At 36.7% G+C, this 72089-nt stretch overlaps 1 protein-coding gene and 1 pseudogene across 1 annotated transcript; both read right to left on the minus strand.

Annotated features, from left to right (window-relative positions):
• Positions 1 to 31415: 31415 nt before the first annotated feature.
• On the minus strand, positions 31416 to 32175 carry LOC149206631 (uncharacterized; annotated as a pseudogene).
• A 25011-nt stretch (positions 32176 to 57186) lies between these two features.
• LOC149206632 (xyloglucan endotransglucosylase protein 6-like) lies at positions 57187 to 57894 on the minus strand. The gene is made up of 3 exons (XM_089393756.1): positions 57633 to 57894; positions 57425 to 57525; positions 57187 to 57318 (listed from the first exon to the last, which is right to left on the minus strand). The coding sequence occupies exons 1-3, from the start codon at positions 57823 to 57825 to the stop codon at positions 57202 to 57204; spliced, it is 411 nt and encodes a 136-aa protein (XP_089249882.1). The 5' UTR covers positions 57826 to 57894; the 3' UTR covers positions 57187 to 57201.
• Positions 57895 to 72089: the final 14195 nt, after the last annotated feature.

The raw sequence follows: 72089 nt of genomic DNA on the forward strand, positions 1-72089 counted from the left end.
TTAATGGAAAACTTAGAAGATCAAAGGCCATTCCAATGAATCAAGAGCATTTAACCCTCTACAAAAAAGAGATCAAAGAACTCTTATAGAAAGGTTTGATCAGGAAAAGTAAGAGTCCAATAGCTTGCTTTGCATTCTATGTTAACAAGCATGCTGAAGTAGCCAGAGGAAAACCCAGGCTAGTAGTAAATTATAAACCTCTGAATAATTTACTTGATTATGATGCCTATCCTCTTCCAAAACCATCTACCATCTTGGAACAGATCTCTTAGTCAAATATTTTTTCTAAATTTGATCTAATCAAGATTTTGGCAGGTAGGGATCAAGGAATCAGACAAGTGGAAGACTGCTTTTTCAGTACTATAAGGCCATTTGGAATGGAACATCATGCCTTTTGGACTAATAGATGCCCCTTCGGCCTTTCAGTGCATCATGGGTGAAACCTTTGAAGGTATGGAAGATTTCCTTAAAAAATACATTGATGATATTTTAATTCATTCAGAAGATATTCCTACTCATATCAAGCATTTGAAGATGTTCCTCTAGAGAGTAAAAGAAAAAGGAATAGTTCCTTCTGAATCAAAGATGAAGTTATTCAAAACAACGATAGACTTTCTGGGATACAATATACAGTTTGGCTCTTACTAGGTAATCCAGAGAATTCTGGATTTTATTGATAGTTTCCCTGATGAAATTTTAGATAAAACGTAGTTGCAGAGGTTTCTACGAAGCCTTAATTATGTATCTAAATTTCTTCAGCATTGTGCCCAAGTAAGGAAACTTTTAAACCAAAGGTTACAAAAAGAACCTATCCCATGGAGCAAAGAATGCAGTAAAGCTATTCAGAGGATCAAAGAAAGAATCCGCAGAATTCAGCCTTTAAGTCCAATACAAGAAAGTTGGAAAAAGGTAATCATGACAGATGCCAGTAATATCAGATGGGGCGCTGTTCTTTCCCAAGAAAACCAAGAAAAAAGAAAGAACCTCTGGAGATCTGCCAATATGCCTCTGGATTATGGTCTACAACTCAGACAAACTGAGCAAGCCTCAAAAAAGAACTCAGAGCAGTCTATTTGGGAATTGAAAAGTTTAAAGACTTTGTTATCTATACAAAGTTTTTAGTAAAAACTGATTGTCAGGCATTAAAGTTCGCCATCCAGAAATGTGATTTTGAAGATGCTGCAATGGTAAGATGGATGATGACACTCAGTCAATATAATTTTGAAATTGAATTCATCCCTGGCCACAAGAATTCTTTTGCTGACATGCTATCTAGGGAATTCTTGGAAAAGAATTCTATTCATTCTTTATCCTGCAATTTCATAAGAAGAGTCGAAGATTGTGTTGAAATAGAAACCACTCATGGATGGGTCAGATATAACAATATTAGTCGTACCATGCTATTTGATCATGATGATGAATGGTACCCAGTAAAGGAAATAAGGTGGAGAGAAGGTATTCCCAATCTCTGGACTTGGGATGATCAAGAAGTTGAAAATGATCTGGCCGTTCAAGAACTTGATTATTTGGCTCATATTGGAAATATTTCTTATGAAATTTATTATGAAGATGATAACAGAATTGGAAATTGCAGACTAACAATTAAACAGTTCAACAATCCTTTTAGAAGGACTGATTTTGATCCAGAAAGACAAAAGTTTGCCTTCTTCCAAATGATGAATTTAGAAAATATCTCATCCAATTTCTTCTATCATCTCCAATTTGACTTTAGCTATGAAGATTGGCCAACAGAAAGAATGAATCAAGAAGATCCTTTCCCTAATTGGTTTGAAGATTGGTGGAAAATCTACGGTCTCAGTGCTATCCTTACAATGCCCTATCAGTTCACCCGATTAAAGATTGATGGTTTTTCTGCACCTGGCTCACTCCATACTAGAGTTTTGTATAAAAGTCTTAAAGATCTCATTGAAATAGAAGATATTACTTTCCTAAATGCAATGAGGAGATGCGGTCATACTCATTGGTTTGTAAGCCAAAGGATTTGTGCAAGACAACTTGTCTCAAGTACTGATGGAACCAGAATGGAATACAATGACTTTCACCAACAATTAGATCTGGACAATAATCCTTTTGAAGAAGTTAACTTTCTTCAACCTCCAGAAGATCATGAAAATCAGATTTGGGAATCTGAAAAAGAAGTTACGGTTCAATTCTTTTCCACACATCTCATAGATCATTTCCGACATAGTTATTATACTCATCCACAAGTGTCATTTTTTGTACTATAAAGTCTTTCTAACCGACAATGGTGTTAGACGTTTCTTTCATGGGTTCTTCGTAAAAGAATCTCCATTTTGTACACACCAACACCTAGTACTAGGTATGTCTGTGAATCTCTGCACGGATGTCATTCCAATGTTACCCGAAAGCAATGATTCTTGACATTTTACTTTCTTTATGTCACATAATAATTGTAAGGATTGTGATACCCTTGCATGGGACCATCAAATCCTTCTTTTTTGGACGATTTCCTTGCACAGATAATCAATCTGAAAGTATCTTACTTTTGAGTCATGGATTTCATGGGGGAGGATTTTTCTGGTGGAATCAGCTATTTAAAGAAGGGGAATGCCCAAGTGATGGCATTCGGGTCAAGTCTAGAGTAAGGATCTGAGAAGCCTGCGTCTCTATGTGCGAGCATAGGGAAGAACCTAAAGTGGCTGGATCTTTTAGGAGGAGTGTCTGTGTATGTATTGATCTTTAGATTGAGTCTGCTTTGTGTGCTAGGTAGCTTACAGATTTCACTTGCTATGCAAGGATATTCATCTGTTTAATGCCACAACAATCTATCTCAGTGGAGATCATGTTGTTTTTCTAAACCTTGTAATTTCTCGATAAAGATATGACTCTTTGAGTGTTCTTGTAATAAGCAATCATTAGAAATTTGAATATTTTTACAAACATATTGCTAAACAGTTTATACTTTGCATGTTAGGGACTAGTAAGATTCACAAAGGTTTCTAGATTGTAAGATAAATTTCCGTTCTTAAAATTTTCCCTAGTGAATGGTCGAAGAGAGATGTGGCTCAAGCATTCTATGGTCGGGTGGAACATGGTAGTCCCATCTCGGGTTTGGATTTTTCATCATCAATATGAGGTTATTTCTCATTGTAATTCTATGAGTATTATATTGGTTTATATGTGGATCATATGACTATGATTTCCTTGGTATTTTTGTTGCTATTATGTTGGTTATGCATATGTTTTATGACAATGGCTATGTATGGCTCTCATCATGTTTTGACTTGTAAATGAATGAACAATGTAACTATGACCAAATAGATGATAGTGTAGCAAATGATATAAGGGAATGATACTTCATAGAAATTCTCAAGTAAGTATGGGACCCCTATGCTTAAATATGTTGTTTACATCTGTAGATTACATATTTGTGATATGTTTGATGAAATGCATGTCATGGCTAATAGGGGACTAGTTAAGGGCTTGTTCAAGTATTTTCATTTGTATCATTGTTTCCTTGTTATATCTATGTTCTGAAGGTGTCATTCAATTCTGGGCAGTGACCTGGGCTCTGGACCTGAAAAATAGTCCCTAGACACTGGCATGCCTTGTCATGAAAGCGTCCAAAGCCTCTTGGATGCTGTCAGGTCCATATCATGGGAGCATCCAGGGTCAAGTGGTCTAAAAACTTAGTGGGACCCAAGGGCTAGCTACCTGAGTGGTTGGGATGGTTCCTTAGAGTCCCGTAGCTGATGTGGAAGGTTTTTCTATTGTGTTTCCATCAATTCCACTTCCTTAAGGTCACATAGGAGGTTGAATCCAATCATAGTACCCTCTCATCACATGTTTACCCTGGTTGGCCGATTACTTGGGTAGATGTGGGAGGAGGGTGCTACAGAGTGGTAATATCATAGCATGGTTCAATCCATGGACTGGATGTGAGGTGTGTTGGTCATGCATTAATGTCATTTTCACATGTGTTAATAATATTTATGGTTTATGTGCTTTTTTCATATGGATGGTCTCAATCATGGTTGTAGTGATGTTGCCATGTGAAAGAGGATTGTTGTTATGAAGTATGTCGTCAAGAGTGTATGATTGGTTATATGTTGTTTATCCTTGCATATTCTCAGTGTACATTGGTATGGTTGTGTTGTCATGCATGAGTTCATGGCATATGTAGTTGATATGGTCATGCATTGATCACTGGACTCTAGCTAGACTGATGGTTACATGGTTATGTGCTTATGTATTATATGTATATATGTTGTGATGATTATGTTATACACGTAGTATGCTGATTATTTGTTCTTGCATATGAGATATCCTCCCCAAATTTTGCTAAGGTACATTGGTTTTTTTGTGATTTGGTTTAGCTGACATAGTATGCTTTGTAGGAAAGAGATCAAATGAATAGCAAGATGGTAGACCACATAGACTAACCCTATGAATCAGATGAGTAGCGTGGTGGGCACCCTTTTGATTTGGTAGATACATTGAGAATATTGAAGGAAGAAATAAGGAGTTACAAGGAGAAGAATGACAAAATCATGCAGGAACAAGAGGAATAGATTAGTGATGGACAGGAGGAAAAAAATAATGGGGCATATGTAAGTAGGTCGCATGGAGGTCACATTTCAGATACAGATGACATGGTTAGATATGACAATACTCTGGACAGGAGAGGTGATGGATATAGGTACTATTCTGGTTTTGGTTCCGACATGCATCATGATCTTCATCATTATCATTACAGGAGGAGTGATAGGTGACACTTTCCAGATGAGTTTAAGAATGCAAAGCCACCTAATTTTGATGGAGATGTGAAGAAGCCATAAGATGCATAGGTTTGGATACTTGGGATGAACAAGTTCTTTGAGTTGCATTAGTACACAGAAAACATGAAAGCCAAAATTGCTATCTTCAGCTTGAAAGGTAAAGAAGATATCTGGTGGGAAGATGTGAAGTGGGTAAGAGACATCAGGACAGAGGAATTGAGTTGGCATGAGTTCAAGAGGCTTTTCAGGAAGAAATACTTATCAAAAAGGTACTATGACAGTAAGGCAAAACAATTATGTGAGCTAAAGATGGGATCAATGATAGATGAAGAGTACATGACCAAGTTCCTGGAGATATTGAGGTATGTACTATATCTTAAAGATGAAAATGATAAATTTCATCGATTTGTCAGTGGATTGCCATTAGTATTTAGAGATCGGATTGAATATGATGAGCCTCAGTCAATTAAGGAAGTTATTCAGAAATTGAAGAATTTTTATGAACAGTAAAAGCGTAAGAATGAATCTTAGCAAGGATGGAAAGGAAAAGACAAAGGTAAAGGTAAATGCTATCCGAAAAGAGCAAGCCTTAAATTGCAAACGAGAAAGAAAATGTGGCACCACAAAATAGGTTCAATGCAACTAGACAGGGACATGGGTCACAACAACAACATAGAGGTGAGGGTACTAGTCGGTTGGAGTGTTGGACATGTAGTAAGGAGCACCTTAAGAGAGATTGTCCATAGAATCAGAGTGGTAGGCCTAAGATATATAGTGCACAGGAGGCACAAACCGTTTGGGATTTTGGTTAAAGCGTTCCTCGTATTTATGCAACATTTGATAACAAACATGCAAACCATCAGACATCTATCATTGAGATGGATAGTAAGCGTTGTGATCAAGTTATTTCTATTTTGATTGACCCTAGATATAATTATAGTTATGTTAGTCCTGACTTGGTGGAAAAGTGTGGTTTGAATAAATAATTGCATGCAGAATCTTGGTTAGTGCAGTTGGATACAAGTATAAAGAAGCGAGTTCATCATTGGGTAAGAGCTTGAGTATTTGATTTGAATGGTATGCCTACCACAACACATTTGAATGTATTGCCGTTGGGATCATACAGTATGTTGTTGGGCATGGATTGGTTGTACCTTCATAGAACTAAGGTGGATTGTTATGACAAATCCATTGAGTATGTGGATGACAATGGGGAACTAAGAGTCTTGCAAGGAAAGAAGAAAGTCACATCAGTTAGGATGGTGACATCTATGTAGGTAAAATGTAGTCACAACAAAAGGGTGTATGATATTCGTAGTGCACATCTCTAGTGACAAAGGTAAGGAAGTTGAGGATGCAAATGTTTTGAACAGGTACCCAGTTCTACAATAGTTTCAAGATGTATTTCCAGAGGACATTTCAGAGTTTCCACCTCATAGGGAGGTATAATTTTCTATTGAGTTAGTGCTAGGAGCAGCTCCAACATCAAAGGAACCTTACACGATGAGCACACATGAATTGGTAGAGTTGAATTTGCAGTTGAAGGAAATGTTGGACAAGGGATACATTAGATCAAGTGTATCACCTTGGGGCACATTGATATTGTTTGTGAATAAGAAGGATTGTAATTTTAGACTGTGCATTGACTATAGGCAGTTGAAAAAAGTGACTATCAAGAAAGGTATCCGTTTGGGAGGATTGATGACTTGTTTGATCAGTTGAAGGGAGCAACAATGTTCACGAATATTGATTTGAGATCAAGATGCCACAAGGTACACATCAAAGAGAAGGGCATTTACAAGACCACTTTTCGGACCAGGAATGGGCATTATGAGTTTGTTGTAGTTCCATTTGGTTTGGATAACACTCCAACTACATGTATGTGATTGATGAATAGTGTTTTGCATCCATATTTGGATAAGTTTGTTATTGTGTTAATTGATGACATATTGGTATACTCTAAAAATGAGGAAGAGCATGCCGAGTATTTAGTAGTAGTGTTGAGGTTGTTGAGAGAGCATCAATTGTATGCTAAGCTCCACAAGTGCAATTTCTTTCAGTCTAAGGTACACTACTTGGGACATGTTGTTTCCAAGGAGGGCATATTAGTAGATAGAGAGAAGATAAGAGTTGTCATCGAGTGAGAAACCCCCAGGAATGTGGATGAGGTGAGATATTTCATGGGGTTGGTAGGTTATTACATGAGGTTCATTAGGACATTCTCACAGATTGCTTATCCTATTACATCATTGCAGAGAAAAGGTAAGAAGTTTGAATGGACAAAGGAGTGTGACACTAGTTTTTAGTAGCTCAAGCAATTGTTGATACATGCACCAATGTTACAGATTGAAGATCCAGACGAAGAGTTTGTAATATGTACATATTCTTGCAAGAGAGGACTTGGTGGAGTCCTCATGCAGGAAGGACAAGTGGTACACTATGAGTCATGAAAACTAAACGAGCATGAGTAGAACTACTCGACACATGGTCTTGAGTTAGCAACAATCATACATGCATTGAAGATGTGGAGGCACTATATTCTTGGCATGAGGTTTGTGTTGATGAGTGATCACATTGGGTCGAGGTATTTCTTTGACCAACCGAATCTAAATGCCCAAAAGGCTAGATGGTTGGCCACGATCAGTGAGTTTGACTTTGAGATCAAGTACATCAAAGGAAAGGAGAACAGGGTGGCATATGCTCTTAGCATGAGGTTACAGGTAAATCACTTAGCAGCTATGAGCTCCTATGAGACATACTTACATGATAGGATCTTGTATGCAGGTCAGCAAGATGTTAGGTATATGGAGATTGTGCACAGGTTGCAACAGAGTATAGGTACAGGTACATGTGGTGGTACAGGTACATGTACAGATGTAGGTACACAGGATGTGGACTATTGTGTCATGAAAGACAGATTGGTTAGATTCAGAGATAGGATATATGTGCCAGACAATAGTGATCTCAAGAAGGTGATCTTGAGCGAGTTTCCTGCTAAACCATATTCAGGATACCCAGTATATCAGAAGACATTGACTGTAGTGAAGAAATTTTATTATTGGCCAAATCTGAAGAAGGATGTAGTAGAGTTTGTGGCTAGGTGTTTTGATTGTTAACGACTGAAGGCAGAGTGTAAGCATCCCATTGGACTGCTACAACCGATTGTGATTTTAGAATGGAAATGGGAGGTCATTTCTGTTAACTCTGCTACATGTTTGAGTGTTTTGGAGGGTCAAGGACAGCTTGGCCGTGGTGTTTTCTGCAAGGAGGGGCTAGCAGCAGTTCATTTAATCTTTCCTCCCTTCATTTGTTTCATATCCTTATAACTCCCACCACCTTGTTTTACTCTGTTTTGCCTCCAAAACCCCTCATAAACCCTTTTTCGGGCTCCCGGGCTTCTTTTGTGTAAAACCTATTAAACCCCGCCAACCCTTTGTTTAGCCCGTTACCCTTTATTAAAAGCCCGAAAACTTTTTAAACCATGCATACACATTTATTTGTTTATTTCCCCGACATTATAGTCCTAACCCTTTGTAATGCACGCATATAATAAAAGTCATAACTGGGCCCGTGTCCTCACCTGTCATATCAACCTTGTGCACGTGTTTTAATCTGTCGACCGTCTGATCATCCCACGGAAAATCCGACGATATACGCTTTCCCCGCTCTGCAAAACCGCATGTCCGTTAACCCGCGGGAAAGTGGTTTTCCCTGCTATCTTGTCAGCCACGTGTCATTATTTCATTACATTGCCTGCCCTCATACGGATACCACCGAGCGCTAAGAGCGTTGCGGGGAAACTGCTTACCGCCCTTCCGGTACGGTTCCCCGCTCGTTAACCCGTGTTTAACTCCGTCGTCCGTCAACCGTCGGATCTCCCCGATCACAATCCAACGATCTTCCATCCTTCATTCACATTTTTTCTCGATGGTTTGCATATTTCAATCTCTTCTGTCAATCTCTCTGATCCGATGGTCAGCATTCATTCGTTCTTCTTTGTTTCCGATAGCCCTCACCTCGTGATCTCCGCCATTGGTTTGTATAATCCGACGGCTAAGATTCATTCCTCCGATTCAAGTTTGCTTTTACCATCCTGTTCTCGCCCACAGCCTGTTCTATGTTTTCAAAAGAAGAAGGCAACCATTGTTTCAGGTACCCTGTACCTGCACAGTAATATCTCAGCGACTGCATTTAAGGAGCAGCATGGCCGAGGACAAACAGGACGGCTTCGAGCAGATCAAGATATAAATCAGTCATGGGGCCTTGTTCACATTACATTCCATATGCTCAGAAAGGACATAAAAGTACAGAAAGAGCCATGTTGTTCATTAAAAACAATCAAACTGTTAACAAAGACCCATATCTAACTGTAAATGCGGTTGGTGGTCAATTATGACCCCTCCACGCTTAGCAGCAGAGCAATTTTTGTAAACAGATTCTATATATACCCAAAAAAAACAATGTAATCAGGTTAATGAGTGTTATTCTATTGTAAGCTTCAATTTCTGGAGACTATAACTACTATGTAACTTGCAGCTTCTGGTCTGCATTTCCAGCTAATACAATCTTCTTTTGTTGTTGATTGCTCACTTTCCACTTGTTCTTCTTGCTCCAGGCTGTGCCTGTTTGAATTTATTCATGTGCTGTTAATGTTTAGCATTAGAGGGGCTGTCATCCCACCTCTGTGTTAGGATTTAGCATGTATCATTGAATTTGTTTACAGGTTTCTATTATTTAATACCAGAGAGCTGTCATCCTGTCTGTGTATTAGAAGACAGATTTATAGACCTTTTAACTGGTTGCAGCTGGCCATCACAGGGTCCTGTGCATCTGCTGGTGTGATCAGTCTTCTCCATCATCACATTTTCCTTAAACTGTGAGTAATTGGTGGTCTAAAGCCTTGTATTCTGGGGGTGTTCACCCATGTCTGGGGTCAATCATAGTAGAAGTGGTTATCTGGCTTGAATATGCAGCATTTCTTTCATTCATCCACTATTTTTCCAACAATTTCGTTGAGTTTGTAATGTTCCTGAGCATCTCTGAGATACAACCTAGGAGAGTTTCTTGGGGTGATAACATTAATTGGCGCCGTTGCCGGGGAGAGGAGAATCGAAGCTTAGATTCCTTGGGAGAACAACACAGCTTCAAGCTTTGATGACAAACAAGGTTTGAACACAGTTTCTGGTTGTAATCATCTGTCTGGCGACTCCATTGGAGGAAGACCATCATTTCGTGACTCCACATTGAAGTTCTGGCTCAGTTTGTGAGACACACTCAAAGAAATACCCAAAAATCTCCTATTGAACCAGTGCCTGAACCTGAGAGGACTATTCAATCAAAGAAAGCTTCACATAAAGGGGCATCAGGATCAGGTAAGCCTAAAAAATCTCATGCATCTCTGAAAGATAAAGTTGTAGCTGAAGATATACAGATTGAAGATTTAGAAATCAGCACTGTTAATAAGGAAAAATCCTCAGAGATTAGTTCAGCCCCTTGTGCAGTTAGTTCCCCTCTGAATCTCAGTTCAAAGAAAGCATCCCATTTAGTCCAAAACATCCCTTTATCTCTGCCATCCATCACATTACTCCCTACCATTCAATCTACTAGTATTCTTCCAAATTTTCCAAACATGGCAGGACAACAAGCACTTATGAGGATAGAAAGAATTGTGGCTGCCAGATATAGACCATTGGTATTGCATGTGCCTTTAAATCCTATGCCTATGGGAGAATATCAAAAATATATGCCTAAATTCACTAGAACAGAGGGAGTGACAGCAGAAGAACACCTATAAGCTTTTTACAGTTATGCTGATAATTTAGATATAAGTGAAAATTATGTGTGGATGAGAGTTTTTGTCCAGAGCCTTGATGGAGAGGCTAGGAAGTGGTTCAGAGAATTACCCCAGAGGTCTATAACTGATATTGAAGCATTAGATGATGCATTTTTGAAGCAATGGGGAGATAAAAAGGCCTTGTTGTATTACCATACAGAGTTTGGTAACCTGAAGAGGGAAAATGGGGAATCAATACCTGATTTTAATAAAAGATTCAATCGTATGTATAGTAAGATACCAGCTGAGGTAAAGCCTACTCCCACCTCTGCCAAACTCACTTATGCCAATGCTTTTGACTCTGATTTTTGCCTGTTATTGAGAGAAAGAAGGTGTACTACTCTAGCAGACATGCAGGATGCAACATTAGAGGTAGAGTCCAATATTATGGCAGCAGAAAAGCTCAAAAGTCAAGTTGACAGAAGGAGGCAGAGAAATCAGGCATCTACTTCTTCTACATCATCTTCAGAGCCTAAATTAGATAAAATGACCAAGATGATAGAGTCATTAGCTGCTGAAATTTCTAAGCTGAAAGTTGAACAAAATTCAGGGAAAACAAGGCAGCGAAACACATTTGCTCCAAGAAATCCAAATCCTTTCAGAAGAGAAAATGAGCAGTTACAAAGTATGCCGAGGGGTGAAGAAACAAAAGAAGAACAGAAAGTAAAATCTCATTTCCAAAATGTAGTCATGGAGGAAGAACAATTTGAAGAAGATGAGGATGAAATTCACTGCATGGAAGACAAAGGCAACGTTGAATTTTTGACATTGGTGGAGTATGAACAATCTTTACTGCAAGAACAAAACAGTCAAGAATGGGACAGAGAAGATGTACTACAAATTGGTGACTAGCAAAGATATAATCTGAGATCCAATGCAAAGAATGTCAAAGAAATTCTGCTCAAAGAGCTGCTATCCAAACATAACCACAGAATATCAAGCAGAGAAGACTAGCAGCTGATCAAGTCATCCTCAAAGCTCCAGTTCAAGAGGTAAAAGGTTCTGATAAGTCATCTTCTTCTTTCAGCTTTGAGTCAGAAGTTCAGAAATTGAAAATATATGTGCCTCTGGTTGAGTTGGTGAAGAGTGAAGTGTATAGAAAGCCCATATTTGAAGCCCTTGAGCTAGAAACCAATCAAACCTCCACTGATTCAGTCAATTTGCAAGATGACAAGCCTACCATTGTGCTCAGTCCTATGATTGAACCTGCTAATAATAATTCTGCATCTTTTTATGTCTCCTTGACCATTCATGACAAAATCCTCCACAATTGCCTGCTAGACACAGGGGCCAGCCACAATTTGGTGCCTAAAGTTGTCATGGAAGAGTTAGGCCTTGATATCACTAGACCCTATTGTTCTCTTTTGATTCAAGGAAGGTGAAATGTCTTGGATTGATTAAAGATCTAGCCTTTACCTTAACTCAGCTGCCCATGAAGAGTATGATGATGGATATTGTGGTAGCAGATGTCCCTCCTAAGTTTGGCATGCTGCTGTCCAGAGGGTGGATTAAGAGACTAGGTGGGACATTACAGAATGATCTATCTTATGCTACTGTTCCAGTGTTTGGAGGAGAAAGCAGGAGATTTTACAGAGAAGCACAGTTGGCATACATCATTAGTGATGAGAAGAATCCTACAAATCATCCTATATATGCAGTGGACACTAATTTTGGAGCATGTATTCTCCAAATACAAGAATCTCAGAAGGCCAAAATGCAGCTCAGGAAACCAACAGTCCAGGCCGAGCAAGAGCAAGGAGGTCAGGTTTGGGAAAATTTTTTGATGGAGCATGTTCCAGGGAAGCTGCAGGAGCAGGGGTGGTGCTAGTATCTCCACAACAAGAAAGCATTCAACTGTCTTTTAAGATGGTTTTTCAAGTGACAAACAATATAGCTGAATATGAAGCACTGCTATTGGGCCTTAATGTAGCAAAAGACAGAGGAATCAAGAATCTGAAAGTGTTTAGAGATGCTGATGTGATCATCCAGCAAGTGAATAAAACATTTCAAGCAAAGCACCCAAGGTTGAAGGCATACAGAGATGAGGTATGGAGAATCAAGGAGTCCTTTGATTTTTTCTGTATTTCATATATTCCTAGAGCCCAAAATCAGCTTGCTGATTCACTTGCTGTTTCTGCTAGTCTATTCATACCTCCCATGCCTCCTAGACTAGTGTATGAAGTTCAAATGAAGTATAGACCATCCTTGCCCGATAATGTCCTGCATTGGAAAGTTTTTAATGATGATGATGAGATAAATAGGTTCCTTCAGGTCATTGATGAATTTTCAGAGATGAAAATTGACCAAGAGAATGATGCCTTGTTAGAAAATCACCAGCCCCGGCTTAGAAATAAAATTGTTGAAGACAGCATTGTCCAACTTCCTAGTAACCATATTCCTAAGGACCTAATTCCTCTTGAAAGACTGTTTGACCAGAATTATGTGCCTTACAAGGCTGCCCAAAAAGAAGATCAATTTGCAGTTTGTAAGCATAATATAGGAAGTCCAGGTCAGCCTAAATATGTAAATCTGTCCACTCATTTGTCTGCTGATCAAAGTGCTGAGTACTGCAATTTAATGAGGCAATTTGCTGATGTGTTTGCCTGGGAGTATAGTGACCTGAAAACTTATGATAAGAGCATAATTCAACACAAAATCCCTCTGGAAAAAGACACTATTCCTTTTAAAAAGAAGCTGAGACCAATAAATCCCATGCTTCTTCCACTAATTGAGAAAGAAATAAAAAAGTTGTTGGCTACCAAGATCATTGTCCCTCTTATATATTCAAAATGGGTAGCCAATCTAGTGGTGGTGAGGAAGAAGAGTGGAGAAATCAGACTATGTGTTGATTTCTAAAATTTAAATAAATGCTCCAAGAAAGATAACTATCCTTTACCGAAAATGGAGCATTTGCTGCAAAGGGTCTCAGGAGCTAAAGTGATGTAATTTTTGGATGGATTTTCAAGCCTTAATTAGATTGCTGTTCACCCATATGATCAAGAAAAGACTGCATTTACTACTCCTTGGGGCACTTTTATGTATGCCAAAATGCCATTTGGATTGATGAATGCTGGAGCCACCTTTCAGAGAGCTATGGATATAGCATTTGTGGGAGAGAAGGACAAATTTGTGCTTATCTACCTTGATGATATAACAGTTTACTCCAGCAGCCATCAAAATCATTTGCAGCATTTAAAAAAAGTGTTTTTGAAGTGCAGAAGGTTTGGAATTTCAGTCAATCCCAAAAAATCTCAATTTGCTTTAAATGAAGGCAAGCTGTTAGGACATGTTGTATCTGCTGCAGGTGTTTAGATTGACCCAGAAAGAGTCAAGGCAATACAGTCTTTTTCTGTCCCTAGATCAAAGAAGGATATCCAATCCTTTCTGGGCAAAATTAATTTTGTTAGGAGGTTTATTCCGAATTTTGCAGAATTGGTGAAGCATGTAACCTCCATGTTGAAGAAAGGGTTAGAGGTAAGATGGACTGATGCAGCAAGAAAATCATTTGATTCCATCAAAAAGGCTATTATGGAGGCTCCCACATTAATAAGTCCAGATTAGAGCAAGGAGTTCCATGTATTTTCTTTTGCCTCTAAAGACATCATTGCAGTTGTTTTATTGCAGGTGGATGAAGAAGGTTCAAAACATCCAGTGGAATTTTTTTGCAAGAACTTGAGGGATGCTGAACTAAGGTATGATATTATAGAAAAGCAGGCATATGCTCTTATTAAATCCTTAAAGACTTTCAGAGTTTATATCTTGCATTCAAAAATAATTGCATATGTGCCTTCTGCTGCAATAAAATATGTCTTGACACAACCTGATGTTGATGGAAGAAGGGCAAAGTGGATTGCAAAAATGATAGAATTTAATATAGAGCTAAAGCCCACCAAGTTGGTCAGAGGTCAAGGGCTTGCCAAGTTATTGGCTGAAGAAAATTGCAGGTCTTTGGACATTGATTTCCTATATGCAAATGCAAAAGATGGTCAGGTAGAAGAGGAAAAAACAACTGAAACAGAGAAAAAATAGTCTGTCGCCGAAAATCTAGCTTTGTGTGGTTGGTATTCTGCAATAATTAATTTCTTGGTGAAGCTAGAAATCCCTTCAAAATTTACTCAAAGTCAGGCCAAAACTTTAAAACTTAAAGCAACAAAATTTTGCATTATGGAAAATTTGCTCTACTGGAGGGATCCATCTGGAATATTTCTAAGGTGTTTGGACAAAGAATAATCAAAAGAAGCTATGCAACAGTTTCATAACAGCATGTGTGGAGGGCACCATTACTGGAAAACTACAACCCATAAAATTCTCAGAGCTGGGTACTAATGGCCCACTTTATTTTTTGATGTGTTTACTTTTGTTAAATCTTGTGACAGGTGCCAAAGATTTGAAGGAAAACAACGTTTGAAATCCCCGTCCCTAAAACCAATAATTTCAAAAGGACCTTTTCAACAGTGGGGTCTAGATTTTATCGGAGAAATCAATCCACATTGCAGTGGCCAGCACAGGTGGATATTAGAAGCCACTGGTTATTTCACAAAGTGGATTGAAGCAATCCCTACAAGGAAGGCTGATCATAATGTGGTCATGAAGTTTTTGACAGAAAATATCTTCAACAGATTTGGTTGTCCACAGAAATTAGTCACAGATAATGCAGCAGCCTTTAGGGCCAAAGAGTTGGTGGACATGTGTGATTCAATGGGCATCAAATTGAGTCATTCCACCTCATACTATCCTCAAGGAAATGGTCTGGAAAAATCCTCTAATAAAATTCTGATCAGGATAACTAAAAAGTTGTTAGAGGACAATAAAAAGAATTGGGATTCAAAGCTCAAGTATGCACTGTGGGCTGACAGAGTGACCATTAATAAATCCACAGGGAGTTCTCCATTCAAGCTGGTGTATGGCACTGAGGCTGTATTCCCAATCCAGTTAACTCTCCCTGTGGCAAAATTCCTTCAAGAAGAGCAGAATGAGGAAGAAGACATGGCAAGAAGAATCACTGATTTGACAGAGTTACATCAGATTAGAGAACAACTGGTGGAAAAGGCTGCAGCACATCAGAAGAGAATCAAGGATGCTTTTGACAGAGGGACAAAAACAAATAATTTTCAGGTTGGAGACTTGGTTCTAAAATGGGATGCACTAAAGAAAAAGAAAGGCAATCATGGAAAGTTTGATGCTTTCTGGACAGGTCCTTTTATCATTTCACAGATTCAAGGGAACAACACCTTCATACTGAAAAGTATGGGAGGAGAACCAGTTTTTGACGGCCCAGTTAATGGACGTTTTTTGAAAATTTATATGATTTAAGGTCTTTTGGCCTTAAAAGTTGTAAATATTCTATTTTATTCAGCTTCAGTACAGTTGTAGTAGACTCCATGCCAATGGAATACTAGGAATTTTGGTTAACCACTTGTTTGCAGCTGGAAAGGCATTGATCTGCAGGTTCTTAAGACCTCACAGGGAGGATCTCATCCCCAGAAGGAGCCAAATGTTAGCTCTGCTACATGTTTGAGCGTTTTGGAGGGTCAAGGATAGCTCGGCCATGGTGTTTTCTACAAGGAGGGGCTAGCAATAGTTCATTTAATCTTTCCTCCCTTCATTTGTTTCATATCCTTATAACTCCCACCACCTTGTTTTACTCTGTTTTGCCTCCAAAACCCCTCATAAACCCTTTTTCGGGCTCCGGGCTTCTTTTGTGTAAAACCTATTAAACCCCGCCAACCCTTTGTTTACCCCATTACCCTCTATTAAAAGCCCGGAAACTTTTTAAAACCTGCATAAACCTTTATTTGTTTATTTCCTTGGCATTATAGTCCTAACCCTTTGTAATGCACGCATATAATAAAATTCATAACTGGGCCCGTGCCCTCACCTGTCATATCAACCTTGTGCACGTGTTTTAATTTGTCGACCATCTAATCGTCCCGCGGAAAATCCGATGATATATGCTTTCCCCGCTCCGCAAAATCGCATGTCCATTAACCCACGGGAAAGTGGTTTTCCCCGATGTCTTGTCAGCCACGTGTCATTATTTCATTACATCGCTTGCCCTCATACGGATACCGCCGAGCGCTTAGCAGTGCGGGGAAACCGCTTATCGCCCTTCTGGTATGTTTCCCCGCTCGTTAACCCGTGTTTAACTCCGCCGTCCGTCAACCGTCGGATCTCCTCGATCACGATCCAACGATCTTCCATCCTTCATTTGCATTTCTTCCCGATGGTTTGCATATTTCAATCTCTTCCATCGATCTCTCTGATCCGACGGTCAGCGTTCATCCGTTCCTCTTTGTTTCCGATAGCCCTCATCTCGTGATCTCCGCCATTGGTTTGTATAATCCGACGGCTGAGATTCATTCCTCCGATTCAAATTTGCTTCTACCATCCTGTTCTCGCCCACAACTTGTTCTATGTTTTCAAAAGAAGAAGGCGACCATTGTTTTAGCTACCCTGTACCTGCACAGTAATATCTCAGCGATTGCATTTAAGGAGTAGCATGGTCGAGGACGAACAGGACGGCTTCGAGCAGATCAAGATATAAATCAGTCATGGGGCCTTGTTCACATTACATTCCATATGCTCAGAAAGGACATCAAAGTACAGAAAGAGCCTTGTTGTTCATTAAAAACAATCAAACTGTTATCAAAGGCCCATATCTAACTGTAAATGCAGTTGGTGGTCAATTATGACCCCTCCACGCTTAGCAGCAGAGCAATTTTTGTAAACAGATTCTATATATACCCAAAAAAATGACGTAATCAGGTTGATGAGTGTTATTATGTTGTAAGCTTCAATTTCTAGACACTGTAACTACTATGTAACTTGCAGCTTCTGGTCTGCATTTCCAGCTAATACAAGCTTCTTTTGCTGTTGATTTCTCACTTTCCACTTGTTCTTCTTGCTCCAGGCTGTGCGTGTTTGAATTTATTAATGTGCTGTTAATGTTTAGCATTAGAGGGGCTGTTATCCCACCTCTGTGTTAGGATTTAGCATGTATCATTGAATTTGTTTGCAGGTTTCTGTTATTTAATACCAGAGAGTTGTCATCGTGTCTGTGTATTAGAAGACAGATTTACAAACCTTTTAACTGGTTGCAGCTGGCCATCACAGGGTCTTGTGCATCTGCTGGTGTGATCAGTCTTCTCCATAATCACATTTTCCTTAAACTATGAGTAATTGGTGGTGTAAAGCCTTGTAGTCTGGGGGTGTTCACCCATGTCTGGGGTCAATCATAGTAGAAGTGGTTATCTAGCTTGAATATGAAGCATTTCTTTCATTCATCCACTATTTTTCCAACATTTTCATTGAGTTTGTAATGTTCCTGAGCATCTTTGAGATACAACCTAGGAGAGTTTCTTGGGGTGATAACAATTTCCATGGACTTTATCATAGGTTTGCCGAGGACAGTGAGACAACATGATTCTGTCAAGATTGTTGTATTCTAGTGAAGTCTACATTCTCAGCTAGTGATGTAGCACAGGTATTCATCAGAGGTGTGGTCAAATTGCATGGAGTTCCAAAGAAGATTGTGTCAGAAAGGGATGCAAAGTACACTTCCAAGTTTTGGAAGGAGTTGTTTTCAAGTTTGGGCACATAGTTGGCCTTCAATACAACTTATCATCTACAGACATATGGACAGACTGAGAGGGTCAACATGATATTGGAGGACATGTTGAGGATATATGTGATGCATCAACAACGAAAGTGGGAAGAGTATCTTCCACTAGTAGAGTTCGCTTACAACAATGGGTATCATGAATCTTTGAAGATGAGTCAGTTTGAGGCATTGTATGGGCGGAAATGCAATATTCCCATCAGTTGGAGTGATCTAGTTAACAGGGTGTTGATCACACCGGACATGTTGGCAGACATGGAACAAGAAATGAAGGTTATAAAGAAGAATCTAAAAACAACACAAGTTAGGTAGAAGAGCTATGCAGATCAGAACATGTTGTTCAAGGAGTTCCAGGTTGGGGATTAGGTGTACTTGCACATCAAACCAAAGAAGAGCTCCTTACGGATTGGATCATGTGCCAAGTTGGCACCATAGTTTTGGGGACCTTTCAGGATTATCAAAAGGATTGGGCCAGTAGCCTATCGACTTGCATTGCCTCTGGCAGTGAAATTTCATGATGTTTTCCATGTGTCATTTCTTAAGAAGTATGTTAAAGATGATGATCATGTGATTGACTGGTCTGTATTGCAGGTGGAACCAAATGGAGAATTCCAGCTGGAGCCTTAGTGTACTAGAAAAAGGTGTTCATGCTCCAGAACAGAGCAATCAAGTAGGTTAAAGTGCAGTGGAAGAACTTTGGGTTCGATGAAGCTACTTGGGAGATGTTTGATTAGATGTGGGCTATGTATCCTTCATTGTTTTCCGGTTGAGGCAAAGCAGTTTGGTATGGTGTTTTGGTATATGTTGTGGCATATGTTTTGGTGTGACGTTTTGATATATGTACATATGTTTATGGATGTAAATACCTCCATGATCTATGTTATAAAGCTCCAATAAGCGGTATGGGTGCCATGTCATTATAGTTGTCATGTTGGTTTGCTTTTTACCAGGGTGATCATTGTAAATAATACATCGAGCTATGTTATAAAGCTCCATTGGAAATATGTTTTCTTTTCAGTGATTTTGCTGAGGTATAGGTCTGGTTGAAATTCAAGGAAAGTGTCCCCCAAGGGGGAGGGTTCTGTAACAACCCTGGTGAAAATTTCATGTAATAAAAGTTAATAAAGAAAAAAATAATAAGCATGGTTGATGGGACACTTAAGCCAAGCTGAATGTTGGGAAAAACATCCTAGTGGGTATTCATTAGGTTTATTATGGTTAAGGTAATGACAAAGGCTTTGGAAAAGAAAAATGACATTTTTGGCACATTTATTTATGAAAATAATGGAAATTAGGAGAAAAGGAAGGTGAAAGGTCATAGGTTGCATGTGAGGAGGAAAATGAAGGAAAATAATGCATAATGAAGAAAATAGAGGCCTAATTTATAAAAAGGCTTCTGAGGAACAATTTGTAACCTTTTTCCAATTCACTTTTGGAGTTCTCTCATTATTCTCTCTCTCTCTCTCTCTCTCACTCTTGGACACTTAGAGTTTTCTTGGAGCATTTCGGCATTGGATCAAGAAAGAAAAGAAGGCAAGAGGAAGGAAGGAGAAAGCAAGGAAGAGCAGGATCAAGCATCTACACCAATATTATTTGTAGGTATCGATTTCCATGTGTGTTTTCCTTGCTAGATTTGGCACGCATGGTATTGTATGTGGTTATTTTGTTTTTATGGCATGGGTTTTGCCAGGTGTGACAATGTCTTCAACCTAGCCTTGCCATTTCTAGATAGACATGGTGTGATGGGGTTCTCATGTTTTGGTTGAGCTAGATTTCCAAATGAATTCAAAGCTGAGTGAGGTGGATCTCCGAATGATAGAACACATGGCCTAGTAACCCTTGAATCAGAATATGGGTTGTGGTAAAGCTAGATTTTGTGTTGCCTCGGTGGGCCTAAGAATCTTTGCTAGTGAATGATGGGATATATGGTAAAACCAAGAGGTGTTTTCTTTTGATTAGGCCTAGGAATAATTGCCAGTGAATGGAGGGATATACAGTAAATCCTAGAGGGTGGTGTCTCGGTTTAAGGCCTAGTGATCCCTAGATCGTACAGTGGATTGCGGTAAATCTTGAGAGACTAGGAGGCAGGAAAATTCCTCACTATGTAGGTGGAGAAATTCAGTGGAATCCATGCTTGTTTGGCCTAGTGATTGGGTGGAGATCATGGTAAATCTTATTATTACATGTTTATTGTGTTGGCCTAGTGATTCAGGATGGATTAGGGTAAAGCCTGGTTTCTATTGATGAGGGTGAGGTGGTTTAGCCTTGGGATGCCCTAGTTGGTTATTTTGGTTTGATTCCCACATTCATGTTTGGAATATGGAACGGGGGTGAATGGATGAAGAGAGATGTGGCTCAACCATTCTATGGTTGGGTGGAATGTGGTAGTCCCATATCGGGTTTGGATTTTGTATCATTAATATGAGGTTATTTCTCCTTGTAATTCTGTGAGTATTATACTGGTTTAGATGTGGATCATATGGCTGTGATTTCCTTGGTATTTATGTTGTTATGATGATGGTTATGTATATGTTTTATGACAATGGATATGTATGGCTCTCATCACGTTTTGACTTGTAAATCAATGAACAATGCATCTATGACCTAATAGATGATAGTGCAACAAATGATATAAGGGAACAATACTTCATAACAATTATCAGATAAGTATGAGACCCCTATGCTTAAATTTTTTGTTTACACCTGTAGATTACATATCTCTGATATGTTTGACGAAATTCATGTCATGGCTAGTAGGGTTCTGGTTAAGGGCTTGTTCAAATATTTTCATTTTCATCATTGTTTCCTTGTTATCTTTTTGTTCTGAAGGTATCATTCAATTTTGGGCAGTGACCTGGGCTCTGGGCTTGAAAAAGTGGCTCAAATGCCAGGGACGCTGGCACAACGCTGAGACAAATTGTCCATGGATGTTGGCATGCCTTTTCATGAGAGAATCTAGATCCTCTTGAACATTGTCAGGTCCATATCATGGGAGCGTAGAGAGGTCAAGTGGTCTAAGACCTGAGTGGGACCTAGGGGCTAGCTACTTGAGTGGTTGAGATCATTATTGGGAGTCTTGTAGCTGATGTAGAAGGTCTGTATGTTGTGTTTCCATCGATTCCACTTCCTTAAGGTCACATAGGAGGTTGAATCCAATCATATTAGCCTCTCGTCACATGTTTACCCCGATTGGCTGGTTACTTGGGTAGATGTGGGAGGAGGGTGTTACATTTTGGAAACTAAATTACCATATTTCCATCAAATATATTTTCACTTGTTATGACTCCCTATCTACCTTTAGTAGGAAATCTCAATAATCTTTTTACATCAATTTGTATTTTTTTTTATTAATCTCTTTACTCTCAACCAATGATGAGAAATTTTGTCCAAGGATAGAAGAATATGCAATTTTAATGTTAGATAAGAATATCTGTACCTTACATGAACCAACATTAACTTTTATATTATTTTGTAGGGTTATTCCTATTAGTCTCACCAACACACATACAATTCTGATTTAAATATAAATTCTCAAACTTTAACATGGGGAAAAACATATCTTAAAATACCATAGTTTATCTCTAACACTTATTTATTTATAGATCCCACAAATATCTATGCAAGTTTTTAAGAAGGGAAATCAACCTAGTAGGTTGCATGGAGCCACCTACTCCATACATTGCAATCAAGATCAACATTACTTATTATATCCCCATTCCTCTTCCTCACATGCTTGCATCTTCTTCTGCTTGATAAGTTATTCTTGATCACTCCTCTACTACATGATTAAATATTTACCATTGTACAAAATTAACAACACTAATGTTCAACACTCAACATGGTAATTCTCATGTCCTACACCTTCATGGTTATCTTTTGAGTTATTATTATCAGTTATTGGTTTTCATAGAGGTACATGATTGAACAAATTAATGCCCTTTCCATGCCTAGGATATTGCAAGTGGTATAACTATTGCAAATATTGTATTAAAACAAGCACGAACCTTGTGATTTAACAAAAAATCATCAATCAATTAGTAGGCAAAGACCTCACCTTGTTCATTCTACAACTAGTTCTTTGATAAAATTCATCTATTGTAGCTTCTATATGGTTAAGAATGAGTACCAAATTTTAGGGTTTGCAACATTTTTTGTGGGTTCAATTTTTTTCTATGTTGTGTTTGTGTTACAAAGAATAGAGCACCAACAAAGGGAACCACTAACTTGGAACCATCTATTTCACTTACCATCACAACTTCTAAGCCATTACATCAATACAAGTACATAAAATACTAGAGATAAGCTGGAAGTGATGGCTATAAGTTTCTAATACATAACTAGTTGTAATTAATGATTATATTCTAAATACTAGATAACACTCACATAACTATCTAAAAACACAAATAGAGTCAATTACCAATTATATGTTTTTAAGGACTAAGACCACCTTTGTGGGATATGGTTCAATATCTTGGTGAATGTTGTATGTAATCATAAGGGATGCCACTCTCTCCTCCTTCTCAACCTCTTCTCTACCATGCCCTTCACAATGACAATGGGGGAACATTGATTAAGTGGTTCATCCTCCTAAGAATCAAAATATATGAATGAATCATATGATGAAGATTGATTGGGAATTTGCTATATGGCTTGGCATAAACATTGTCCAGGCATTCTTTGCAATTCCTTGCAAAATGTTTACAATTGCTCCTCTATCAACCTTCATGTTTCTCAATGGAGTCCTATTTCTTTCTAAAGAGTTAAATTCGTTGCCTGTATTGCAAATGGAAATCAACCACATGATTTGCATAAACACATCAAATGGTTATTAAATAACAACTCATATGTTGAATTGTTGAATGATATCTCATTATAAATCTAATTTTATTTTCAACAAATACATATTAACCAAGTTATTAGTTTGTTTCTTCGACACGGAAACATGGCATTACAAACAAAAATCCACCAAAATAAGATCCCCATCAAGTATAGTATAAAACACCAAGAAATCTAGGATGACTGGTTGAAAATAAACACAATCATCATTTTGAGCTACAAATTAAGAGTGTTTATATGCTCCTAGTTTGGTTATTTTATATATCATTTTTTGGTAGAGTTTCATCATAAGAAGTTCACTCTAGGTTTGATTGAGGAAAATTTTATGTGGCTATTGTTGCTTCAAGAGAACAAAGTAGAATTTTAGATATATCTCATGCATAGAGAGGATAGATGTTTGTGCAAGCCTCTTCAAAGGGATTGAGACATTATCTCTAACTACCCATAAGCATGAAAAGTGTGTTTATTTCAAACAAAGATATGAAGATAGGTACACATACAAGCACTCATGGGGATGCCTATTTAGAAATTTAGAAGCACACTCTATTACATTAATCAAATGATGATACATATTAATACAATGATCTTTGTTTCAACATAGGAAAACTATCCTGGACACACAATCTCTAAGTTGAGAAAATATCTCAACCTCACACCAAACTACGAAGTTAACTAGTTGGAGAGAATATACCAAACCAAGTAGGCTTCAAAAACCTCCTACAAAGCAAGGACAAACTCTCTACATAGAGAAAAAAAATCTACCTGATAATGACCAATAATTTAATAATTAAATATATAATCACACAAATAAGACAAGTATGATTTACATACTCCAACATGCCCCCTTAAAAACTACTTGTCTTAGTCTCCATCCATTAAGGTCTTCATATCCTATACAACAAACGCTCATATTTGTTTAAAGGACCTCCACAATAGCAAAGTATGTAGAAATTTAATGTGTAGATTCAAAACTTCTCATGAAGTTTACTAGATCACAAGACTTGAAGCTACTCTACTCATCCACAGAAAACAAATCACGATAAAGAAAACAAATCATTAACATGCATCAAGATTCAACACACATACTACTCAAAAACCCCTTACTATATGTATTGCATTAATCAAGGAATAGAGAAGAAATACAATGCTTGCTCAAGCCTGAGAAACCCCTGCACTAGTATAATCTATCTCATTGCCTCACAGACCTACTCAAGCAAATACTTAGCCAATTTCTCAGTCTGCCAAGCTCCTATTTCCTCGTGTTGTTTGATGAGCTATTAGCCCCCTATTAATTAGGGAAATTACTCATTGAGAATTGCACAATTCCTTTAGGCCCTTCTTTGACTATATGCACCACCTGTACAACTTGGAAAATTATACAACTAATAATACATTTCCCTTGAACTCCAATCTCAACTCGGAAACTCAAATTCTCTACATGCATGAGTTAATTTAGGCTAATATATTAGTTTAATTGGATGATCACTCAGTGTGAAAAAAATTACACACCCTTGACTAAACCTCCACTAGTTCTATTAACAGTGAGAACTAGTTACATTGACAATAACTCAATTGACTAAAATAGACTTCTATAAATTAGAAATCAGTCATGTATAACTGAACTCAAGTGTCTCAAAATTGAATTTACTGAGTTAACTGAGTGACAAGAGCTATGTCACCCCAGTTAACTAACTCCACGCACTCTGCTGAAATTGAAATTCGAATTTCTCCTAATTTAATCAAGGAAAAAATAAATTAGGATTTTCTTGCTGCATTTTCAACACTTCCTCTTAGCAAGAAAGGGATTATTAGATACCCCTATCCTGCTTTTATGGAACTTGAATTTTCCTCTTGACAAATCCTTTGTCAAAATATATGCATCTCGTTTCTTTATCAGAATGTAATGCAAAAACATAATTCGCCTCTACACACAATCTCGCAGATGGTGATACCGAATGTCGATATGCTTGGATCGATCATGAATACTGGATTCTCAGAGAGTTTGATACAACTATGACTGTCACAGTAAATCCCTATAGGTTCCATATTCTAACAAAATAAACCAACAAGAATCTTTCTCATCCAGATAGCCTCACATGTTGCTTGACTTTCAACCATGTATTCTGCTTCTGCTGAGCGGAGTGCCACAGATATTTGCTTCCTGCTGTACCAAGAAACTGCTGCTGACCCAACACTGGAAATTCCTCCTGAAGCTTTCTTCTTGTCTGATGGACCCCCTGCCCAATCTGCATCTGTCAAGCCTTGCAAATTTACTCCCTCGTCCGTTTGTACCAAAGACCAAACTGAGTAGTGCCTCTAAGGTATCAAATCACATGACTTGCTGCCTGCCAATACAACTTGGTCGGTTTAACCATGGCTTGACTAATTTGGTTAACTGCATAACACATGGTCAGTCGTGTGTTCAAAAAATACATGAGTGAACCCATAAGCCATCTGTAAATGTTAGCCTCCACTTCCTCATCTGAAGTGACATCCCATTTCCTCCAGTTACCTTCTAGAGGAGTGTCCATGGGATTGCTACTCTCTATGTGGAACTTCTTCAGTATGTTGTTGACATACTTTCTCTAAGAGACGAACAATTCCCCATCTCCTTTCCATACTTCCAACCGAGAAAATAATGCATGAGTCCCATGTCCTTCATCTCGAACTCTCTTGCAAGATCTGATCAACTTCTCATCACCAATAAGGATCAAGTCATCGACATATAAAACAATAATCAATAATTTACCGTCTACCACAATGTGATAAAGGTTTGCGTCTGCTTCATTTTTGGTGAAGCCCAAATTGGTGAGATAACTATTGATCTTGGTATACCAAGCATGGGGTGCTTGCTTGAGTCCATACAATGTTCGCTTGAGTCCGCACACATGCGACTCTCTGTCAAAGGTCTCAAACCATCTAGTGGATCTTACACCCCATTTGCACTGACAATGCTAGAATTGACCTGATGGATGAGTAACTTGCTATTGGAGAAAAGGTCTCCTCATAGTCAATTCCCTCCACTTGAGAGAACCGCTTGGCCACAAATATGGCCTTATATTCCTCTATTATCCCGTATGCTACATGTTTTACCTTGTAAATCCATTTCGAACCAACCACTGATTTGTCTGTTGGTCTTGTGATGACTTCCAAAACACTGTTTCTGACAATGGAATCATATTCCTCTACCATAGCATCAACCCATAATAGTTGCTAAATTGCTTCCTCGAATGAGGATGGTTCTGTCTAAAATAGCTCACTCATCAGAGCCATGTATCCAGTGTACCGATCCGGTGACCTCCTCTTCTTGCGCTGTGATGTGGGTGCTCCCACATTCTCTCTAGCATCCAACAATAAGCCGTCAGCTTCTTTGGTTTGCTTCCTTCATTCTCTAGATGTCTCTTCTTGAGTGGATGTCTCCACTCTCTCCTCCTCTGCTTATGGCTTCTCCACAACTTCCTGAGGTTCTTCCTTTGGAGCCAAAATCTCCTGATCAATTTGCAACTAAATCTCCCTCTCAAGAGAACGCCTCATTGTCTTCTCCTCATTAAACTTCACATCGAGTTTGACCACTATCATCGTAAGGGATGGCAAGTACACTCGATAGTTGTGAGGTGTATCTGTGTAACCTAGAAATATGCCCAAATCTATTGTTGGCTCTAACTTTTTCCTTGCTTCCTTGGAAACATGACAATAAACTAATGATCAAAAGATCCTAAAGTGTGATACATCTGGTTTCTTCCCTGAAAAATCTTCCTCTGGTGTACTCATGCCAAGAATCCTATGAGGAATCTTGTTATGCAAATAGACTGTTGTGTTGCATGATTCAACCCATGAGTGTAGAGGTATGCTTTGGTCATGCAACATTTCCCATGCTTATCCCACAATACTTCTGTTCTTCCTCTCAGCCAACCCATTCTATTGTGGGTTATGAGGCATTTTCAACTCTCGTCGAATGCCTTCCTTTGCACATAGATTTTTAAACTCATTCGAAATGTACTCACCACCATTATCACTCCTGAGAGCCTTCACTTTATTTCCAGTGTCTTTCTCAACAAGTGCTTTAAACTCAACAAATTTGGATAATGTATGGTATTTCTTTTGCATGAAGTAGATCCAACACTTCCATGAGAAATAATAAAAATAGATAATGTAATACTTATGCTTGGTGGTGGAGGCTATCGAGAAAGGTCCACATACATCAGAGTGGATCCTTTCAAGGATTTTATGTGCCCTGCTGTCCCGATCATTGAAGGTGGTTTTGTGTACTTCCCCAATGTACACCCTTTGCATGTATCTTGTTGTTCTAGTTCTCTAATGGGGGGACCTGTATAAATTTGCAGCATGATATTCAAAGCACCACGATGTAAATGGCCAAGTCTTCTATGCCATAATTCGCCAACATCTTGACTCTACACCTTCTCTATTTTTATGCTCAATTCTGCATAGTCTTCCACATCTAATTTGTAGAGGTTCTTAACTTGAACCCCAATCTACTTCACTTATCCCATGGTGATGTGTCTCAAGAAAGCCTTCCTTTTGTTGATTATCACATCGTAGCCACGATCTTCCAACACTGCGATGGAAACTAGATTCTTATTTAGGCCCGATACATACATCACATCCTTGAGCCTGAGAGGGGATCTAGACTCTCTCTAAAAAGTAATTGTACCAATACCTGTCACGTTATACCTTCCATCATCTCCCATATCAATGTGCATCTAGAGATCCTTCTCCTCCAAGTCACTGAAAAATTCTTTGTTGCCCATCATGTGGAATGAGGCACAACGGTCGAGATACCACACACTATCCATCACTGTGCTTGCCATGCATGCAATGAGGGTAAAATCAAGTTCGAACTATGAAGCTAAGGCTTCATTTTCCACTCCTCCTATGATCTTCTCTCCTGCTTTCTTGTGTGTAAATTTCATGGCATAGTGTCCTAGTTCATGAGAGTGAAAGAACTTGATTTTGGACAAGTATTTCTTCTTGGTCCCTTGACCAGATTCTGCTTTGGATTGGGATTTATTCCCTTTCCCTTTCTTTGCCTTTTCAGCCAAGGCACAATTCTCCTCATCATCACCCTTAGATGAGGTTTTGTCTCTAGTGTTCTGCCTTATCTCCTCCTGTACCAAATTAGACCAAAGGCGTTCCCAATTTGGTAGCTTCTCCCTCCCATTTACCAAATCCTGGTAGATGTGCCAAATCTTGGGAAGGACTAGAAGTTCTAGGCTTACCAAATCATCCTTTGCCATAGTAACACCAACTTGAACAAGTTAATCACAACACTGTGTGAACCTATTGAGGTACTATGGAATTGCGTCGCCCTTCTGAATATTGTTATTTCGAAGATTTTCCTTCAGTGCTAAATTCCTATGGTCACTACTGTTGTCGAACAAATCTGTCAAGGTCTGCCACATTTCATATGGAGTCTCTTTTTTCGAGACAATATGGTTTTGAACTCCCTCCAATATGATCCTCCTCGCCTTTGCTACATACTTCTTCCATTCTACTAGATATTGAGCTTAAGATGTTGGAGGTTTCATGATATCATTATTTATGAATTCCTTCAACCCATTATATTCTAACACTGCCTCCATCCTGTCCTTCCAAGAAACATAATTCGAGCTACCCTCAAGGGCATACTTGAGTCTTAGTCCATAGAAAGCCATCCTGCTAGCTTTGAAGAACTGATCCTATAAATTCAATCCACCTGCAAAGACAACTTCAAATTCTCTTTTTTACTATGATTCTTGCTGTGATACCATGTATAAATTTAATGTGTAGATTCAAAAAATCTCTTGAAATTTACTAGATCACAAGGCTTGAATCTACTCTGCTCATCTGCAGAAAGAAAATAACGATCGAGAACAGAAATCATTAACATGCATTAAGATTCAACACACATACACAAATATTTATCTAGGGGAAAGCAACTGTTGAAGATCCCTTACTATCTATATTGCATTAATCAAAGAATAGAGAAGAAATACAATGCTTGCTCAAGCTTGAGCAACCCCTACACTAGTATAATCTATCTCATTGCCTCACATACTAACTCAAGCCAATACTTAGCCAATTTATCAGTCTGCCAAACTCTGATTTCCTTTTGTTGTTGGATGAGGAATTAGACCCCTATTAATTATGGAAATTACTCATTGAGCATTACACAATTCCTTTAAGCCCTTCTTTGACTGCATGCACCAGTTGTACAACTTGGAAAATTATACAACTGATAATACATTGCCCTTGAAATCTAATCTCAATTGGGTAACTCGAATTCTATGCATGCATGAGTTAATTTAGGTTGATTGATCAGTTTAACTAGATGATCACTCAGTTTGAAAAAAGTTACACGCCCTTGACTGAACCTCCACTAGTTCTACTAACAATGAGAACTAGTTACACTGAAAATAACTCAAATTAACTAAAATAGATTGCGACAAATTAGGACTCAGTTGCTACAAAGTAGAACTGAGTTCAAGTGTCTCCAACTCGAATTTACTGAGTTAATTGAGTGACAAAAGCTATGCCACCTTAGTTAACTACCTTCAAGTATTCTTCTGAAATTGAATTTGAAATATCTCCTAATTTAATCAAGCCAAAATTAAATTAGAATTTTCTTGCTACATTCTCAACAAAGTATACATCTAGTCCAACTTATCACTTTCACTTCGAGCCTCAATCATGCACACATCACTAAACTGTTAATATCCATATAAAGGAACAACCATTCACCAAAATTCATGAGTACCTAACTCCTACAATTATTAGTACACTAGGATGGGCCACTCCTCCATGTGCTAAATAACTCCCCAGTAGAGGCTGTTGAACTGAACTAGACAAGAACTACCAAGTCATGAAGGACACATGATAAACATGTATGCATATCTATCCAACTCTTACAATGATATTCCTTTTTCATGTTACATAGACAAAAGTACAAATCGCTCCAACTCAAGAGATCCTAGGTGAAAATTTTTCAAATACCACCACATAAAAACATCATAGGGTAGTTGTAAATACAACATGTGTATCACATTATAAAATGGTCGCAAAGTATGTTATTATTCAACTCACAAACTTTTAATTGTGATTGTACACCATCATCCAATCTATACTACTGCCATAACCAATATCCTTTGCCACCTTAAGCACTGCCACCTGCTTTCCTTGGACCAAAATCCAAATATCTCTTTGATAATAACCAAGACATCTTTGTCCTCCCTGCTACAAACTAATTATTCCACTCCAAAATTCAACTTGCAATAAACACTTGGTTTCTCAAGCAAGAATAATGCATCTTTCTTTCATCTTACAAAGTGTCCATGCCCCTCCCTTTATCTAAAGAACTATCATTAGATACTACCTAGAAACCAATCATACCACTAATACCTTCGATTGATTGGGAACCTATTGTATTCCATATGACCATGAAAACCCGAGTCACTGACAATCCTATGTACCCACTTCCATCTACCGAGATACATGGGTGCCATCCACTCTACTCACAATTTATCTAGGAAAGTAGTCTAGATACGAGATGTATCCATCCTAGTCTTACATTTTCTATGCACATGCCAAAGTGGACTTATAGTGCACCACTTGAAAAATAGTTCATGGAGAAAAACTAGTAATTAGAACTCATTTCTAACTGCAACACTTCTGACTATTCATATTCAAGAAAAATGTTTACATCACAAAAATATTGCAACGCTATAAAATACCAACAAGAGATCCATAACATGCATGGTCTTCCTCATCTTGGAATCATGCACAAAGTTGATGTGTTGATCTATGTCTTTGACCTTTGTCTCTTCGACATTTTTGTTTAGTCTCTATCTTGGTTTTCCATACTTACCCTCTCATTTTAGAGTCAAAACTTCTAACAAAATAATTGTACACCCATATTGAGTTAGCTAAACTTAATAAATTTGTTAACTTTAATTTATCCAAAGACACGTTCTTCAAAATTACAAAGGTTTAAAAAATCATTCTTCATCAATGAAAAACAATAAAATATTGTAATCTTCATAAACTTTGGGATCATGGAGTTTCCTCCTCATCCAAGTTGCTCTTACTGCAAACATATACAAACAACATTGAATTTTGAACATATGCCACAATTTAATTCATGTAAGTGCCATCATTTATGGTCCTCTCCCCTTTACAATCCACCAACTTCAAAGCATATTAATGCACTTGTCATATGAAAATTAATCAAAGATCTAAAGTTGTTTAGATAGAATTATAAACCCTCTGAATGAACCTTGACTCTCATGCAAACATCGATATGCCTAAATCTGATGGCATGTTTCCACATCTATCCTCATTTGTAGATAGGTTTTGTAACTAGGAGTGTGTGCCCTCAAGTATTGAGCTTACTTGTTAACCATTGGAAAAAACCATCTATTTCTTTAGGAATTGTATAATGATTGAAACCTTTATAACTTTTGAAAGTCATATTGCCAAATCCAACGACCTCTAAGACTTGAGTGACTTTCCTCCATGTTTGTAAATGGCAAGATCATCCACTTTACCATGGCACAAAAAGAGGCATCATTTGTGCATGCTTCAAAAGCTCTTGAGACTCTCACAACCTTTTCTAGAGTACTTGGCACAAGGAAGCCACCCACTTAAACCAGTAGATGCACTCATATCCACTGGATGTGGATCACCATAATAGTACTTCCCATGAACACAACAAGTTGTTGAATGCAAGGAAACTATTGCACCCATACTAAAACTTCCAACACCAAGTTTGATTTCATCAAGCTCAGTTGATAATAGGTTCAATACATTTATACCTGAAGAATCTAAGCTTTCTTAGTTGGCATGATCATCTTCAGAAAGGACACCGACATCAAATCAGACAATAGAGGGAAAGCCACGTAAAAAAAAGATATTATGCAAGTAGGAGTTATTGAGCATATCCATTTTTTATTAGGAAGAGGAAGTGTTTCCAAGAGTTGAGACCAACATGAGCCATTATCACCGAGCCCATAAAGCCACACGATGGTGCTCCGATGTTTCTCCTTTGGTTTGACTACATGCATTCTTCCATACTGGAATGTCTGCCTTTGAGAATGAATTCTATGACTAAAATTGGACATGCTTCCACTACCCATTATGAATTTTCTAATATAGTTCCTTGTATTGGATAACAAACAATATCTCCTACCGCCCACATAATAATATATAAACCTAATTTGATAGCTCACACCACATACTAAATGTGCATTACCTTATTCTACTTCCTATATTGGAGTCAAATTTAATATACATCAATGTCTCTCTTCTCAAATGGAAGATTTCTTTCACATGTGCTATCTTCATGTGGGTTACTTACAAACAATGGTTCAATCAGTCAATCAATCTGATGGATTTTCTAAGACAAATATGACACACAAAAACACTACTCTTTCCATATCCTTGGTTTTCCCATGAGGAAGTCAAGCCCATACTTGCTTTATCAATTAAAAATTCAGAAGCACACTCTATTATATTAATCAAATAAATGATACATATTAACTCATGTATGCTATCTTAAGATATCGAAACTATCTTGATTGCACAATCAACTATTTGAGCAAATCTCTCAACCTCACAACAAACTAGGAAGCTAACTAGTTGGAGATAATTTCTCAAACCAGCTAGACCTCAACAACCTCCTACAAAGTAGGAACAAACTCTTTATATACAGAACAAACCCTACCTAATAATGACCAATAATTTTAATAAGAAAATATATGATCACACCCATAAGAAAAATAGAAGTTACATACTCCAATATACCCTTGGTCATGTCTTCTAAAAAAATTATGTAATTAATTTTAACATGTTTAGATTTAACCACAATACTCTCAATAGTATTCTATTATAAATATCATTTGCATTTTATTATAACTGATGATATACTTTTGCATATATGTATTTTGGTAAGTACAAGGTATTTCAAGATATGGAGCCACTTTAACATCTAGAGATGCAAAATGTTAATCATTTATAAATGCTTATTGTGTAAAGAAAAAAATAAATCATGTACAATGTACCTTTCTCCTTTTTTTTCCCTATAGTATTTTCACAAAATAACTAATTTAGTTATTTCATTTTTTTAAAAGGCAATATTAATTTTTTTACACAATTAGAAGTGAGATTTTTTTTTTCTTCTTCCGTGGAAAATCAGGGTAAGTCCATCTCAAGGGGCCACACCTCCTAGCCAAATTAATCAGAGCATAACCCCAAAAACATAAAAAAAAATTCAATCTATAACTTCTAAATGGCAAAATGCTTTAACAACAAAACCTCAACTAATTAAACTAATCTCAACTAATTAAATTAATGTTCAAAACTTAAAATAATACTTTATTACAAACTTGAACAAAAATAAAGATATCCTAATTGTTAATAAAACTAATAGTCATTCCTGGATCCGGGTGTTTGATTGCGATATCGTTACGTGGATAGTAGATGGGGTGGGCACGTGGCTCATCTCCACCGCCTCTCGGCCTCTCACAGTACTAGACTTTATTACGCCTGCACTCAATCTTAATGCTGCTTTATTGCAGCCTGTCCCTCCTCTTCGGCCCGTTTATTTCTTAATCATGGTGCCCTCAGCCCGTCTCATTGTTGCTCCTCCTCTGCGCTCAATTCCCTCCGTTGCAGCTGTAGAGACTCATTCTCGAACCATCCCGGGGATACGTTGGGCTCTGGTTCGACGGGTGGATTTCTGGCTGGTGCCTCAGATTTCTCACTGCCACACCTGCAATTTCGCTAGCTACTGGTCCTCTACTCTCCCTTCCGCCCATCTGGGTGCTGATACCAAGCTTGTTTTGATCCTTCTCTGCTTCCTCAGTCTGGCAGGTCGCCCGACTCTTCCTGTTCTTCCAGTTATGCCGAAACTTCGCCAGAGGATGAGCTGCAGGAGAGGCAGCTCCCGGGGGAAAACGGGCCGCCAGGCCTCTTCCTCCACGACGGATTCCTCGACTTTCTGTTCGGACTTCCGCATGGACTGGTATCCGGCTACAAGGAGCGGTCGAGGAAGGGGCAGAGGACTGCACAATTTGGCAGCGAGCTCCTTTAATTCTGCTACTAATTCCGCTCGGCTTCAGTTCCCCTGCACTCATGGCAATTTCACCTTCATGGCCTCTGTTACCATAGAGCTTAGCGAGATCAATGCTGGTCAGGAAGTTGTTTCCCTCGGGGTGACTAAGGAACTACAGGCAAAGGCCTCAGGTTCAAGCAAAGGCATGGCATCCTAGATCATGAATGACCAGGCAGGCCCGATCGTCCCTATCGGTGGAGGCTCTACAAGCAAAGAGGGCCACCCCTCTGAGGACGATGATGACTACGAATATGGATGCTGCATCATCGAAGAGCAGCCCTCCACATCTCATGACGTTTAAACAGGTTTGCGCTCTACGGTTTTTTGGAATTCAGTATGCTCAAGGATATTCAATTATCTTCTACTTGACTGTCATGATAAGCGCTCCAGCTCAAAATGTCGGTTTCCCCTGCGAGAGGAGCACTCCGCTAGCTTATGGTTTTTGGTCTCGGATGCAGTCCCAGGTGCTTCTGAAGTTTATTCTCAGCTCCAGTGCCAGGCAGTGCTTCTCGGTTCACTTGCCTTGGTCTAATCATCCTGTCACGGATGTTGTTTGGTCTCTGTTTAAATTGCTGTATTGGGCTTTTTGTTTTTCTGGTAATAGTCATAGTCAGGTTCCCTGCAATCCTTCAAGGCAAAAATCAACAGGGTAATTTTTGGTTTTTGATCAGCTATGACATGTAATCATGCCGCTTCTTTGGGCTAGCTTCGCGAGGCCATGGCCTTGGTGTAAAAATATTTTGTATCAATAATAGGAGTAGACATATTCCGAAAAAAAATAAAAATAAAACTAATAGTCATTACACATGGTACATATTAAATAAAACATACTTTTAATAATTGATTAATCTGTAACCAATCTTATTTTGAACTTCATTAGACTAATTGCCTATGACATTCACATTCCCTTAAGTTTCAATTGAAAGATAGCGAAAGCAGACCGATAAAGACAAATATAATCACATGTCAAGACTATTATTATTTCAGAATGCATGTGCAAAAGACTCAAAATAATGGAACATACTCAAACTCAAATGTAGACAAAATCATACACAACAAATGTTTGGTCCTCCTTGCATGAGTTCGACAACAAGGAAGTAATGCACATTTTTGAGAAATGGAAAAGAAAAACAAATGTATCAGTATGAATACAATTTTAAAGTTATCACTTAAAAATTATTATTAAAAATAGATTTATGTATGAATATAAAGATAATTTTAAAGTTATTATTTCAGAAGTATTATTTTTAATTAAATGAGACAAAGAAAAAATTAAAGTTATTTATGAGGTGTATATTAAGTAGTTTGTGTGGAATTTAATTTTTATTAGATTTCAGATTTAAATATTATGGGAAGACTTGAGAATCAAAGTCAATTGTAAAATTATATTATTTCAAAAAGCATTTAAACTTAATTGAGATTCACACTATTTTAACAATAACATTTTAAAAATGAGATTCACACTATTTTAACAATAACATTTCACTTTTAAGAAAATCATTCTTTCCTCTGATATATAAATTAACAACTTAAACTCAACTTATGACCCTGCAGGCACTCCCCGGTTTTAGCCACTTGTTAAAGTATCTTTTGGGAGATCTAAATCCCATGCAGCTGATTGGTTTCTTCTGGTTTTAGGCAGGTGTCATCACACAAGTGCCACCCTCAGACATCTGTTTATAGTTTCCTTCAAGTTTCGCCACCCTGCGTTTAGATGTAGGCTCCTGCATGCTCTCCCATCTTTTTCCACTGGACACGTTGACGGTTCTAGTTTCCATGCAAGGACGCCTAAAGCGGGAATAGGATGGTGTTTCTGTTGATCCCTTGAGCTTATAAATATCCCCACCGAACGCTTTCTTGTGTTTTCCTTCTCCAATCTGGGGCCTTTCGGCCTTGGGTTTCTCTGCAAAAATTCGCTGTGAGGGAGGTCTTTGTTACTCCTTTGTAGCACAATTGGATCTTTTTGGGCTTCAGTTCCTCGGGGTTCTCTTCTACTTTGCATGGACGTTTCTGGAACGGTTTTGGACGCTCTCTCCCGTCACTCTGGTTAAAGCTCATTAAGGATCGGATCTATGGACTGGATCTCTCCTGATTTGTTTTATATAATTCCTTATCCTCTAGGTATTACTCCATCTGGGGATTTTGCTCAGAAAAATCTACGGGTTGGATATTGCTTGTACTATTGCTGTGGTGATAGATCCCAAAACGTCTATTTTTGGACTGATTGCGTCCTATCTTCCATTAAGATGACGGATGAGTCTGACTCATCAGCCACAAGGGCGCTTGTTCAGGCCACCATACAAGCTGAGGAGGCGCGGGAAAAAGTTTCTAACCTTACAGGCTGGCAAGCTACGGTGGAGGACATGATAATCAACCCAGCCTGTAAAGTGTCTCATAGGTCTAAAAAGGAATTATCCAGAAAAGACGGGTCTCCTTCTCTATTTTTCAACAAATCCAAGAATCCTGTGAAGACAGTCCCTCCCCCTAAAGTTGTTTCTTTGGATGGTGCCACCCTTTCAGATCGTATTGACAGTCTGAAGAATTTAGCTCTGGTTGGGAAATGGCAATTCCCTGAAATGGATGATTCGGACATGAGGAAGTGGCTGTCGGACAAATGGTCTCCTCTGATAGGATATACTCCCATCATCTCTCGACTCATGAAGGAATGGTACTCTTTCCATTTCCTTAAAGTATCTGATTTAGAGATGGTTCTAAATAATCCCTGGGTTCTTGGAAGAAGTTTCCTGGCACTTTCTCGTTGGTATATAGGTTTTGACCCATTAAAGAACACCCCATCGAACAGTCTGATATGGGTGAAACTACCGAACTTGCCGTTGGAACTATGGTCAGAAGAAACTCTCTCAAAAATTGGCAATTCGATTGGCAAGTTTGTGTATGTAGACCCCTGGTGCAGAGGAGAAAAAGACAAGCGCATTGCTTGGATCCTTATAGAGAAGCCGTACAAAGGTGGATATCCCGATCATTTGGAGATAGCTTGGGGCAACTCTAAAATCCATCAAAGATTAGACTTTTGGGGCATACCCTTCAGGTGTTCCTGGTGTCACAAAACTGGACACTTGATTAAAAATTGCAGTCATCGGCTCTCCAGAAGATTCAGGAAATCTAACTTCAAGCTAGATAGAAAGTCTGAATCCGAGCACTCCCTGGACTCCTTGGATGTTCAGGAGATCTCTCTACAGGGGAAACAAAATCTCTCGGTTCATGCTCAAAAGAAGATTCATAATTTCCCTATTCATGATCTACAATCTGAGCCAGACCCATGTTGCTCCCTTCAAGACTCTCTTGGTCGGTTTGATACAATTTCCTCGCCTCCTATATGCGCTCCAATTCCGGAGCCCCGAGAGGATATCCCGGTCCCCTCTCCCCTGTTATGAATCAAAGGGATATTGTTGTTGGCTCTCTTCCTATTCAGATATCCTCCTCTTCTCCGACTCCTGTTAAATCTCATCCTGCTGTCTCAAAAGGAAAGGATCCAATCCAAACACAAGGAAAAGATCCTTGTCCCTTGCTCTCCCCGGATAATTCGCTTTCAGAATCCCCTGTCAACAATCTTGATAGCGACATTGATTTTCTTCTCAATAGGACATCTCTGGAACTTGAACCATTGACCATTCATAAACCGATCAGTTCGCCCAACCCAAACATAAGTCCAAATTCGGCAAAAAATATTACGGTCAGGAAGAAATCTAAAGGTGGTAGTCGTCATTTTAGAGGAAGATCTGTAGTCACAGCGCATGGTGTGAGGAATTTATCACTAGTGGAAGTTCCTGTTCTGGATTCATTGGAGTTTCAACCTCTTAGAGCATGTATGGCTGGCGAATCATCAAAATGACCTTTCTTGTTTCTATGAATATCAGGGGCTTAGGCGCAGCCCCAAAGTTTAATGCGCTAAAAGATGTTTTCTTCAGGGCTCATCCAAAGGTCATTTTTATTCAAGAAACCATGCATCCTAGCTATGTGTCTATTGCTTACTTCAGGAGAATGTTTCCGAAGTGGTATATGGTCGCCACTGAGGCAAATGGTCAGTCTGGCGGCCTTGTAGTATTGTGGGACCCAGTATGGATAAGGGCAAAAGCTTATAAATGCAGTGCAGGAATTTTAATAACAACATCTATCAGGGGTCAAGCTTTTGTACTCAACCTGCTAAATGTCTATGCTCCATATAAAAATAGACTTACTTTTTGGGAAAGGCTTTTTGAATCCCGAATTCTTGAGATCGATTCTCTGTTGATGGCTGGCGATTTTAATCTGATTCTCAGTTCTGATGAATGTTGGGGTAATTGCAGGAAAATTGACCCATTGGCTGACAGATTAAGGAAGGAATTACTAAATAGGGATCTGGTGGACATTGCCCCTGATAAAATGAGGCCAACGTGGGACAACAGTAGGACCGGGCAGGCCTACATAGCAAAGAGAATTGATAGAATCATTATGCATGCTAGCATTATTGGGAAAATGGGAATGCAAGAACTATCCATCACTCCTCGGACCATAGACCCATCCTCTTAAAATGGCGAGAAAATGCTATCAGACTTGGTTATCCTTTTAAATTCAACAGGATTCATTTAGCAGACCCATCCTTTAATGAAATAATCTCCAGTAAATGGAAGAGCCTCCTTGAATCCGAACTGGCGCCTTATATGCCTTTCCGTGTAAAGATGGAGAGTTTGCGGGCCGTGACGAAGGAATGGAAAAATCAAAAGAGGAGGTCGGATAAACAAGAGCTGGAAAATACACGAAAGGAACTGGACTCCCTATTACAGTCAGCTGATCCCAACAGTCTTTCTATAGAACTGAAAAGCATGATAAGGAATTTGGAGAAAAGGAAACAATTGTTCTTGCAAAAGGAGGAGGCTACATGGCGTCTCAAGAGCAGAGCCATTTGGCTCAAGGAGGGAGACAAAAATACGAGATTCTTCCATAAGTTCGCAAATGCAAGGAGAGAAAGAAACTCTATCTGGAGCATAAAAGACGAAAAGGGGAATGTCCTCATATCTCAGCAGGAGATCACGATGGAGGCCGTGAGATTTTTCCAAAACCAATATAAAAGAAGGGAGGTTCTCTTTCAAGATGCTATGTGGGGCATAGAGTTGGTTCCGAAAATGTTCGATGACGCTGCAAATGAAGAGTTCATAAAGCCAATTTCTGAAGATGAACTCTTAAGTGCTATCAAATCTTTTAAAAAGGATAAAAGTCCGGGGCCGGACGGATGGCCAATCGAATTTTTCTCCCATTTCTTTGACCTTCTTAAAACAGACTTGTTGCGGATGGTTGATGCATCTCGGATGTCTGGAAGCATACATTCGGCCACCTCTTCTACTTTTATTGCTCTAATTCCAAAAAAGCACAGGTCTGAGTCCTTTCACGACTTTAGGCCTATTTCGCTTTGCAACATCATGTTCAAATTATCCTCAAAAATCATTGCGGAAAGAATGAAACCTATTCTAAATTCCTTTATTTCTGGGGACCAACATGCCTTCTTAAAGGGTCGTTTTATCTTGGATGCGGTTGCCATGACTCAGGAAAGTCTGTTCACAATGCTGTCAAAGAATATGGATGCGGCCATCCTCAAGATTGATTTACAAAAAGCCTATGATTGTGTGGATTGGGGTTTTTTAAGAATCCTGCTGGCAAAAATTGGACTGAAGTCACAAAGTGTCAATTGGGTCATGTGCTGTGTTGAGAACGTCAGATATTCAGTGATTGTAAATGGATCTCCTTCGCCTTTCTTCCAAGCGGAGAGAGGACTCCGACAGGGATGTCCCCTTTCCCCACTGCTCTTCATTCTGGTAATGAACTCTCTCAGTTTGCAGATAAATAAAGCAGTTGAGGAGAAGAGATGCCGCCCGGTAAAGATTTGTAAGGACGTCTCCCTCTCTCATAATCTCTTTGTGGACGATGTCCTTATCTTTGCTATGCTTTGTAAGGCCTCATGGATATGCATAAATGATATTCTTACTAAATTTCAGAAAGCTACAGGTCTGTTTATCAATAAGGAAAAATCCTCTTTGTTTCACAATGATTCAAATATGGAAATTGTTCTCTGGATATCTGAACTGATGAGTATTGCTCCTTTTTCAATTAAGCAAGGGTTCAAATACTTGGGTTTCACCTTAAAGGCAAAAGGAAACTCAAAAAGGGATTGGCAATGGCTTCTGGATCGGTTTTATAAAAAGATTTCAGGATGGGAGTTTAAATTTCTTTCTCTGGCTGGCAGATTCATCCTAGTACAGGCCGTCCTCTCACAACTTTCAGTCTATTGGGCTCATATTTTTTATCTCCCAGCTAGCACTATAAACCATATGAACAGATTGATTGCAAATTTCCTTTGGGGAGGATATGCATTTCAGAACAAAATACATCTTGTCAAGTTGGCTTCTATAACAAAACCAAAAAGTGCTGGTGGATGGGGCCTTTTAGATTTGCGCACTTTTGGAAATGCCCTCCTCTGTAAGTCTCTTCATCGAGGTATTTTTGGCGATGGGCCATGGAGTAAGATTATTAAGGCAAAATATCTAAGAGGCAAGAGTATTGAATATTGGTACAGGAGGCGGTCCATTGGTATCAGGAGTGGATCGTCGATTTGGCAGAGTCTCAGGAAAGTTCATCATTTCTTCATGCAGTATTTTAGCTGGAATCTCTGCTCGGGTACTTGCATGCTCATTGGTTATGATCATATTTCATGCGCCCGGGAGTTCTCGTTTCCTTTGCCGTTGGTCCTCATTTTTCACAGGCTGGGATGCTTCACATGGGATAAGCTGATAAAAGAATGGTCTGGTTCTTCCCCGGTTTGGAAAGAAGGGGAGGATTTGCATCTGCCCCATTCGATGTTCTCTCTCTGGAATTCGGTAAAAGCGAGCCTTTGTAGCATGGGAATCATTCGATCGGGTACAAAAGATCTTCTGGTTTGGGCTCTCAAAAGATCCAATCAGTCTGTGAGCGTAAAGCTTATTTATGCTGATATGATCTCTGTTATTGGAAGGAGTCCTCAACCGCTGTTTCCTCCCCGTCTCTGGAAGGCTGCATGTCCTCTCAAAATGATTATTTTCTCCTGGCTGTTATTTTGGAACAAAAATCTTACATGGGAGGTTCTTCAAAGGAAGAAATGGCAGGGCCCGAGCAGATGTGCTATGTGCCTCAATGAAGCGGAATCCAATCTGCACATGTTCTTTCAATGTGCCTCGTCCCTTAATATCTGGTATGATCTGTCTTTACATTTTGGTTTTCCTTACATCATCTTTTCTTCTGTTCAGGATGCTTTTATATGGTGGAGTAGGCAATCCTCATCTTGGAGGTCGCTGTTTATCATCTCCTGTTGGTTCTTGTGGATCTGGCGAAATGCACAAATTTTCCAAGGTTCAAAGGAACCCCTTCATGCCATTCTTCAGCGAATCCTGGCTTGTCATGAATCTTTTCATCAAAATGACTTTTCGCCAAATGTGCCTGCTATATGATTCTGGGGTTATTTTTCTGCTCCGGCAAGTTGGTATCAGTCCTTTTGGATCTCTGTTCCAAGGCAGAGCTGTCTGCTCCTTTTTTTCTTATGTGTTATCTGTAATGTAATCATTGAAGGGTTGTTCCTTCTAGTTTTTGTATAATCTGTGGCATTTTAAGGACAAGCGGGCTTTGTAGATGTGATGTATAGGTTTATCCTGTTTCAGATATGGATGATTCGGACTATCTGTATCATTTTCTGTAACCATGTGGGGCTTTTCTTCAGCTCAATTTACAGCCTTATGTATTGAAGACTTTTATATTTTATTAATATAAATCTATGTTGATTTTTTTCTCTGAAAAAAAAAAACTTAAACTCAACTTAATATTTAAAAAAAAAACTACCCTATATTACTTACAGATATTTAATCCAAAAAACTTGCAAATCAAACTCTTAAACTTAACAACTTCTTAGAGAGGAAGAAACTAATATCATATCAATCCTAATGTCGACACACTTATCCAAAACCAATAAATTTAACCAATTTAAAAATATCGATTTAACAAATTTAAAAACTAATCTCTATTACATGAGAAATGGTATAAAAAGACTTCCTTTGCCATTTGCCCCTCAATAAAACTAAAGTGACTAATAATAGCACTCACTCATCAAAAGTCTATTTAAAAATAAATAAATCATGATTTCTTTAATGATACATTTATTTTAAATGTAATATAAATTTTTATATTAAATTATAAAGTTAAAATTAAAAGAATATATGATAATAATTTAATGTGAAATGTATCATGTTTCATTTTGATAATTTAATGTAGTATAAATAATTATGTTAAAAAATAATGATGTTGTAATATTAATATAAACGGTAAAAAATAAAATAAGATAAATTAAAATAAGATTTAAAAAAAGAAGGGATAATTTCAAACCAAAGGGTTTTGTAAAGTTGGAGGAAGAGCAATAGTGAGGACACTAGTTAGTGATGACATTTTAGGGAAGTTTAGCCTCGAAAAGCTAAGAGGGGGTCCGTCCTTGTGGAGGAATGGCTGAAAAACTTAGCTCCCTTGAAGTCGGTAAGATAACCCCTAGCCCGCTAGATCATAAGAGAGGAGGGGGACACCTGTGGAGAACCTAGGGAATGGGAATTAGGGGGGCATAGAGCTGAGGCGAGAGGCAATAACTGAGTGGTTGCAATATGGGGGCGATTGGGCGGTTGAGAAGAAAATCGGAAGCGATAATGTTGAAACTCAGATAAAAAAGGAATGGAAGATTAAAATTATTACTAGTTTTAATGATTTATTATTGGTTCACATTACAGGTAGTATTAATTTCAGTGCTCTCCAGTCTTCAAAGCTTTGGAAACCGAAACAGGTAAGGCTGCAGGAGTGTAGGGATCGTAGGAAACAAAAGCAGGAAAAGATGGTAAAAGAAGGAGGGCAACAAGGACGAAAAGTTGGCAGAAGAGCAGGAAAGAAGACAGACCAGAAAATGAAGGGCTCGGAGGCATCAACGAGAAAACCATAGAGAAAAAGGGGAAGAAGAACGGGAGAGGAGAGCATGCAGAATTTAATGCATGCCTACCATGTAGGAACCCCAACAGAAGTAAAGGCAGTAATAGCATCATGGGAAGCAGAGTTAAATGCCAATGTGGAAAATGAAGAAATCCCAATAGCAGATTGGGAGCCAATAATTAATGACCCGGGCCATACTCGAGGTTGCCAAACTCTATTCAGGCAGACCATACAACAATACTGGGTAATGAAAAACCTTCTGGCCAGGGCAATGATAACTTATAAGGATAGAGAAGAGCCAGAGGGGGACAGGCAAGAGGAACCAAGCTTAAAAGATATCCAGAAGGAAATCCAGTCAGTGCAAATGCAACAATATCACCAAAACCTCTGCTTAAAGAGAATGGAAAAGCAGATCCAGACATTGTTGCAAAGTGAAGCGCTCGAGTCAAGTGTGAAAGACCCAGCTCCAGTAGAATCATCAGATGACTGAAGCAGAGAGACAAATAATTAAATTTTGTTATTATGTCAAATATCATTTACTTTACAAACATTAAGTATATAGTAGATATAGCAGCAAACATAGCCTGGATGATAAGAATCAAACTGTTTAAATTTTGGACAACTTTTGATGCTGATCGATAGCTAATAGACCTGGTTTCCTTCGGGCAGGTTGAGGTCACCATACATATTTTGATAGACATATCTTACTACTTGCTTATAGAAAATTAATAGAAAATGGAAGTACTACCAAGATTACCAAAAAAAAAAAGAGAAAGGGAAAAAAAATGTAAATCGATAATTAATTATATAAAAAATTTAATAATTATAATTTTAATTGTAAAATTATAAAGCTAAATTAAACTATAAAAATACCATGATTTACAAACCCATAGAATTTCATTGCCTATGGTATTTGTTATGCTGAAGCCTATTTAAAGGTTTGAGAAAATCCATTATAGAATGCAAAAGTACCAGTTTAGATCCATCTTAACCCCAAACTTGATCTCTCTCGACATTTGGTAGATTCAGATTTAAGATGGATCAAGAATGGTGATAATGATAATCTAATTTTAAGGTCACAACCAAGCTAGACACCAAATTGGTGTATGATATCCTCATATTTGTGGGACATGGGGCTCCCTTTGTGCAATGATTTAATTACTAAAGTCTACATAGGTGTAAATACTCTACTCGACTCTTGATTGAACTTGTGACCACTTCAGAGAAAAACATGTTCTTAACCATGAGGTCCACTCAATGTAACATATTTTAGTGAAACTTATGCTAAGGGCAATGACAAGTATTATAAACTCAATGATTATGATTAAGATATTAACCTCTTATATGCTATATATTTATATTTAAAATATTTTTTTAGCTTTTTGTCATATGGTAATAACTTAAGTGGTGGAGATGTGGGTCTTGCACTTTCCATAACTGGGGTCAAATTTCTAATGAGACTTGGCTCATTGTGATAAGGTTATAAGGGTAAGCACCCCCTCATGAGTGGGATCACCAAAAAGTGGGTGTATACTAGATATCTCAACCTTGCCAAGTCATAAGCTATTGGTATATCTAGCTTGCAAGCTATTGGATATACTCTCAACTTATAATGTCAACCAACTAGTTTGATCTCGGGCCTAGCCCAAATCACTCTAACTAGTTACAAATTCTCATGGTTTAAAAAAACAATTTTGAAGTTTTTTAAAATATAAGATATTCAAAACATGTATTTAGTCAATAAATATAATATGCTATCAACAACACTCTAAATGCTATATACTTTCCTTGATAGGATTAATAATATATTATGAGTTACATAAAATTTTATTTGGCATTTGAGTCGTGAAAGAATCTAGCATCTGATGTAATATATTACACTAGTTGTAAATAAGACATATGTCATTCAAAAGAAATCCACGAACTTTGTTATAAGACATATGATATTATACAAAAAAAAATATGAGATCAATTATAGTGACATTGTATATTATACAAGTAACTTACTTGGCAAAGCATGTAAACATATTATGTAAAATATTATAAGATCCTTGATTCGATCCCCCTAATTAACTCATATCCATGTTAGGGGTGAACATGGAGCACCTGTTGGTTATAGTGATAATAGATGAAATCACCCCATATCACATAAGTATGGGGCTACCCCATTTGCTCAATCCACTATTCACACAAAAAATAGACATTACACCTTACACAAATTCAAGTTTTAAATGGCTTAATCCATGTTTAAATTGCTCATCTAATTATAATAAAAATTGATAATTTAACCTTTGATTTATTATAACAAATTTGCACATTAAACAAAGTAGTATTTTCAGTAACATTCGCATATTCCCCTTCTTACAATAATGACCTTTTCCATTATTTGTAATTCTGAGCTATTCGAATTGTGTTGGTGCCTCTTTTAATCATTCCAACCAGCTACTATAATTAACGCACTTCATTTGATAATACCCAACTTTATATACTCTATAATTAACACACATAATTTGATAATACCCATATTTATACACTCTCTCGACATGAGATGTAGGCAAGAGCTAACCAGCCTGCCATAGGGCATTAAATGACTGGTTACATGCATACTCGATAGCCCGATAACACACGTGCGCGGTGACTAGATAAATAAAAAATAATAGCGGTGTGTTATCGGGTTATCGAGTATGCATTTAACCAGCCATTTAATGCCCTATAACAGGTTGGTTAGCTCTTCCCTGAGATGTATCCTCATTTTTTTCCAAAATTTAAGCAAACTTCTTGTAAAATCTTGTAAAATTTAGCATATCGATAATGAAACTCAACCTCATATCCAACAATATCATTCCATTCATATCCAACCAACCAACCAAGAATGAGATTTCGCTATTGATAAAAGGAAAAATATATGTAAATTCATATCCTCAAGTAATATTGTTGACCACAAAATACTTTACAAAGGAGATGTAACGGTGAAGCAAACTATTATAATTTAATTATAAAATATCCAACAATATCATTCCATTCATATCCAACTAACCAACCAGGAATGAGATTTCGCTATTGATAAAAGGAAAAATATATGTAAATTCATATCCTCAAGTAATATTGTTGACCACAAAATACTTTACAAAGGAGATGTAACGGTGAAGCAAACCATTATAATTTATCAAGTGAATAATCTTTATTCATGTTACATTGAAGCAAGTACAACATTAACAACCTTTTGAAAAACACTTAAACTCACTCAACATTAATGAACTTGATTAGTATTTTTCAATTTCCAATTTAAGTACTTTAAACATACACTAGCCACACATGGCATCTCCCTTGTTTTTGGAAAAATTCGAATTTAAGTATTTTACAGTGCCCAAACATAAGATCTCCCTAGTTTTTAGAAAAAGACAAATGTTAATATCAAAGGAGATAATGCATTCATTATTCTTGGATATAGATTTAAATTGAAAACGAAGTGTGTCCTTCTCCTCTGGGTTGGGTGTGGCCTTCATATGGACACGGATTTAACATGATGTGTGTGAAAGGAAACCTTGGATCAAGATTTCAATAAAGCTGAAAATGAAATGCAATTTCTTACTTTGAACAATTAGAATGACTATATAATAAATTAGTGTGTTGTTATGCTTTTTATATTTATATAGCTAATATAAGATATATATTTTAAATATTATATTAGAATATATTTAAAATAAATTTGATAGATAATGTGTCATGGCTAATAAATATGAGTTTTAGTAATTTTAAAAAGTTTGATTATAAATATATTTTTATGAGTTTGATTTAATTAAGGTATTTTTATAAGTTATTTTTGTTGAAATATTATATTTGATGGAGTTTTTTGTTGGGACATTTTCACAAGGCATTTTTATCAGGGTATTTTTTTAATTGATGTGTATCTCTACAATCTTAATTTACAAGTTTAATCTAATGAGTTTTTGTTTTTGTTTTTTTGTTTTTTGTTTTTTTTTTTTTTCTCATTCTTATTTATAATTACATCGAAAGTGTTTCAGCTATAGAGTTAGCTTGGCAAACACTGTTCATCCCAACCAATTCCAAAGCATTATTTTCATTATCCTTCTTCCAATAAAAAATTGACAAGTGTATGTATGGAAGATTGAACTGCGCAACCAATGTTTGTGCTCGCTTATGATGTACACCTGCATGTGTGATTGAACTGCACAACCACCATCTGTGCTCGCCTATGATGTATTCCTGCACATCCTACACATTCACGTCATCATCTGCGATCATGAAGCGAAAGCGCGAGGAACCACTTCACTGGCATTCAAACCCATGACAAATCCTCACTTCAGCTCCAGGGAGCCTCTACTACCAATCCCAGTAACAATGTGAATGCAACCACTTCTTCTCCCTCTGAAATTACTCCACTCCGAAAGTGTTACCTATTAATATTTTTAATAAATTGATGAAATAATATCATTATTTAAATATTTTTTCAAAAACTAGCCGTTTAATATAGCCGTTACATATTAATATTTTAATAAATTAATAAACTAATATCATTATTTAAATATTATTTTTCAAAAACTAGCCATTTAATATAGCTATTACCTATTAATATTTTTAATAAATTAATGAAATAATATCATTATTTAAATATATTTTTTTCAAAAACTAGCCGTTTAATATAGCCATTACTTAATAATATTTGTTTTTAATATATTAATATATTAATATTATAATTTAAACATTATTGTTCAAATATAGCCGTTACTTGAAATTATGTCTCTACATTGCTCTCTATTTAAGCCTTTGCCATGGTCTGCCTCTTCATCTGGTCCTAATGATGAACCACACTTGTTGGTTCGAAACGCGTCGGCCAAAAAATTCTCTCATGTGATTTCTACTGAAAGACTTTGTTTAATTCATTATGGATCACAGAAGCTTGGATACAAAAACTTACCTGTCGTCGAATCCTTGTTGATAATGAGAGCCAACCTAAGACCACTCTCGACAAGTCTCTTCTAAATTTAGCTCCAGATAAATCCACCAATGCATCCCAACTCTGACTCAATCAAACGTTAATGGATACCCAATGGGTTTCACTAGGAGACCTGCTCAATTCCCAATTGCTGAGAAATGTTGCCCAAATTAGTAGCCAATCTCTCCCTACTGCTAAATCCTTATGAAGGCTTGACATACAAGCATCCCCAACTGCTAAATCCTTACGAAGGCTTGACATACAAGCGTCCCCAACTGCTAAATTAACTGAAGGCCAAGGAGAGGCCATTGAGATCGAACTTGCAGGGACCTCCATTATTGCGAGTCTACCATATTTTCAGTGCTATACCACATCCTCAGAGGCATTGGATTCCTTGCCATATATTCTCCTCCTTTGCTAAAACTGGTGAAGGCTGCTTTTTGCATAATGTCGTCCACAATGCACCACTTCTTTTGTTTGCTACATAAAGCTACCGATATGTGTTCCTCCCTCCGACGATTGGTGTTTGTCAAGATACAGAAGAATGATAAATTAGATAACCCAACAGAATACTGAACACAAAACACATAACACTTACTCATTTGATTGCCAAAGAGGGTTTTTATATACAGTGGAGAAGTTTCTGGAGTCGGTGGCTTCTTCAGGAAGCTATCTAGCTCTTGAGACTTCCGCCGAATTCTCCAGAAGAAGCTAGACTCTGCATTTAATGTTGGTGGTTGGAATTATTAATGTTTTCCAACACTCCCCCTTAATTCCAACCATATGACAAATATACTATAGCACAATATATAAGACACTGTAAACATACTCTTAATTGTCATGCCTGCTGGTCTAAGTCTCAGCTAGGCTTACAATATAATCTTGATTTTCTACAACACATAACTTACTTCTACAAAACTCAAATTTTGCCTTCCCAAGAGGCTTAGTGAATATGTCAGCTACATTCTCATTTGTATTACAGTATATTAGAGAAATTTCTTTTGATTAGATCTTTTCTCTTACAAAATGATATTGTGTGTCTATATGTTTTGACCTTGCATGACATACATGATTGTTCCCCAGTTTGATGGTGCTTTGATTATCACATCTGATCATTGTAGGTTCTTGTTGACCTTCACCAACATCTTCAAGTATTCTTCTGAGCCATATAGCTTCACAGGTGCCACTACATAATGCTTTATATTCTGCTTCAGTTGATGACAAGGAAATTGTTGCCTGTTTCTTACTGCTCCATGATATAGCTCCTGATCCTATATTGAAGACGTATCCAGTAGTGGATTTCTTGTCATCTGGATTTCCAGCCTAGTCAGAATCAGAATGACCTGTCAATTCAACATTACAAGCATTAGTATATTCAACACCAAAATTGATAGTTCCCTTTAAATATCGAAGGACCCTTTTTGCAACTATCTAATGGCTTTCATGAGGCTTAGCCATGAATTGACTAAGTATGCTTACTGCATAAGCAATGTCTAGTCTAGTGGTAGTGAGATAATTCAGACTTCCCACTAATTGTCAATACAATGTTCCATTCACCTCTTTTGTTTCATCATCACTTCTTAATTTGATATTTTGTTCCAACGGAGTACTCACTGCTTTACATCCATTCATATGGAATCTCCTTAGTACTTCATTTGTATATTTGCTTTGTGTGATTAAGGTTCTTCCATCATCTCTCCATACTTCAAGACCTAGAAAATAGTGCATCTCACCAAGATCCTTCATCTCAAATTCCTGTGATAACTTCATTTTTATATCTGTAATCAATTTATCAACACTCCCTGTTATTATTAGATCATCAACATATATAGAGAGTAATACTATATCCCCATTTCTATCTGTCTTGACATACAAATTAGGATCATTTTTACTCTTTTTAAATATTTGCCGAAAGAAGAATTTGTCGATTTTTTCATACCAACATCTGGGGGCCTGTTTTAGTCCATATAAGGCCTTTTTTAACTTGCATACAAGATGTTCTTGACCCTTTTTTACAAATCCTTCTTGTTGAACAAGATAAATCTCTTCTTTTAAGTCATCATTTAGAAAAGCTGACTTTACATCTAATTGATGTAGCTTCCAATCATATTTAGTTGCCAATGCTATCATTATTCTGATTGTATTCATTTTTGCAATCGGAGCAAAGGTATCTTCATAATATAGACCTTCTTTTTGTGAATAACCTTTTGCAACCAATATTGCCTTATACTTGTCTATGCTACCACCTGCATTAAAGTTTGTCTTGTACAACCATTTTGATCCTATATGGACTTTATTTTAAGGTAATTCTGTTGATTCCCAAGTTTCATTTTTCATTATAGAGTCATATTCTTCTTTCATAGCTTCCATCCATTCTTTATGATTTTTGGCTTGTTCATAATTTAAGGGATCAAAAATAGTCATTACTTGAGACATTAAAGCATAATATTTATACCTGATGGGGGCTTGAATCTGTCGTGTTGACCTTCTTAGAGGTTCATTACTTTGTGGAGTACCTTCTCCTTTTCTTCTCTGTGGAGTGCCTTCATCACTTTTTTGTGGACTTTGATTCCTAGATGTGTCTTTTGGAATGTCCATGTGTTCTTGTTCTTGAGTTGATTCCACAACTTCTTCTTCTTCCTTAAAGCTTTCATAAGGAGATTGCCATATATTATGTTCATCTTCTTTTATTTGTTTATCTACATGCTCGTGAAATATAACATCTCTACTTGCAAAGACCTTGTGAGTACTTGGATCATCCATTTTATATGCCTTTCAATCAATGCAATATCCAATAAAAATGCATTTGATGGCTTTGGCATCTAACTTTCTCCAATCCTCTTTAGGAATATGAGCAAAGGCCTTACATCCAAATATCCTTAAATGACTAACTTTAGGTTTAAGACTATAAAATGCTTCAAATGGTGTTTTGTGCTCAAGATACTTATTAGGGATTCTATTTTTAAGATATACAGTTGTATTAATGGCTTCAACCCAAAAACTATTAGAAAGTCCTTTACTTTTTAACATACTACGAGCACATTCAACTAATGTTCTATTCTTTCTCTCAGCTACTCCATTTTGTTGAGGTGTATGTGGTACTGTAAATTGTTGCATAATTCCATTTTGTTTGCAATATTTGATAAAAGCTCCTGAAGTGTACTCACCACCTTTATCTGATCGAAGAATTTTAATGCTCTTTCTTGTTTGCTTTTCAACCATACTCTTGAATTCTTTAAAGTATTCAAACACGTCACTTTTGTTTCTTATAAAGTACACCCAGGTGTATCTAGTGCTATCATCAATAAATATAAGAAAGTAATATGCTCCACCAAGTGACTTAGTTTGCATTGGACCACATACATCAGTATGCACTAGTTCAAGTATTTCACGTTTTCTTCTATTTTCATGCACAGGAAATTCTTCCCTATGTTGTTTTCCTAGTGCACAACCTTCACATTCAAAGTGTTCACCCTTAATAATTGGAAGACCTTCTACCATCAATTTCTTTTGTAGTAACATTAGGTCATTATGATTTAAGTGTCCATACCTTTGATGCCAAAGCTCTATAGTTGACATGCCTGTTGATGCCAAAGCTTGATGCCCATTCTTCATTACATCTAACCTATATAAGCCTCCAACTCTCATTCCTTTTGCAACAACCTTGTAGTTGTCCTGCACATCCTTTAGCAAACAATGTGATTTCACAAATTCAACTTTTAAATGTTGATCTGTGATAATAGAGACTGAAATTAAGTTCTTCTTTAATCCTGGAACATACACCACATTTTGAATTTGTTTTTCTTGTCCATTAGGCATCATAACACTTATATCACCATATCCTTTAATTTCATGTGATCTATTATCTCCTAAATAGATGTGTTCGCCATTATTAATCTCATGATAAGTATCAAACCAATCTCTTTTGCATGACATATGGATTGATGCACTGGAATCTATAAACCAAGAATTATCATCATTAATTTCTGCTGATAAAGCAGCATTGGACACAAACACTTTAAGATTGCTAAAGTCATGACTAATGGCTTCATCTCTATCAACATAATTTCCTGAATGCCTTCTTTGTTAAATTGATTAGTCCTTCTTTTCATGCAATTCTTAGCAAAATGACCAGGTTTTCCACAGTAATAACACACATCATTTCTACTTGATTTGGCATTTGTCCTTGGTAAAGGTGTACCTTGAAATGATTTTACCTGTGGCTTTTTGCCTTTATTTTTCTCCCACTGTTTGCCTTTGAAGGACTGCTTCCCTTTGTCCATTAATGCCAAATCTGAATTGGGAGATTTTTGTTTAAGGATTCTTCTCCGCTCTTCTTCCTGCATAAGTATACTTGCCAACTCATCAAAAGTAGGGGCCTTCTCTCTAGCTGAAAGACTAGTGATAAACATTTAATATTCATCAAGCATTCCATTTAATGTCACAGTAACCAAGTTTGTACTAGATATTGATTTACCAATGTCACCTAATTTATCCTTTAGATCTTTAATTCTAGAAATAAAATTACTAACACTTTCATTTTCTTCCATCTTAATTGAAAGAAGCTTACTCTTTAAATACAATATTCGATTTGTAGTCTTCGTCTCATACAAATTTTTTGAGAGTGTCCCATGTCTCCTTGGATGTTTTGTACTCTCTAATGCGTGGAATAATGTTGTCCTTAACCGTCATCGGCAAAAGAACCTTTGCTTTGTTTTCCCGTCTCTCCCAATCTTGAATTGCAGCATCTGTGGCTTGAGGGGACACTAGCTTAACTTCAGCTCCAGACACAATCGTCCATGTATTGTTGCCTTCCATCAAAGTCTGCAACTTAAACTTCCAATTTGCATAATTTTCACCGTCTAACTTGTTAGAGTCAGATAAATAAGATTCTGCCAATACATTAGCCATGTTACTTATTTTCACCATACCAATCACCAAAAAAAAATTACTAATTTTCACAAATATAAACCCTCAAGCATAAATCATAAAATTTTATCCAATATCATTGGATAATATGGTTGCCCCCTTTTTTTTTTGAACACAACAGATCAAACTCCAAATTCACCACTCCAAAACTTCCAGAAAATTCAGAATATAAATCCACTCACGCACAATCTCACTACTCTTCAAATTTCAAACATGAAGCTTGGGTTAATAAAAATGAAAATCCATTCAAGATTTAACCCTTGCAATATATGGTCAGTACTAAAAAATCCACAAGAATCATTCACTATATATATGAAACTATCTGGAAATATACCCTTTTTTTTAACCAGAAAAACTTCAACTTGTTTTTCTCATACCAAATTTCTCATACTATTGTGTAGCCGCATTTATAAAATCAACTTTACCAGTGGAATATTAAGTGCCTTGTTCGCACAGTTCGTTCCAATGAAGGCTCTTTTGAGCTCCAAACAAAAAACAAACAATCGTCTCTACTACTCTTTCCATGGCCACAACATGAAAATCACATTGAACAGTCTCTTCTGCAAGCAGTAACTTCAGCGAATTCGCCCTTCACTAGAGCCTTCACCCCCTACAAACACATTTTTGTTTTGCAACACAGGAGGAACAGAAAACAACAGCCACTAGCCGAGATTTGGGGCCAAGATTCCACTAGATTAGATAAAAAAAAACTCCAACAGAATAGTTCTACAAAAAATCGAAAAAAAATAGAGCACCATGCTTGCTTACTTTCAACAACCACTCACAACGAACACTCCATGTTCTGTCTTGGCATATTCACTGAATCTCTCAACTTGGATCAATCAAAGATACTAAACCCAAACAAGTTGCACAATCTTTCACACCACGCGGCTCCTTAGTAGGCAGCACAATCCTCTCACACAGTCAGCAACAAGACACCAGGTCTTTGCACACTCACCTCCCAAGACACCCGGTGTTCACATGCTCACCTCTGGTCTTCAATGTGTAACTTGACTTCAAGTAATCACAAGCCACACACAACAGGCACTTTTGGAAGTCTGACCGCACTTCCACAGGCTTCACAAAGCTTCTTTACTATTAACTCCACTACTCTATTTGCACACAACCAAGACTCACTGCCTCGTTTACACGGCTCACCACCACAGAACCCATAATTCACCGAGCCCACAACTCTGGCTTTGAGCTCACAGCTCACTTGGGCTCTGATACCAAATTTGATAACCCAACAGAATACTGAACACAAAACACAGAACACTTACTCATTTAATTGCCAAAGAGGGTTTTTATATACAGTGGAGAAGTTTCTGGAGTCGGTGGCTTCTTCAGGAAGCTATCTAGCTCTCGAGACTTCCACCGAGTTCTCCAGAAGAAGCTAGACTCTGCATTTAATGTTGGTGGTTGGAATTGTTAATGTTTTCCAACATGAGAGAAGTAGACATGATTCAAACGACAACAACATTATGCCCAACAGATTCCTGCCTATGTGTGTAGGGAAGAATATTATTGTGAGATTTGTGATATATGTCAGTGTTCTCAGCCATCCCCTATTTGGAGAGTTGTTAGAGGCTTCTGTAAAGGAATTTTGATACGACCGCAAAGGAGCTCTCAAGATTCCTTGTGATATCTTCTTGTTTGAGAAGATTCTTAATCTTATTAATAACAAACATCTAACCTTATTAATCTGTCATGAATGATTTGGATAGGTTGTTGTTCTTTTGTAATGGATGTATCCCAATTCCATTAATGGAGGGATATTTTAGTTTATGCATGTATTTTTAATTTGCTTCAAACTATTATGACACTTCATCAAATTTAAATCCATCTCTATGTTGGTTTCTCTACTTTGTTTAAAACTCATCAAATCAAAAGAAGTTATTTATTTATTTATTCAAATTTCTGTACATTTTCATTGTATATTGGGAAATTTAGAAGTCAAAAGTAAAAGGCCATTTCATAGGTATTAGGTTTCAAGCCGACTTCACTTAAGAATGTGATTATTAGTACCCTAGTTGGATTTTCAGTCCTAATTGTGAAAACTAAATCTAATTTGTAATGAAAGATAAGGAGTGCAAGTAGAGGCGTCATTGGTGAGATAAGTGAGGTGGTGTAATGTTAATGTTAAATTTGCAAATCGTTTTAGATGGATCATCTTTGGGCAATTATGTTTGAAAGCCCCTGTATTTAGTGTTATTTCTCTCTATACTCTTTTTAACTCTAATGGATGTACAATATTTTTTTTTTTTTGGAAAAAAGGTGAGGTGGGTGTAATTAATTAATGTACAATTATTTGGATTTTCAGTGTTTATCATGAAAATTAAAATTAAGTCTATTTTGTAATTTGTAATGAGAGACAAAGACAAGAAGAACCAAGTTACAAATCAGATAAGTGAGATGCATATTATGGATTAGTATATGATATGTATTGGAAAAGTTTTCAATAGAATTTTTTTCCAATATATATAAAATGAAAAATCACAGTCATTTTTAATTAATTATATTAGATATCATTTTTTGGGATTCAATTGCGTTAAGTAAGTCATTTATCTATGACCATTTCCATGAGAGGTAGTCGTAACTGACTAATTTCTCATGATTTTTGAATAGTCCACTTAGCACTAATTTCTCATGATTTCATCTATGACCATTTCCATGAGAGGTAGTCGTAACTGACTAATTTCTCATGATTTTTGAATAGTCCACTTAGCACTCATTGCGCATCAGGTGATGCTCACAGGGGTGAAGAAGTGGGATTGAAACTAGTGAAATAAATCACATAGCGTCAATCATCACTTCTGGGGGGCTTGCACTCGATAACCAAGACTTCTCGGGAGGTCACCCATCCCAAATCGCCTCTAGCTCAAGCGCACTTAACTGTGGAGTTTTCCCCACGATCAAGCCCACTTAGCTTGCTACCCGATTTGCAAAACCTTAGCAAGTATTGTGCCTCATGAACCATTCAAGTAGAGTTCCTTTCACTCTTTAGAATTAAGTATTGAGGGTTTTCGCAGTGCATCATATTATGTATCATTTTTTGGGATTCAAAAATCATAAGAAATTAGTCACTTATAATTACCTCTCATAAAAATGATTATAGATGAATGACTTGCTTAACATAGTTTAATCCCAAAAAATAATATCTAATATAATACACTGTGAAAATTTGCAATAATTAATTATATTATTTAAAAATAATTTTCATGAATTATAATATAATTTTTTATTTTTCTTTTAAATTTATTAAATATAAAAAAAAAATTATAAATTTTTTTAATAATTTAAAACCTCTGTAAACTTAAAATTTTAATAATTCAAAATTTACCTATAACGACATAAAATTTAAAATTGTTTTGGTTTGGTCAAAGGTTGGGTTTATTCAAATAAACTTAGAAGTTTAAGAGTTAAAGGAATTTAAAACGTGGAAGTTTATTTTTACGGGCAGTTAACGCATGATTCCAATACTTTTCATGCTTTTCTTTCTATAATGATGATGAATCTAACATTTGTACATAATAGTGAATAATAGCTAGCAATTGTCCCAAAAGGTACAAAGAGAGGCCGATAGGATTATTAAAGATGGTTCGTTCGGCATCAGTCAAAACAAAGAAGCAGAATTTAAACCAAAATGAAGAGAAAGAAAATAGAATCTGCGACTCAACAATTGCAACGAGCTCCTCCCTGAGCCTCCAATTCGTGGCTCCAATTCGTCTTAACGAGGCCACCTTGAGTAGCCCAATCGTCTGTGTTCCATATAGAGGAGTAAATGCCCATCGGTTGAGTTTGAGGATACGGGACCCCTCTTTTCTCATTGTTTGCAATGAGCTCCTCCCTGAGCCTTCAATTCGTGGCTCCAATTCGTCTTAACGAGGCCACCTTGAGTAGCCCAATCGTCTGCGTTCCATATAGAGGAGTAAACGCCCATCGGTTGAGTTTGAGGATACGGGACTCCTCTTTTCTCATTGTTGGAAAATATCCGTACGAGCACATCATCTACAAAGAAACTGCTTGCATGCATCAAACGTCCAGCTCATCAGACACTGTAATACACAGACTAACTAGGCATGGCAATTATCGTATATATACTCACACAACTTGCTGGCGATTCCAGAGAAAGGAATAGGAATGGAAGTCTGCAGTTGGGTCGAACCATAAGAAAATACGTTGTTATCTGTTGCCAATTCCTTTTGAATAAATGTTAGTCTGCACAGCATACAGCTCCCCAGAAGTATTCCCCAAAAATTCAAAGTCGAATTCATCATGCTGATCGCCTTGGGAAGACATCTGCAGTAACCAAGTATAAAGTATGAATTCAATCATTGATCAAACTTAATCAAGAACCCAAGAAATGCAATATAATCCGATCTATTGTATGGCAAATGACAGTTACATAGAATGCAGTAACAGTGCCAGCAGAGTCCCCGGGAACGAGTTTGATCTGCACATTCGCTTTTCCGAAGATGTATGTGCTCTTCGAAGCAAATCCTGCACCTGAAAACAAAGCAACCTTAATGAGACTTGACTTGATGTAAGCAGCAGACGCACAATCAGTAGTAAAAGCATAGAAATGGGATAAAAAATAGAATATATATAAATACCAGAAATGTTATCAAGTTTGAGCTGGAGCAACTCCCCTTGGGACATGACATGATCGACAGCCCAACTGGGGTAGAAGAAATCGTCGAAGGACGCACATTGAGAGCCCACGAGCAGGCTACACAACGTTACAAAGATACAAAGAAGAGCGCAGTGCATGACACGACCCCCTTCTTGACAACCTACGAATGCCATCCTCAAGACCCGATTCGACTGGACTGTGTATCAAGCCAGTGGAAATGAATCAGAGTTCAATGAAGAAATAGCTGCGTGACCGAGAAGATTTATAGGGAATGGTAACTTGACTGGCACTCTACTAAACTTAACTGCGATCATAAAAATCTGCCCCCAGTGGTCCCACGACTCCATTTAAATAATGTTTGTTTGCCTGTACTCACTCACGTATTGCCAGTCTGTCAGTTAATTACCGTAATGGAGACTCCTTTTCTCAAAATTTACCACACTTTTGCCCCTATTTTTCATTTGATATAAGGGCCACTTGGCAGGTAGTTACCGTGTAAATGTGCCACGTCTCCGATACTGCTTCGAGCGGAATTATGATGTATAAATTGGATGGTTACACCGATATTTTATATATATTAATATTACTAGCAATTGAATGAAAAGCATGGCAATTGCATTGAAGAGGCAGAGGGAGGAAAGCTTTATAATAGAAACAACAAAGAAAATTTTGCGTTTTGCCAAAACGAGCACTCTGGTTTTCTTGACTTTCCATGTTTTTTTGATTTTTCGTTTTTTCCTTTTCTGGTTCACATCCACGGTTGAAAATGTCTCATCTGATCCAACGGCTCAGAGTAAAAGTGTTGACGAAAATTTGATGCATAGGAAAGGCCTATCGGCCTAACTACCTACTACTAATTAAGTATCAAATTATAATAAATATTTTTACTATTCAAAAATTAATATAACTCAACATATAAATATTAAATCTTAATCAATATTAGTACGGCCCACCTCCACTCCAGATTCCCATGTGACTACCCATCGTGATCCAAGCGACTACCCATTTTATTGTGGTGAAAGGTTTTTAATTTAATATCTTAGAGATGTTATAATATATATATAATGTAAATATTTTAATTGGGTGAAAAATAAAATAAAAATAAAATAAAAATGATACCATGTATTGATTTATGATATTAATAATACAAACAAAAATGACACCAATTATTGAAAATTTATGGAAATTAAATTAGTTTAGATCTATTTTTAGTCTAAATCTACCAAACCCTGATGTGAAAACTTTTTTTTGGAGTGAAAAGAGATTTGATCCCTCTCAACACTTAGTAGATTGAGAGTTTAGATGGATCTAGGCTACTATAAATTTTTTTTTTTTAACTGAAATGGTTGTATATTTTATTGATATGTTAGAAAAAGATAGGGACTTTACCTAGGCAGTCCTGCTTACATGATTGAAATCCTGCTTTTGCTTCCTTTAGAAAGGAGCTGTTCACAAGTGATGATATAGAATTTCCCCATTTACATTTAAGATTCCTTTGTTGAGAGTGCTGCCCAAGTTCGCCATACAATCTGCTTCCTTGTTGGAGTTTCTGAGTATATGATAAAATTTGCATGAGTCAAAACTCTGTAGAACCGTCTTCAGTCTGTCCAAAATTTTGTTGAGCCCTACATTGTTAAAGTATTCTTCTCTGATTAGTTTTTTGATTAAAATTTCTGAGTCTCCGAAGACTTGAATATATTTGGCACTTTTCTCTCTTGCAATGTGACATGCCTTTAGCAACCCCAAAATCTCCGCTTGGTTATTTGTTTTCTCTCCGAGACCCCATGCAAAGGAAACAGTGGGGAGTCCTTCCACAAAGTAGATAATCCCGCCTGCACCTGCTGCTCCAGGATTCCCTTTAGACGCTCCATCGAAGAATATGGTAGTTACATTTTGCGCCCTCCACCAACTTTGAAAGATGTCATCAGTCTCTCTTTTTCTCCATTCCAGATTTGCTTTCAGTGGTGAGGTTCTATAATTTCGAGGTAGCGGATCTATAGCAAGCCACCTTTTTTCTTCTGGCCTGAGAAGGGGGTCTTCTTTGTTATATTGCTGCTGAGCCGCTTCCAACAGAAGGGCTTTAGCTTTTGCTGCAACCTGATGCGGGGAGTACTGCGTTTCTTTAAAGATCTGTTGATTTCTGGTTAACCACAGTTGCCAGCAAACAAACTTTGGCAACGCTATCCATATCCTGCGCCAAAATGATTTGGGGAAGATACCTTTGGGGTAGCTAGCACACCAAGTCGCGAACAGCTCAGGGACTGAGGTATGCTGTGGGAGATTGATCTGGAACTCGTCGAGAAGGAGTCCCCACACCTTCTTGGCAAATGCGCATTCAAGAAACAAATGTTGTGCAGTTTCTGACTGACATCTGCAGAGAGCGCATCTATGGGGCCCTTCATACTTTCTTTTTATCAGATTGTCCCCTGTCAATAACTTGTTGTGTACCATGGTCCAGAAGAAAAAATTAATTTTTGGTAGCGCTAATGGCTCCCAAATCTGCTTCCAAAAGGCTGGAGTATGTTGGCTGTTCCTTTTTCCCTGAAGAGACTTATATCCCTCTGCTGAGGTGTATTTTCCAGACTTTCCCCAACCCCATCGATCCTTTTTGAATCTACTGTCTGGGGTGGCGTCTTCTAACAGGTTCTCAAGCTGAATCTGTTGATCCTTTAGGCGCTCAGGGACTCCGTGGAAGTCCCATTTTAGCCATTCTCCCCGTTCATCCCAACTTGCCAGATCATATAGTCTGTTGACTCCTGCTCTTTCCAGCCAATTTCTTAGTTCTGCAATATCCTCTCTTTCCGCCAGCGGATCTTTCCCCATAATTCGATCCTTCCATAGCTGTGTGGAATTACCATTTCCGGGTGTTCTGTACATGTGGTTTTTGAAGAATTCGCTACTCTTGCAACATAGCCTCCATACCTGCGAGCTGGCCGCTGTGGACTGTATTTGCATTTTCCTTATCGCCTCTTTGTCTGTGTATTTAGACTGTAATATTATGCTGATGGGATGTGCGGGTTCACTTATAATTTTCCACAACAATTTGCCGCCCAACGATTTGTTGATGAAGGAGGGGTCCCTTATTTGAAGACCACCCTCATCTATTGGCCTCTTGACCGTTTCCCATTTAACTAAGTGCAACTTTCTTTCGTTTCCTTTCCCGCCTTGCCATAGGAAGTTCCTGATCAGGGTTGCTATCTGGTCAGTGACAAATTTGGGGGCGAGGAGAAATGCTGATTGATATATGGGAAGAGCTGACAGCTGCGTTTTTATAAGAATGGATTTGCCTCCTTTTGTTAACCAATAACCGCCCCAGTTTGTGATTTTGGATTTAATTTTGCTGATTATATGAGTCCAAAAACATCTCTTGTTTGCTCCAGAGGAAATGGGAAGGCCAAGATATCTGAAGCTGTCCCACTTGGCCTGACCTTTGAACCCGAGTATCCTCGAAATGTTGGTGATCTCTTGCTGTTCCGCATTCCAGCTGTATATTTCACTTTTGCTCTCATTGATAAGAGCTCCAGTAACCCTGCAGTAACTTTTCAGTACATTGTCAAATGCTTTCGCTATTCTGGTGGAAACACCTCCGAGGAGCAGAGAATCATCCGCGAAGAGAGCATGATTTAAGGGTGTTGATGCCTCGGAAGGTTTGAGACCCAGTAGGGAGCCAGTGGATTTTTCAACTGCTAACTTCCTGCTTAGAGAGTTTGCCATGAGAATATACAGGAAGGGGGAGAGAGGGCAACCCTGCCTAATGCCCCTTTGAGCTTGGAAGAAGTTGGTGGGACGTCCATTGACAAGAGGGGCAATCCACGGGGTTTCTATGCATGCTTTGATAAGCTGGACAAAGTGCTGAGAGAAACCAAAATAGAGCAGGAATTTACATAGAAACAAACGATTTACTCTATCGAATGCATTCGCCATATCGAGATTGATCAACATACCTTTTTCGCCCCGTTGTTTGCTTGAGTGAATAGTTTCCTGGACCTGAATGACGTTGTCCATAATATATCTGCCTTCCACAAATCCGCCTTGGTTGCTGGAGATCAGTTTTTTGAGCAAAGGCTTGAGTCGATTTGCTAGGAGCTTGGCTATGATTTTGTAAGAAGCGTTACACAACGATATTGGCCTGAATCTTGCAAAGGTTTCTGGATTGGATTCCTTTGGGATTAAAGCTAGGAAGGTGGACTTGATACCTCCTCCTATTTTAGCTTTTATCATAAATCCTTTGATCATTTTGAGGAGATCAGTTTTGATAACTTCCCAGCAAGATTGATAAAAATGGATAGAGAATCCATCGGGCCCAGGGGCCTTATCGGCTTCCATTGACCAGATCACTTGGATGACCTCCTCGGTTGTAATAGGTCTGCATAGGACTGTATTTTCTTCATCATTGACAAGCTGGGGAATATTAGAAAGAAAGTCATTGATTTCCCCCTCTTCAGCTTGAGTTCCAATATTATATAAATTCCTAAAATGTGCCTCAGCTGCGGCTTTCACCTGGTCAAACCCTTTGCAGACTTGTCCCTCCATGGTTTTAATTTCCGCTATATGGTTTCGAGATAGTCTAGCTCTATATTGTTTGTGGAAATAAGACGTGTTCCAGTCCCCTGCTTTTAGCCATAAGCTCTTGGACTTTAATCTCCAATACTCTTCTTCAACTCGGAAGGCTTGATAGGTAGAGCGTTGTGTTTTGACTTCCTCCTCCAGTAGTTCAGCTGTTATATCTTTATTCTCCATTTCCATTTGCATTGTGTGCAGCCTCTCAGTTGCTTCTTTTCTTTGGTTGGTTGGATTGGGTGCAGGCTTTTTAATCCACTCCTTCAACGCCTGTTTTGTTGCCTTCATCTTCTGCTCCCATATGTAGCTGGGGGAACCTATAATGGCCTTGTCCCATGCATCTTTCACTGTTTCGAAAAAACCCGGCTTCTCAATCCACAGAGGGCTGAATTTGAAGGGAATGGGTCCCAAATCTTCCTCGTTCTCTAAAAGCAGCTGTATTGGCTTATGGTCTGAGGTCAATTTGGGCAAAATTTTGGTGCTGGCGATCTTTTTGTTCATCAAGAGTCCGCTTTGGATCATAAATCTGTCCAGCCGGGCAGAGATTTGTTCCGATCCGACCCGATTATTCGTCCATGTATAGAGCCCATGAACTGGAGGGAAGTCTAAGAGATCCCAGTTCTGAACGATCTCCTCCACCGTGGCCAGCATGGGATCTCTTGAACTGGAGCCTCCCCTCTTCTCCTTAGGCTTCAGAACTATATTTAAGTCTCCCGCAATGATAATATTGTTTGGGACTGTTGTTCTAGGCAAGTTGTTAAAGAATACCAGCATTCTCTTTTTTCTGCATATAGGCTACTATAATTTTAATATACATATAAGAAATTATAAAAATTTCATATAATTTATTTAGTTCTTTTAATTAAATTAATTATATTATCGAAAAACTAATGTGTCTAAATGATAAGAGTATGGTGTTAGCAACTCTTTTGGCTATCTTTGATCTACAAATGAGCAACATGAGTGATTTCCAAGCCTTTTAATTCATGCTTTTCCCCTTACCTACTTTGTTGCAACATAGTTTCCCCTTACTTACAAATTGATCCATTTTGCCTTGCTTGAGCTTCCCAAATCTTCTTTTGCTTCGATGAACCTTTGCACCTTTAGGGGTAATTCCTAGTTTATTTCCTTTCTATTTCTTTATTTTCATTTTACCAAAACTTCTAAAGGGGAGACCTAACAAAGTAACCCTAGAGAGTCTTTATCAATATACATAATCATTAAATAAACACAGAGAAAAAAGAGAAACCAAACTTGAAATACAATTAAAGGCAATGTTTGATGATAAGTTGAGATCCTTTCATGAAAAGATTAAAAAATAAATAGACAGTCAAATATTAAGATTGGAGGCTAAGTTGTAGAAAAATGAAGATTAGATTACAATAAATGGAAAAGCAAAGGGAATAAAAGAAACAACGAATCTAATAAGGAGAAGCCAATAATCTAGAAAATCTGAATCTAAGGATTAGAATTAAAGAGCTAGAAGAAAAACTAAATAACAACTTGGCCCTATATAGTTTTGAAGACAAATTGGATATGAAATATATCATAAAGGAAATGAATAAGCTTATAAAGTTAAATCACGAGCATAATAAAAGAGACTTGTGAAAGAAAAAAAACTGGTTTAAAAGAGAAGAAAGATGACAACATGCTAGCACTAGTTAAGGTATAACTACAAAATGTTATGATTTATCTCATAGAAGCAAAGAGGTCGGGCAAAATAATGGAGAATAAAAATAGGTTAATACATGTTACTGTAATCTTTAATTACTTTTAATATGGCATACTCAGTGAAACTCCAAGCTTAAAAGGGTTAGGAATATTTATAAATGAAGAACTCATTCAAGTAGACCAAGTTGAATTATGGAAAGAAGGTAATAATGTAGAAAAAGCCACAAGGGAAGGAAAATAAGAAATAATTAGGAATACAAAATTTATTATTAGAGATAGAGACCAAAAAGATAATAATAAATAGGAATTTGGGACACTTTGGATCCTCTCTTGGAAATGTTGTGGCATTCCATTGAGCAAAGAAACTATGTTAAGTTGGATCTTGAGTGAAATTAATTATATATTACTTGTTTAAACTTGGGAGAACAAAGAATCTAAAGTCCCTAACATAAATGGTTTGTCTTATGGTCAATATGGAACAAGAGATCCTACAATAGGGGGATTTGAGGCATACCTTGTCACATAAAAATATAACATTTTTCCTCACAATAAGATTCACAAGGAAGACCCTTTTTATTAGTATTAATATTATTATATATTAATATTAAACTAATTTATATAGCAATATATTATTTCATGCCTCTTAATTGTACCATTTATAAGATAAATAATCTAGATAAAATTTCTTCTTATCTAGAACAAAGTATTTACATTCTCAGAAACCGGGGCAATATGTTTTTTCTAAGAGATTTAATGCTATAACAATAATTAATAAAACTCTTATTTTAAGCATTGATTCAAATACTAATCCTCCATGGCTAGATGAGGACCTTATTTTAGCTAACATATACAAAAGAAATTATGAAGACTGGGTTTGGTACTGAGCTAATAAAATTTTATAGCTATCAAAATCTACTAATTTGCAATGCTTTGATGAAGTGGCTGGAATCCAATTAGATGATGAACCACACTTGTTGGTTCAAAACGCGTAGGCAAAAAAATTATCTCATGTGATTTCTACCGAAAGGCTTTGTTTAATTCATTATGGATCACAGAAGCTTGAATACAGAAATTAGATGACTTGTATTCACAGGTTTACTAGCAGTGTCATGGAATATGTGATATCCTCATATACAACCAAATAGTAAATTTTAACATCTTCAACAATCATGAACCAAACTCTTATCATAAATGTTTAACCTAAATTTAAATGTTTTCATGCACGCAAGCCTTGTTGAAAATGTTTCTGATAACAAAATGCTATTGATCTTCAACAAAGATAAGGCTAATATTTTTTTAAAGGATTTAAATATTTAATTAAATCTCTTGTACAATAAGAAAAATATTGAAGATCTTTATCATAATTTTATGATAATTCTCTCTACTGTGATTAACAAGTTCCCTATTGAGGTATTTTGTGAAAATTAAAATAGGGTGAGAAGCCCTTGGTATGATAACAAGTATAATATTATGAGAAAATCCAATAGGGGTGCTTCCAATGAGTCCTTAAAGTTTGAAAAAATAAATAGATACAAAGCCCTAATTAAAAGAAAAAAGATATTATATATGAGAAAGATGATATTTTTTCACTTATATGAGCCAGATCTTAAGAAATTCTAGAAGAAAATTTCAACTCATAAAACTAAAGAAAACTATATGATTTCGTCGAGTTATTGGAATTCCTACCTTGAAAATATTTATGAATCCCATGATGTTGTGGAAAACATTTAAACCATTTTTCATGAAGGAAGAAGTTTAATATTTAGAAAACATAGAGTTTCGGGTTAAGTAGCTTGCAAAAGAGAAAGCTAAGGACATTGAAGGATATCAAACTAAAATCTTAATTGGAGGGTCTATCCTCATCCATCACATATAGAAGTTTTTCAACTTAGTAGTCAAATAAGGCTTCCATAATCTTGGGGCTAAAACCCTCATTGTACCTATTTTTAGAAGTGGGGATAGAAACAATCCCACTAACTACACAACCATTGTGATTAACCCCCTTTTAGCCAAGTTATTTAGAATTATTTTGGAAAATAAGATTAGTGTATGGCTAAAAATCCATATAAAAAGAGCTATAGCCTAAGCCAGACTTACAAGTTATCATTGAATTGTGAACTGCCTTGTTATGCATAGGATCAATGGTGGAGGAGTGTCTCAATATTGAACCAATATCCTATGTTGTTTTATTGAGTTTATTAAAGATTTTGACACAATTACAAGGACTAATTGTTGGAGTAGATTATACGAGATAAAGGTTCCTTCAACTGGAGAGTTGTTGTGATAAGGTAGTACAATAATGTTATAACCAAGTTTAGGAACACTGAAGACTAGTTAGAAGAAACTAATTGTAATATAGTAGTAAAGCAAGTTTTTCACATGCCTCCTACCCTTTCTGGCATATAGATTGACATGTTAGAGGGTTGTTTGGAAGAAGTAAGCTATGTCAACATGACTCTAGCTAGTATAATCATCATCCTTCCTTTTTTATGTTGATGATATTGTTCTTAAGGTAAGAAGTCCCTATGATCTCAATAAACAACTTAAAATTATAAAGGATTTATACTCTAGTATGGATATGACTAATACTGACAAAATAAAGGTTTTGCTAATTAAATCCAAAAGGATCACTCATGCTAATTTTTGTTTATGGAAACCATAGCTTAGAGAAATTGACCTCATACAAATATCTTAGAATTGATCTTCATCACAAGATTAATGAACTATATTGGATATTATATTGTTTTTCATCTATCTCGATGCTCCCAGAGTGGAAAAAGTGGAGGAATCAGTTCTATCAGCGAGACCCAGTTTGACAAATTGGGTTTGAAACTTTCTGGGAGCATTTTGAGACATAAAACAATGTTTTTGGGGTAAAAATTTACATATATAGCATCATACTTTTTTTCCCTATTTCACACATAAATACCTTTCCAACAATGCAAGAATCACCTCAATCAGAGTTCGCATGCAAAAGATATGCTTTTCATAATTTGAACACCTTGTTTTGTCCACCATAATTTGAGAGGATGCCACGTCAGCCCCCATTGCTCATGGAAAAGGGGCTAGCCACATGATTATGATGAAGAATACTATAGAATAGTCCATATTGTAACTCTAGTTAAGAGTTGAAAGAGTCAAACTTAACCACTAGTAGGCTATTGAGTTGTGTTATAACCAGACCACTAGGAGGAAAAGGGGTTCCATTATTTTCTAGGGTATTTTGTTCCATATACGAGCAAAGTAGCCTAGAGAGATAGGAAGAGAGAAAATAGAAAGGATTTATGCATTGTAGTTTCCCACAGGCCACATACCTTACTTCTTTGTATTTGCATCCATTTTCTATTCAAAGAATGAGAGCATAGTGCCCTCACCTTCTGAATGGGTTTTCTCTTGAAATGGTTTCCTAGGATATATCTTGTGCCAATCGTGGTTTGTGAAATTTTATTTCATTTTTCTCAATTTTTTGCATAATTATAATTTGCATGCATACACAATAAACATTAAGTTACATATCTAGAAATTGAAAGAGAAATAAACCCTCATGCTGTAGATTTCAGATTTTGAAGTATAATTTTATCAGATCCTTGTGGTGAACTGTCTAGTGGAATATCTACATCACTTTACATATCACTTAATAGAACTACTGCATTGAGAAAATGATAAATGGAGGATGGACAGCTTATATGGAAGACAAGAGGCTTCCTAAGATTGCCTCAAACTCCAATCAAAACCACCTGAAACTCTAGTGGGGTTGCCATAAAGATGCCAAATCTTGTTTAAATCATCAGGGAATAAAGGAAGAGGTCACTTTGTAAAATAATGATAATATCTAAAATATTATAACATCTAAATTTAAGGAGAAAGTGTGGTGCAACAAAGAATTAGAGGATAAAATAAAATAAAGATATCATAAGGAGGCGATCAACTTTACTCTAGAATACTGAAAGTATATGTCGCTTTTGATTAGCATAAAAAGGAAAATCAACAATGTTAAATCAAGAACAAACTCTCACAAACTCCATTGAGACAAGGCATTGAACAATTCATAAAATATTGTTGGTTGAAAGAAATTTCATCCATGTGATACTAAGAGGGTTGAAGATGAAAATCACATTCTCTTAGAATGTCTTGTGTACAACTACTTTAATTCACAATTCTAAAATGTTTGTTATAATGTCAACTTTCCTACCTTTTAACTCATTAAAACTATGGTGATTTAGGAACACTTCTCTTAATAATTTTTTAAGCATATAAATAAATTCTAAAGCAAAACAAGTAATACTATACCTTTCTTAGGGTTTAATAGACCAAGTTTGATCTCAATTAATTATTTTTTATTTTATTTTTTTGTGAATAGAGGAATCAACAACTAGGCTCATCTCATACACATGTGACACAAGGTTGATTCTAACTACTACCACTATAACTTTTAGGTTCCCACATATGCCCTTTCCGCAGATATGGGTAAGTTGGGGTTTGAACCTATGATCGTTACATAAGGAGTGCCTTAACAAATCACCATCTCACCAGGTAATCTACACCTGAAAAGTCAATATTAATTATTACTATCCAATATCATTATCATATGCAAATTTATTAATTATCCATATATTTCAAATAAATAATAAAATCAATCAAAATAATTTTTAAAATTATAATTAATATAATAGATTTAATTAAAATTTTGTACATTATTTTTTATTAGTCAAATAAAATGTGAGATGTATATTTAAAAAATATATATGGTAATATCCCATATATCTTTAATAAGTGAAAAGTGAGATAATTAAATATATATTTTTGAAGTTATTTTTATGTCAATAGTCATGTTTATTTTGGAATAGGCATCCAAAACCTTAATTGAGTGAGAGGTGATCTAGCCTAGTATGGTATAGATGTTATAACATTTAACATTTTGACTTGGTCAAAATAAAATAAAATTAATAGTTATAGTTATCAATAAAGCATTTTAGCTCTGTAATATTCCATAAAACTAAAACTAAAACTAAAAAAAATAAAAATAAAAGAGAGGTTTGTATCTCAAGAGATTTGATCCCTCTTGGTACTTAGTAGATTCAACCCTAAGATTGACCTAGGCTAGTTTTATTATCAATAATTATTAAGTGGATGGTAGGGATTTAACCTCCACTTAATATTCTAGAATATTTACGTGGATATATAGGTCTATTTTGGAATAAGGCTTCCAGAATTTTCATTTAATTATCAATAATTATTAGGTGGATGATAGGGATTTAACCTTTATGGAATATTCTAGAACATTCATATACTATACACAATTCAAGGGTTGATATCTATCTCCAAAGTTGTTATGCATTTTTCTCCTTTTTAATTAAATTGATTAATTAAAAGAATGTCATTTGAACAAGTGCCATTTGAAGTAAGTTATGGTTTTTTGAGCATGTGATATTGATAAGCTATGGTATTAAGTTACGGTATTGTAACAAAGCCTATTTACACGTTAAAAATCTCAATGGTAATGTAAGGGTAAATGTTATATATTAATTCTTTTTATAATTAATAATAGTAGTAATTTAAAATAAAGTTATAATTTATTTAGCTTTTATAACTTTTTAATTTTAGCAACGTGACATGTATAATGAAGTAAGTGTTTTGATGCTTATTATGAATTTAATGCCAATTAGGTTTACTAGCCATTTAATTTATGCATAGTTTAACTAATAAATGAAATGACCCTTTTATAGACACTTTTTCTTGTCAATTTTGCCCAAAATCTAGTAGAGATTTTTAGGAATCATAAGTTTAAGTTGTTTAATCTCCAAATTCATTGTGCCTTAAGATATTTTAGGGTGTTGAATCCATTTATGCGTTTAAAAGTGCATTTTAAACAACATGAAATCACAATCTTGAAATTGTATCGTTGGATTCTTGCTAAAAGAGCCATTGCTCCTTTAATTTATATGGCTACTCTAGTCTTAGTAGTCTTCACAAACCAACTGTTGAGATTTATCTCCAAAGTAGTTATGTCATTTTTCCCCTTTTAATTAAATTGATTAATTTAAAAATATGTCATATAAACAAGTGTCATATGGAATGAGTTGTGGTTTTTTGGGCATGTGGTATTAATAAACCATGGTATTCTAACAAAGTATATTTAGAAATTAAGGATCTCCACTGTAAAGTGAGAGTGAATCTCCATGAAACTTACATATTAATTCTTTTTATCCTCAGTCTCAATAATAATAATAATAATAATAAGACGACTATAATTTAATTAATTTTTATTATTTTTAAAATTTTAACAATGTGAGATGTGTAAGGAAATATTTTTTTTGATATTTGAGTATGTATGTTTCCACAACTTGCAATCATGGTGAATGTCATTTTCTGGGTTTTTATTGTTTGTAGATTTACAGTTGTCCAAAGCAAAAAATTTCGGGTGGAATCACCACCCAACATAGGGGACAAAAGCAAATCTTAGTGGGTTGCAAAAAAGTGTTATGATGTTTATAAAGCCCGAGACTGATGCAAACAACAATAACATGAGTGTTGATATTAATGTTCAACATTACCAAGTTTTTTATGATTATTATGGATTGATGTTTATTTGTGTTTACCAACCATTTCATTTATATGGTTACACAAGTTAAATTAATGGTAGCATTTTACACTAAACCTTTTACTCCAAAATAATGTCTTCTTACTATAATTACTTTGGTGTTAACTTAAGATAATTATGTTCTCTTATTTTTAACCATAGTGAATCGGTAATTTTTTGGACTAATCTAAGGGAATCCATGATCAACTCTCGTGGCTACCTTATAACACTAAAAATATATCCAATAACCTACCATCCAAATATACTAAATCTTATGATTTAATAAAAACCGAAACTTAACTTATTATTATAAATAAAATAATCCATATATGTTAACCGAAACTTAACTTATTATTATAAATAAAATACTCCATATATGTTTCTTCAATGTGCATTGACTATTAATTTCATATAACAACCATTAACCATTGAACCTAGTTCCACCGTCCATCCCTTGAGGAAAAGGTTCTGAGGCGTAGTGTATCCATTATTTAGAAACTCTTATTTAGAATTTTCCCTTAGTTGTGTGGACGAATTATTGCTTTTTAGGGTGCATTAAGTATGACTTTTTGGATGTTAAAGGTTGTTTACGATGGTTGTGATTGTTTCAACTAACTTTCTAATATTTTGACTTTGAGTTTATGCATTTAACCTCAATACCAAGGAATTTTGGAAAACATAGAGCGGAAACTGCTATTTACGAAGTTACTTAATTTTTTAAGCATTATGTTTCATGTATTTAGTTATATGTTGATGATTTGTTTTTTCGAAAAACTAGATCAATCCATTTAGAGATATAGCCATATGAGCATGTATTATTGATATTGATATATATTTTTTTGGCATAGTTTAATTATATAATTTCTAGTAAGTTTGTGATTTTTTTTGTTATATTTATAGGAAAATTTAAGTAGATCAACTCTGTTTTTTTGCAAAAATATAATATCTAGTAAGTTTGTGATTTCTTATTGTTACATCGATAGGAAAATCTACAAAGATTTTCCTATAATTTCTAGTAAGTTTGTGATTTTTTATTGTTATATTTATAGGAAAATTTAAGTAGATCAACTCTGTTTTTTTGCGAGAATATAATATCTAGTAAGTTTGTTGTTACATCCATAGGAAAATCTACGAAGATCAACTCGAAAGGATCTGCTCACCGAGGGCCTAACTCCAACGATGTTGAGGAGATTTGACCCTGTGATCTCCCAACTGGAGAGATACTTAGCAACATAACTCATCCAACTGAGTTAACTCTTGAGGCTTGTGATTTCTTATTGTTTAAAATGCACTTTTGAATGCATAAATGGATTTAACACTCTAAAAAATCCCTTAGACCCGCAGATTAAATAGCTTGAACTTAAAATTTTAAAAAATATCTACTTGATTTTGAGCACAATTGTCTGGAAAAAAAATTTTTAGAAAAAAATAATTTCATCTATTATTTTGATGACACATATTTTTTTAAAACAAGACCAAACTTTATATATATATAAACAATTGGAATCATGAATCATCAATAACATTATTGAATTTAATTTCTGTAATTTTTCAAAAATAATATATTAAATTTTGGAAGTATATAAAGTGTCATTATAAAATACACAATAAAGATATCCACATATA

This window comes from Pinus tabuliformis, chromosome 1_2, assembly GCF_031772625.1.
Source record: "Pinus tabuliformis cultivar Carrire ecotype Pingquan chromosome 1_2, CPIR1, whole genome shotgun sequence".
Taxonomy (NCBI): domain Eukaryota; kingdom Viridiplantae; phylum Streptophyta; class Pinopsida; order Pinales; family Pinaceae; genus Pinus; species Pinus tabuliformis.

What these genes read in the sequence shown, in the direction of transcription:
- LOC149206632 (XM_089393756.1), bottom strand. Translation starts at nt 57,825, where the DNA reads ATGGCATTCGTAGGTTGTCAAGAAGGGGGTCGTGTCATGCACTGCGCT. An exon ending in CAAACTTGATAACATTTCTG is followed by an intron (nt 57,526 to 57,632) that starts GTATTTATATAT and finishes CTTTGTTTTCAG; the next exon opens with GTGCAGGATTTGCTTCGAAG. An exon ending in GCACTGTTACTGCATTCTAT is followed by an intron (nt 57,319 to 57,424) that starts GTAACTGTCATT and finishes TGGTTACTGCAG; the next exon opens with ATGTCTTCCCAAGGCGATCA.